General features: G+C 34.5%; 2 protein-coding genes, 1 non-coding gene and 1 pseudogene across 3 annotated transcripts; all 4 read left to right on the forward strand.

The window, feature by feature from the left end:
- The first annotated feature begins 2,288 nt into the window (after positions 1-2,288).
- Positions 2,289-3,613, forward strand: LOC129741050 (uncharacterized; annotated as a pseudogene).
- Positions 3,614-10,469: 6,856 nt separating this feature from the next.
- LOC129741051 (ankyrin repeat domain-containing protein 29) lies at positions 10,470-20,808 on the forward strand (the record flags this gene model as incomplete). The annotated part of the gene is made up of 4 exons (XM_055732751.1): positions 10,470-10,577; positions 11,217-11,315; positions 19,184-19,381; positions 19,454-20,808. Coding segments are annotated over 4 exons (804 nt in total), but the record flags the coding sequence as incomplete, so codon positions are not given.
- Positions 20,809-27,051: 6,243 nt separating this feature from the next.
- Positions 27,052-27,950, forward strand: LOC129749815 (uncharacterized). Its single transcript, XM_055744906.1, has 2 exons — positions 27,052-27,168; positions 27,227-27,950. The coding sequence occupies exons 1-2, from the start codon at positions 27,151-27,153 to the stop codon at positions 27,905-27,907; spliced, it is 699 nt and encodes a 232-aa protein (XP_055600881.1). The 5' UTR covers positions 27,052-27,150; the 3' UTR covers positions 27,908-27,950.
- A 115-nt stretch (positions 27,951-28,065) lies between these two features.
- Positions 28,066-28,174, forward strand: LOC129750212 (U6 spliceosomal RNA). The gene has a single exon (XR_008738344.1). It is a non-coding gene; the product is annotated as a U6 spliceosomal RNA (small nuclear RNA).
- The last annotated feature ends 43,915 nt before the right edge of the window (positions 28,175-72,089 follow it).

A 72,089-nucleotide genomic window follows, 5' to 3' on the forward strand; every position in this document is an offset into this window, starting at 1 on the left:
TTTTAGGTTAGTTGACAACGTGATTGTCGTTAATCATTTTGCCCCAATTCTAGTAGTATAGAATGTTATTTTTTTTAAGATTTTCATGATTTTCAGGTACAAAACATACATTTTTTTATTGTACCTTGTCTCCTGACCTGATCTCTCTTTTTTAATCGGAATTTAGATTTTATATTGTTTATTCGACTGTGGAAATTCATTGAAAATTATTGTCACCCCCAAACATGTTACGTCTTGAATAATGTTTTCTTTACTCGTTTATGGTATTTCAACTGTTGTTTTGTATAGACTGTGCTTTTCAAATACAATTTTTTTTTAATTTTTCTTAAAAAGCGCTTTGACAACGCTTGACCAATTAAAGCGGTACACGTAAAGGTCAGATTTAGTTAATAAATTAATTTAAAAAAAGCGCTTTGCTTTGAAGCATGTATGTCACATTTTAATATTTTCAAGCTATTTTTTGAAAAAAACGTGTAAATTTCTCAAAGAATAAAAAACGTAAGATCTTACTAGGGGGGGGGAGGGGGGGTTTTGAAAAATCTTACTTTGTCTTACCAGGGGGGGAGGGAGGATTGAAAATTTCCAAAATCGTGCTTACGTATTAGACCGTTTATCAAATATGGGCAGTGTTGAGCAAGGTTGTCGAAATCACAGAAAAATGTTCAATTTCACATATTTTTAAGCAACTATCTTCAAAATTGCTTCCACGTTTCTAGATTTTTTTTCCAGATATTTTAAATAATTGATCCTATTTAGGTATCATTGGGATAGGATTTCCAAAGCTACATTATGACTTTGGTTATGTGAGATGTGAAATATAAGTGAAATAACTCAACTTATCGATGTTTGTTATAAATCTCTATCAAATTTCTGGAAAAAAACATCACATATAAACGTCAAAGATCTTTTGGGTCTTAGATGCCAGTTCTATAATCTTTCACCTAGGCATTATTATTTAACCTTCATTATTCTCGTCAATATTCAGAAATAAAAAATGTTTCACGAGATTTTCGTTTAATTTTTTTGCCAGTATTTGAATGCTAAAAGAACTAGCTTTTAAGCCGAATTGGATTGAATTATTTTGGAAAATATCGGCTGAGCATATTTTTGGCTTAAAGCGAAAATAATGACTTCACTAATGGACTTCGATATTCCTTTGATGATGCTTCTGGTTTTTGACTGCTCTTCCGACTCTCTTGAATGGATTTTTATTTTCAAAGTGGTAGAACTTAAAAAATAAGGTAAAATGTACCCTGAATAAAAAAAAACTTCAATATAAGATACGTTTCTTCAACAAACAAAATTGCATTTATGTTTTGAACATAATAAAACCATCCATAAATGCTTTCAATCCACAAATGCTTGAAATGCCAGAAAAAGTTAACAATCTGAATGATTGTGCAAATGCAGATGAGGGAATTTCGATCAAATTTTCCTAACAATTCATTTTAGAAAAAAATTAAGGCATAAGGCAAATTTAAAAAAGCTTCACGGGCTGCGATTTGCTCATCTCTGTTCTATTGCATTTTTTCTATATTCGAAAGTTCTAGGTACACTTAAATATGATTCCATAAGAAGATCAAAGACTCCTCTTTTTCGTTGAGCAAACTTTCCAATGCTAAGCATTGCATTCCTCTGAGTGAAGACGACTTGGGCAACTCAAATTGTGAGATCAGAACTGTTTCTGTACCTGAACAAAGCCTCTTCCACTTCTGTTCGAATATTCATCTCTAAGTACAATTGCTTCAAGAACGAGGATAAGCGGGTAACAGGTTACCAAATAAGTGTGAAGAAATAAGTGTTGGATATTTCCACGTTTCTGGGCAAGTTTGGTGACCCAGGTAGATCTGTGTTAGGCATTTCTCAAGCGCTCGTTTGCGTTTCCGATGCCTTTTGGTAGAAAAATCCTTTTTCGGGATGCTCTGGAATCGCTCCCAAAAAAAATTAACTTTGCCTGCGGGATTATTCTTCTTAAACTTGTCAAAGCTGAAAGTTTGCCGATTTTTGTGGTTTTAGGAGACGAAAAAGTGTGGTTTTTGAAACGTGGAAAATGGTGCACATCAACAAACAGCCGACGGAAATTCTGGAGCGTATTTTCGACTACTTGAAGTACGCGGACCAGGAAGCGGCCATGTTCGTTTGCGTCCGTTGGTACGGAATTCTTGATACGGACCGATACTTGCGGGGGCGTCGTTTGTCGATCTGTCCGGTGAAACTTGAGTGTGGAAAGTTCCTGCAACGATTTCGACAACATGGAACGCTATCAATCGTTTTCGATAACTGATACGATGATGTTTGGCGGATCAAGATTGTTGGCCAGTACCGGACATGAGAATTTCTTGGATCGCTTCCGGGAGTTTTTCCTGCGTGAAGTAGTGCTTGATCGAGTGGAAGATTTGAAGATTCGACTGTATCGATTTTCGTTGGCTGAACTTTTCTCCGGTGATGATTTGCTGCTTATGCCAAATTTGAAGAAACTGAGCTTTCATCCATCGATTTGGGTCGACAATGAAGATACTCATGCGTGCCGAATTTCGGCACCAAACTTGAAGGAAATTGTTGTGGAAGATTCCGGAGTAAGCTTAAGCCCGTTGGTTTATCTATTCAGTGAGCAAGTGGAGAAAGTTACCGTTAAATTCATAGACAAAATGTTGTTCTTCAGCAGTATCGGACGCAAGACTTTTGCGAATGTAAACGATCTAACTCTAGTGGCTTTGGAAGGAAGTGTTCCTCCGAGACTGTTTCATAGAGCAGATTTTAGGAAACCCCATCGAGATTTGTTCCGCAGATTGAGCCATCTGAAGATTGTTGACCCGGAAAATTTATTCTATCCTGTGTACGAGCATCTTTTCCGGTTCTGTCGCAATCTCAAAACGCTCACCGTTCATAGTCGCAATATGAGTGAGGAAGCTTACAATCAAATCGATAATTTGAAGCAGCTCGAAGAGCTCGACATACTGACGGAAATTGGAAGGTCCTGTTACACCAAAAGACTTTCGCTGCCTAATTTACGCAAGTTGACAACATTTGTGGGAGCTTTGGCTCCGATGAATGAAGTGCCGAAACTTCACACGCTGCACGTGCAAACTAGCGGAATACTTTGGAAAGTTCAATCAACATCTGCAAGAACTGAAGCTGGAAAAACTTGAACTGGATTCACTGTTTATCGAACAAATTTGTACCCTCAAAACGTTGAAGCTTTTGGAAATGGACGATGTGGAAGCTGTGAGTACTTTAAGTAGATTATTTTTCCATAAGAAAACTAAATCTTTATTTATCCCTCCCTCAGGAACAAGTCGGCGTAGAGCTGATCTTCCAGCAAATGCCCCATCTTAAGCAGGCTCGCTTCATCCGGTGTCATCTGGTGAAGGAAGTGCTGGTGTCGGAGAATGATTTCATCCTGGCCAGCGACTACAGTGCCCTGGAACAGGACGGATACCACGACGAGATCGATCTAACCTTCTTCGAGCGGCTTCGAGAGGCCCATCCCCAGTGCCGAATTGCCAACGATTGCAGCCGAGTCGTGCGATACTTGACGCGAGATCAGCAGAACTGGTTATTTCCGTACGGCTGTCATGTGTTTTATCTGTATCAATATTGGCGCGTTTATTAGGCGATGGTTGAACCACTTGCTGGAAGGTTAATTTTGGTTAAAATTTCCTTCGATTGAACTTCCTGTGTATTATATTGTAAATAAAAACCCTACCCTACCATGTTTAGTTATTTTTAATCCGAAAATTCCCAGAGTTTTATAAACAAAAATCAAACCATTATTTAAATTCAATTTCAATCTTTTTATTTAAAATAGGGTTCGTTTTGAGATAAAAAAAAAAGTTTTTTGGAGGCTTCAAATAACTTTCTTGGAAGATACAGTTTTAAAAGACAGGCTTAATGTTTTGTTTCACCATTCTTGGAATAATATTTCATCAAACTATAATGATCATTTTTGTCATTGTTGTCATTGTTGTCATTTTTATCATTTTTGTCATTTCTGTCATTTTTGTCATTTCTGTCATTTTAGTCATTTTTGTCATTTTTGTCATTTTTGTAATTTTTGTTATTTTTGTCATTTTTGTCATTTTTGTAATTTTTGTAATTTTTGTCATTTTTGTCAATTTTGTCATTTTTGACATTTTTGTCATTTTTGTCATTTTTGTCATTTTTTTTATTTTTGTCTATTTTGTCATTTTTGTCATTTTTGTCATTTTTGTCATTTTTGTCATTTTTGTCATTTTTGTCATTTTTTGTCATTTTTGTCATTTTTGTCATTTTTGTCATTTTTGTCATTTTTGTCATTTTTGTCATTTTTGTCATTTTTTGTCATTTTTGTCATTTTTGTCATTTTTGTCATTTTTGTAATTTTTGTCATTTTTGTAATTTTTGTCATTTTTGTCATTTTTGTCATTTTTGTCATTTTTGTCATTTTTGTCATTTTTGTCATTTTTGTCATTTTTGTCATTTTTGTCATTTTTGTCATTTTTGTCATTTTTGTCATTTTTGTCATTTTTGTCATTTTTGTCATTTTTGTAATTTTTGTAATTTTTGTAATTTTTGTCATTTTTTTCATTTTTGTCATTTTTGTCATTTTTGTCATTTTTGTCATTTTTGTCATTTTTGTCATTTTTGTCATTTTTGTCATTTTTGTCATTTTTGTCATTTTTGTCATTTTTGTCATTTTTGTCATTTTTGTCATTTTTGTCATTTTTGTCATTTTAGTCATTTTTGTCATTTTTGTCATTTTTGTCATTTTTGTCATTTTTGTCATTTTTGTCATTTTTGTCATTTTTGTCATTTTTGTCATTTTTGTCATTTTTGTCATTTTTGTCATTTTTGTCATTTTTGTCATTTTTGTCATTTTTGTCATTTTTGTCATTTTTGTCATTTTTGTCATTTTTGTCATTTTTGTCATTTTTGTCATTTTTGTCATTTTTGTCATTTTTGTCATTTTTGTCATTTTTGTCATTTTTGTCATTTTTGTCATTTTTGTCATTTTTGTCATTTTTGTCATTTTTGTCATTTTTGTCATTTTTGTCATTTTTGTCATTTTTGTCATTTTTGTCATTTTTGTCATTTTTGTCATTTTTGTCATTTTTGTCATTTTTGTCATTTTTGTCATTTTTGTCATTTTTGTCATTTTTGTCATTTTTGTCATTTTTGTCATTTTTGTCATTTTTGTCATTTTTGTCATTTTTGTCATTTTTGTCATTTTTGTCATTTTTGTCATTTTTGTCATTTTTGTCATTTTTGTCATTTTTGTCATTTTTGTCATTTTTGTCATTTTTGTCATTTTTGTCATTTTTGTCATTTTTGTCATTTTTGTCATTTTTGTCATTTTTGTCATTTTTGTCATTTTTGTCATTTTTGTCATTTTTGTCATTTTTGTCATTTTTGTCATTTTTGTCATTTTTGTCATTTTTGTCATTTTTGTCATTTTTGTCATTTTTGTCATTTTTGTCATTTTTGTCATTTTTGTCATTTTTGTCATTTTTGTCATTTTTGTCATTTTTGTCATTTTTGTCATTTTTGTCATTTTTGTCATTTTTGTCATTTTTGTCATTTTTGTCATTTTTGTCATTTTTGTCATTTTTGTCATTTTTGTCATTTTTGTCATTTTTGTCATTTTTGTCATTTTTGTCATTTTTGTCATTTTTGTCATTTTTGTCATTTTTGTCATTTTTGTCATTTTTGTCATTTTTGTCATTTTTGTCATTTTTGTCATTTTTGTCATTTTTGTCATTTTTGTCATTTTTGTCATTTTTGTCATTTTTGTCATTTTTGTCATTTTTTTCATTTTTGTCATTTTTGTCATTTTTGTCATTTTTGTCATTTTTGTCATTTTTGTCATTTTTGTCATTTTTGTCATTTTTGTCATTTTTGTCATTTTTGTCATTTTTGTCATTTTTGTCATTTTTGTCATTTTTGTCATTTTTGTCATTTTTGTCATTTTTGTCATTTTTGTCATTTTTGTCATTTTTGTCATTTTTGTCATTTTTGTCATTTTTGTCATTTTTGTCATTTTTGTCATTTTTGTCATTTTTGTCATTTTTGTCATTTTTGTCATTTTTGTCATTTTTGTCATTTTTGTCATTTTTGTCATTTTTGTCATTTTTGTCATTTTTGTCATTTTTGTCATTTTTGTCATTTTTTTTCATTTTTGTCATTTTTATCATTTTTTTTCATTTTTGTCATTTTTTTGTCATTTTTGTCATTTTTGTCATTTTTGTCATTTTTGTCATTTTTGTCATTTTTGTCATTTTTGTCATTTTTGTCATTTTTGTCATTTTTGTCATTTTTGTCATTTTTGTCATTTTTGTCATTTTTGTCATTTTTGTCATTTTTGTCATTTTTGTCATTTTTGTCATTTTTGTCATTTTTGTCATTTTTGTCATTTTTGTCATTTTTGTCATTTTTGTCATTTTTGTCATTTTTGTCATTTTTGTCATTTTTGTCATTTTTGTCATTTTTGTCATTTTTGTCATTTTTGTCATTTTTGTCATTTTTGTCATTTTTGTCATTTTTGTCATTTTTGTCATTTTTGTCATTTTTGTCATTTTTGTCATTTTTGTCATTTGAGTTCCGAGTAGGCCTTGGTCGAGTGCGGACGCGTTTTTCTGTTGTCTCATTGCGCTACGTTTCAAGAGTTGTCTTTTCTTAATAATTTTCGTGATTTTCAGCTAAAAATGGCCAGAAGTCGGAAAAAGTTTTTGTTGTGTCAAAATGAGCTGATATGAAGAGTGAAACTGAAAAAAACCTGATTTGAACCTAGGAAAGTGGGGAATGCCTGCAAGTTTACTTTGTGCGGCGCGTTTCAATTCTCTTCCCGTGCCCTGTTGATTTTATTTTCGCCAAGCGTGGGTCAAATGAACTATTATTTAATTGACGAAGCTACGACGGAGTGGGAGAAGCATTCCGGAATATTTTCGAATTATGTGGAATGGCTTCGAAATCTACGGAAAAATGTTGGTTATTTTAGAAAAATGGCCAATCCGTTGTGTTGAGAAGATTTGAGAAGGGAAAAAAAATTGCTATAAAGGTGCCGTTTGTGTGTGTTTTGAGAAGAATGAGTGTTCAATTAGTGTCTTTAAGCAAATAAGAAGTTTAAAGTGGTGGAGTGAGAAAAAAAATAGAAATTCTTAACCATGAAGAATTAAATTGCGATTTTGGTGTCGTGCCGTCAATGTTAGAAAGTTTGATCGCTTGAGGAAGGGCAAATCTTGATGTAATGTGTTATGCATTAGAAAGCGCAGCCTACTACGCGTCGTTGACGAAGTTACTTGCACATAGGAGATAGTAAGAGAGGAAATTCAGCAATCGTTCATGCTTGAAAGTTCTTGCACACGTTCAAGATGCACGGCAAACTCTTTATTCCGCTTAACGCGTACAAGTTTTGTGTTTGCTCGTACTGTTTTCCGTAAAAATCTGGCATGGTCAGAAACGGGAATGGGGCTAAAGCTACGATAACATTTATGTAAGATGTTTAAAGGTAAGGTAAGATAAAAGGTAAGATTTTGGTTCCATAAAAAGGTAAGATTCATTCATTGAATTACCATTTGTTTCATTTCATATCAAATATTAGAATACCCAATGCTTTTGGTACTGAAATCTTTTAGAATGGAAAAATTCTAAGGATTTCGGTGCTATATTAATAATTTCTCTGCTCTTAGAAATATTTTCAAAAGCGAGCAATGGCGCTATAACCATGGTCGATGACCTGAGATGAAGGTACAAGGATTCAAAATTAAACAGTGTATGATGATTAAAGAAGCGTTTCTTTAATCATTGTATTGTTAAATTTTGGATTTTATGTAAAAAAAAAACCTCATTTCCATCCCCTGAAGGAAGAATCGCAAGGCCCAACTCGAAGGAGCATTGAAATATCTATAGCATCTATGCTCCCAACGAATTAATATCAAATAAACATGGGAACGTATGGTACTGTTGTCCACGTTTCTTCCTCCCCTGGTTCCAGTTGTCTCTGCGTCCAATACTGCACAGTGGGCCCGGCCTTGATAAGATGGATAGTAAATGTATTTTTACTGTTCACCGGGATGCTGACAAGATCTGGCTGTGTACGTATCATAAGCATAAGCATAAGCATAAGCATTTTGTCATTTTTGTCATTTTTGTCATTTTTGTCATTTTTGTCATTTTTGTCATTTTTGTCATTTTTGTCATTTTTGTCATTTTTGTCATTTTTGTCATTTTTGTCATTTTTGTCATTTTTGTCATTTTTGTCATTTTTGTCATTTTTGTCATTTTTGTCATTTTTGTCATTTTTGTCATTTTTGTCATTTTTGTCATTTTTGTCATTTTTGTCATTTTTGTCATTTTTGTCATTTTTGTCATTTTTGTCATTTTTGTCATTTTTGTCATTTTTGTCATTTTTGTCATTTTTGTCATTTTTGTCATTTTTGTCATTTTTGTCATTTTTGTCATTTTGTCATTTCTGTCATTTTTGTCATTTTTGTCATTTTTGTCATTTTTGTCATTTTTGTCATTTTTGTCATTTTTGTCATTTTTGTCATTTTTGTCATTTTTGTCATTTTTGTCATTTTTGTCATTTTTGTCATTTTTGTCATTTTTGTCATTGTTGTCATTTTTGTCATTTTTGTCATTTTTGTCATTTTTGTCATTTTTGTCATTTTTGTCATTTTTGTCATTTTTGTCATTTTTGTCATTTTTGTCATTTTTGTCATTTTTTGTCATTTTTGTCATTTTTGTCATTTTTGTCATTTTTGTCATTTTTGTCATTTTTGTCATTTTTGTCATTTTTGTCATTTTTGTCATTTTTGTCATTTTTGTCATTTTTGTCGCAATATTTAAAATAAGTATTTTAACAGATAACACAAAACTTGTGTAAAATTTTCAACGATCGTTTTGAACCAAATTATGCTTTTTGGCTGGGCCACCAGATGTCTCCAAACACACTAAAGAGAAATGTCGAAACCAAACTGAGAAAAAAACTGAATTTTGGTTAGTTTTGAACAGGTAATATGAACTGTTTGGCATGTTTCAAGAAAATTGCAGTTTAAGTTTCATAACACTTTCCTCCGGTTGCATAATGGAAAAATATCTTAAAAGTCATAGCGATTGACTTCCTTCAAGCTAGAAGTACTAAATTCTTCAAAATGGAATGAAAAAGGACTTTTGATTGTTTGTTTTTTTGTTTCTGATGGTTTTTTCCGGAGAACGAAATTCAACTGAAATTGAACCATGGACAAAATAAGAATGATTACGTCATTCTCTTTTTCTTACCATATTCTCGAGTCTCTGCAAGATATTAACACAATTATCACCGAATCTTTTAAATTTGTTCAATGTTTTCTAAAATTACTAAGTGTTTTGACACTAGAATTTGTCATATCATCATTTTGATCGCTGTGCCACCTGAACGTACTTTTGAGCTGCTTATCGCCCATAGTTTTATTTCTGAATTTATGCACAAGCTTTTTTCTTTTTTTCTCAATGAAAAAAAGTGATGAAACGCTGTTTTTTCTAAGCAATCAGAACCAAAAATTTGTGGAATTAGTAGGCGGTGACCGTTACTGACAAGTGAGACCCTTGAAGGGGTATAAGTGCATAAAAGCTTATTTAGAGAAACACGTTTTCAAGCTGCTGTGTTTGACCTCTATCCATGTATATTTGGAATGTTTGTATTTTTCATTCTATCAAAAAAAAAAGTAGTGGGGTGGAGGTGGGTATCATGGCCACTTTTTTTCTATGCTTCACAACTTCTTTATTGTAAAAGATAAAAAGAAAAAAAAAAATGGAAAGGTTTTCTACATTTTAAAGGTATCATCATAAGGTTTTTTTTTTGAATTTTTTAAAATACATTAGTTTCCTGAGTTCTGACTGTTTTCAAAAAAGTAATTTTTTTGGACTTTGAAAAACTGTGGGGAATCGTGGGCCACCAAATCTATATTGACTAGATAACGTGAAAAGTTTATGATTTGTCCCAAAACTGAAATTTCATAATTCATTTCGTCATTTTAAAGTAATTACGAAAGAGGAAATAAAAAAAAGAATTGTGAATGAACGAATAGTTCTTAATTCCTGGCTTGCGAACGTTTCAGCAAAATTCCTTATTTAGGATTTATTTTCGTCTCCACCACATTAGAAAAAAATGGACAAAATATTTTTCACAGCTCTTTATTTGGTTAAAGGTAAAACATATTTTAAGTTTTGAATGTGTATAAAAACACCAAAATATAGGTGGCCCACGATTCCCCCCATAGGTGGCCCACGATTCCCCCACAGCCCCCACAGCCCCATAATCTTTTCGTCACAGTTCAAAATTGAATTTCATGTTATAGACCGAAACGCTTAACAGCGTTCTTCAATTTTAAATAATCTCAAATGAACAAAAACCAGGGAAGTGAACCTGTGATAAAATCATAACAAATTGAAACAAAAAAAAACTGTTGAAAAACATTGTATTATTTTAATTTTTTTTCTCTCGTTTCTATTCACTTCCGCAGACCGGCACGACGGCTCTATTTTTTGCGGCCCAGGGAGGATTTGTGGACGTTGCCAGGATATTGCTGAAAGCCGGTGCCCCGGTGGACTGTTCCTCGGTTGTAAGTGTCCCATGCCTTTTGCCATCATCGTAACAACAGTAGTGTTTTGTCCAAGTCCGTGTCGCTGAACGGCTCCCTGCTTTCCATCGCCATAACACAGCTTAATCCTAATCCATCACACCGGGGCTGAGCTCTGCTGGTGGAATATTGTTTTAAAAATATAAACACAAAGACAAAAACACGCTCGGGGAAATTTTCTTCCATTCAATATGCTGCTAGCCGTTGTTATGCTTTCATCGTATTTTTTTCAAACGAGTGAAATCCTTCCTGTCAATCGCATTATTAATTTCTGAAATTACTTTCACCCAACGACCCCCCGATGAAGGTGATGATGATGTTGATGATAGGGTACTTTCATTGAAGAAGGAAAGGGGGGATGATTTCTTTGAATTTTCTCCTTCCCACATACCTAACTACCTTTAGCAGCAGTCAATTCCAAAGACCTTCGCAAGGGTTTTGAGGTGGATGAATATTTTTAATTAAATCCTTTCTTCGGTTTCATATTTTCCTTACCCTGTCTTGCCCGGTGCCCTGTGGATCTGGACATTGGCCATCATGTGTGTGACGGCGACCGACGGCAACCCGGATCTTCCGGATGCGGATGCGGATGTGGATCGGGACGACGGAAATCGCGCGCAGGACGGCGGTACGCCACTGTTCGTCGCCTGTCAGGGTGGACACGAAACGATGGTCAGCGAGTTGCTAAGCCACGGAGCGAACGTTCACGCTTGTATGAAGGTAAGTCTTTCTATATTTTTATAATTAGTTTTCGCCGCGTGTTTTTTTTTTCGTTTGCCTTTGCTAGCTTCCTGTTACCGGTACCTACCTGGTGGGTTTTTATTTCGCTGCTGAAGAAAGTCCCCCAAAGGGGTTTATTAAAAGTGCTAGAATTCCAGGAGGTTTTCGTTCGAAGCCCTGCTTTCATCAGACAGAGGTCTTACCCGGAAGAGCGCGCAGTGATTTTCTGTTACCCGAACAGATTTTTCAATTATGATTTCCAATGAAATAATTCTTAGAATTGCGTATTAATTTATACACTACAGAACAATAAGTCCAGGCGTAAAAAACTCCCGGCATTCATTGAATTCTAAACAAAAGTGTGTGGAATAATGTTCTTATTCCTTAAAATTGGGAGTACTTCGATTTTAATATCTTTGTTTAGTTTCGCAAGAATTCTTTTCTTAGGGTTTTTGTTCTATTCAATAACTTCAGAAAAATTTAACAATAATAAAATAAGCAAATTATGCATGTTTTCAGTATGAATACAATGTGGTCCATGTAAAGTAAAAATTGTGGATTCTATGAAAAAATCATAGCAATCCAAAAGCTCCCGTTGACAGCCGATAAACAATCATGCGGCAAACACTACATCAAATCACATTTTTTTTAAATCGCACTTAGAGCAAGTTCACTGGTGTTGAGAAAAAGTGGTAGAAATTTTGTCACTTTCAGCACATTTTGAAAATATTGCCTTGCAAAACATTTTCAACATCTGTGGCCTTCAATTTTTTTTACAACACGTGTTGTATTTTCACATGCTATGATGCAAAAATATCAATATTTCCATCACATATGGCTAAAATAGAAACAGTGCTGCAAAAAAATACAACGCCCAAAGATCTTGAAAACATTTTTGCATGGTGAAATTTCAAAATGTCAAAATGTCTACACTTTTTCCCAACAACCAGTAAACTTACTCTACGTATTTGTACATTTTTTATTAAACCTGAACTCTGTTATCAATAAGTCGGCATCCACCTCTGAGCATATTTATGATGGAACCATTTTCTCAGAAGCACAACCAGGCGTCGTATATTTTTTTCCGATTACAACTACGAAATAAATTTTAGTAGTATTAAAATTCTTTATCTCCATCTACTAAAACACACACTCTTGTAAGGCGTGTGATACTGATCATGATGTTCGAGAAAAACCATTCATCATCGCGGGGCAATTTTCATTCGCCATCGATCCCCAGAAGCTGGGTTTTTAACTTACCACAATTGAAACACGCCCCTCTTTCAGCGATAATCTGTGAGTACATCACAACATTGAGCTCTCACATGAACAATAAAAATTTTCAAAAATTTTCGAATGCGACGAAAAACACACGTGCGTTACAAATCGATCAACGCCTACTTCTCTAAAAGAGGAATAAGCTCCTCCAAACAGTTATCACATAAGAGCAGAAATTTCAGATGAACAGGAGTTTTCGAGTAGGCCTTGCTCGAGTGCGGACGCATTTTTTCAGTTTCTCGTTGCGCTGCATTTTTGGGATTTTTTCTTTCCCAATGAAATACTAGTGGTTTGAGAAGAATGTGAGATGAAATGTACATAAATTGAGAATTGTTTTAGCGAGTCAAGAAAAGATGATGTGTTAAGTTGAAATTAAAAAGTACTCTTGTGATTTGTGGCTGAAAAAGTATAGAATGCGAACGAAAACGGATGTCATAATGCGGAGGCCGGTAGTCGGGGATAACAAGAACAGGAAAACCCGGTGAGAGCTTTCCGATTTTTTATACTTTGGACACTTTCACTTTCCTATCATTTTGGGTGCTGTGCGTTTTTCTTAAATCAATTACCTAGATACGGTCCAAATCGAGTGAAGCAGCATTGCCTCGGTTCGGTAGCGTGAACATTAGTCTTTCTCATTCCTTCTCATATATCAATACCATACAATACATGATACCGATGAAAAACAGTAATTTGGTTGGTCGTGGGTCGTTGTTTTCACTCACGAAATTTTCCGAAATTGTTTATTTTTTATCAATTTCTGTTTTCAGTAGTTGCTATCACCATCATCGTCACGGGTTCGTAACGTTGGACACGTATGTTCATGTCACACAGGTTGCTTTGATCGATTAAAATACAAGATGCTAAAAGCCAAAATGTTATGCGTAGTTATGCTCTTAATATTTTTTTTAAATCGAAGTGATGTTAAAAAAATCCGATTTAAATTCTTTTTCAGTTTTTGAGTTGATGCTTTACAATGAAAATTTAATTTAAACTGCGTTTAAATGAAATACTAATTTTAATGCAAGTAATAATATCCAACCAGGTTGGCAATGAAATTCACTCCTTTATCACTCTGTGTTGTGGACTGTAAACAACCATCGATGGAACTTGTTCCCCTCGTGGAACAAGTCTCTCCTAGACAACCCCTGGTGGTTGTCCTCATCGATGGAGGCAGGTCTTAAGAGACTGTCTGCCTGGAATGCCTCGCAAGGCTAGGGGGATCTCGATCGCCTTGTTGACCGAGATCGAACTCTTTCGTAAAGGAGGGGAGGGCTCTGATAAGAGCCGTTCTTGGCAGTGGACCTGGGAGCGAGCATCGGATGGAGCACAGACAACACTATTTAATGGCGATACATTTTTGGTTTATTTCTCTATATACACTTTTTACTCTGCACAGTTCTTCTTTTCTTATGTTGATGTTCGAATAGCTTGGTTGCAGCTGCTCTCAGGTGGTCTCGCCCAGGACCACTCTTGGCTGATCCGCCTTCTTCTGAGTCGGCCACCCAACTGAGCCGATGTTGCTTGGATGATGGTTTGATAAAAACTGACACTGCAACACGCGGGAGCGCGCGTTTTTATAACCGCAGCCAGTCGCCTGCTGTTCCCTGATTGGCCGGTTCTTCTCTCTCGCGTCTCTCCTTTCTCAGTCCGCTTGTCGGACTGAACACTCTGTTTATTCTTTTTCCATATAGTTTTTGCCCAAAGTATTGCACCCACAGTCTAAAAGTGTTTTTTATTGGAACTTTTATTATGATTGTAATATTTTTGAATATGAGGCATAGCTTAGCAATGCATCGATTCGTTTGTACAACAGTTATTGCACAATACGAATTGCAACATTATTTGTACTACATAAAAATATTTTCAACTGTTGAGAAAATTAAAAAGTTATTGATCAAATTCAGTTGTTCAATCCAAACAATACAAACCATTTAAATTTCGCGCTGTTGTCCTTATTTAAATACTATTTATGTGAAGCTCAAAATGCCAACCCCGTCGGTGGTCAGATTATAAAACAGTTGAGGCCATAGCGTAGATAGGTATACACAGAGAAATTTAAAGGGAAATAATTTGCATTCTTGTAAAAGAAACAGAATATCTATTTTGCTTGCAATACTTTGTTCTGTTTTTTGATGTTATTTAATTTTTGGTTGTTTACACTCAGTGCCAGAAAAACAGTGCATTAGGGTTGAAATATGATTACTTAAATCTCATATAGTTCAATCGTGCATTAATCATTCATGCGAATTTATTAAAAGGCCTCATTAGGAGCGAATAGGAGTTTCAATAGGAAACGTAGGAAGTATAGGAGACTAGGAGCTTAGGTTAAAAGTGGTTACTTTACCTCTCAAGGTAATCTCCCATGCCACAATACCTTTTCCCAAACATCCAGCGTGAAGATCTATGGAGGGATGGCGTACAGCCGGCCTCCGCTAAACATATCTTCACATGTGCTGCACTTCCCTTCCTCCTATCGACTACATGGACTTGGCCGGCGTCGTTATTGGTTCATTTTTAAGTATGAGATTATCAAAACTGCATAGTGAGATTGTGATGCTTGTTCCCAGCACCTTTCATTTGGTTCATTGTGCAATGGTGATTATCTCGAACCAATCACGGAGTGCAACCATTATGCCATTGGCCAGGAGGGGCCGCAGGTGGACCGTAGTTGATAGCAAGCTCAAGCTCAAGAGCAGAAATTTCAGATGAACATTTTCATAAATGGAACACGACAGTCGAAAAAAAAAACAAATCAAAAATAGAATTTACAAAATTGTGATAATAAGCAAATCGACAAAATTTACAAAATAGAAAAATATGACAAAAATGCCAAAATTGACAAAAATGACAAAAATGACAAAAATGACAAAAATGACAAAAATGACAAAAATGACAAAAATGACAAAAATGACAAAAATGACAAAAATGACAAAAATGACAAAAATGACAAAAATGACAAAAATGACAAAAATGACAAAAATGACAAAAATGACAAAAATGACAAAAATGACAAAAATGACAAAAATGACAAAAATGACAAAAATGACAAAAATGACAAAAATGACAAAAATGACAAAAATGACAAAAATGACAAAAATGACAAAAATGACAAAAATGACAAAAATGACAAAAATGACAAAAATGACAAAAATGACAAAAATGACAAAAATGACAAAAATGACAAAATTATTAAAAAAATTTAAAATTAACAAATTTGACAAAATTGAAAAAAAAATGGCAAAATTGGCAAAAGTGACCAAATTTTGTCAATGCGACGAAACTGATAAAATTGATATAAATCTGTTAAATTTAAAAATCAAATAAAAAGTTGTAAAATTGACAAAATATTTGTAAATTACATATTTCACAAAATTGACACATTTGATAAAAATCCCAAACTTAAACAAAAAATTACAAGTATGACATTAGTGACAAAGTTTTGCCGATCTTATCAATAAAATTATGTCAATTTATTCATTGGACCTTTTTTGTTAAATTTATCAATTTTGTTAGCTTGACCTCTTTTGTCATTTTTAATCTACTTGGAAATTTCATAAATTTGGTTTTTTGGCAAACTTGTCAAATTTGATAAAATTAACATGTGACAAAATTGGCAAGTATTACAATATTGACAATCTTTCATATTTCACCAAATGATAAAATTGAATGGTCGTAAAAATTTATAAAAGTACAAAATCAATTGACGGATTACACTAGTTTATAGCATTTTTGAACTAAGTAATCAGAAAAATACTTTTGATGTGAAATCAGGCACTGAATCGAAAAATGATGTTTAAAAAAATCTCAGTAGAATTGTTTATGAGTTATGCTTCAAATATTTTATTTTTGAAAAATAGAAAAGGACTTGAACTTATATTCAAATATCTCGGGTTGAAAAGCATAAATTTGAAATATCTTTTTTTCCATTTTTAAGGTGAATAAATTTGCTATCGATCATTCGAATTTCATTTTTGCGTTTGATCAACAGTATTGTTGATATTAGTGAATTTATGATGGAAAAAATTATCAAAAATGCATTTTGTTAGAGAAAATGTTTGTTCGATTCACAATCGGAAATGTATTTTGCAACGAAAAAGTTATTTGCAATTCGCATCGCAAATTAAACCATCTGCGATGAAACGCCCTATCGAACCATCATCAACAGTCATCAACTCGACCGAGGTTGCAGCGGAACAATAAACGCCGGCCGGCGTGCCGGTGAGATTTGTGGCTTCACACAATAGAGCCATCGAAATTGTGATCGATTGTGTGCTGTTGGTTTCATCACACGCGCTGGGTGAAAACCTACCTACAGACAGTCTTCGTTCGTTCGCAGCCGTCTGCACATCTCATTCGCATGCAAGTTTTCCATTTCAACCTGGAACTTGCTATTTCATACTGGAGTGCTACCTTTAAGTCCAAAATTATTAGTTAAGAACAAAATATAAGTTTAAGTTCCAATAAAGTTTTATCATTAAATAGTGTTTAGCATGCAAAATTGGACTTGTTAATTAAACTTTAATAGTGTTTAGCATGCAAATTGGGACTTTGTGAATAAAACGGTAGGAGAATAAACCGTACTTAAAGTGATAAATCGAACTTTTCATTTCGTGCTACGAAACAAGATTCGACACACCGAATCTTCACGTGAGTGATTCCGGATTTTGTCCACTGCCCTCCCGGGGCTTCGACAATGTTGTTTCATCGACAGTTTTATACATTCATTATAAGGCTATGATCATTTAGTATCCGGGCACTTTATTTCGGTAATAGCTACGTTAATAGAGCTCGGACATGCAAAACTTTAGTAGCGTTGTGTTTGTTATGAAAAGGACTATCTTGCCTATTTTTGATAGATTTTTAAGTTAACATGTGTTTGAGATATTTACGATGCAAAAAGACATGGATAAAATAATTTTGCACAAATTTACTCCTTTTACGCATTTTGTGCCTCGAAAATTCTTCATTGTTGACTTGAAAGCTCATGAACTGTTGATTTTTTCTGATTTTTTTTTCGGACTAAATTGTTAAGAAGTATAAGGAGCCACTCTAGGATCCACACGAACTTTAAACCAACCATCGGAGTGCAACCCTTGATCTTAAATATGGTAAAAAGTCTATGGTTATTGGGGATAACTGAATGCAAACTTCTTAAATAATGCAAATCATCTATTTCCGGCAGGCAAAAAAGTGTTGCCTGACTAGTAGGCACCAAGTAAATAACTAATAATGATCAGTTCCAAAGATCGCGATTTAAAAATCCGATTTTCTATGGGCCTTGAATTTAAATTCAAAACAAAGATTTCAAGTGGTTATTAATAAAAATTGGTTGAAAATTGAATAAGTTATGGTTACCTTTTTATAACCGACATTTTTGAATTTTTGAATAATTTATCGAACTATTCTTAGTATATGAGTAATTAACTATGACAAATTTCACTCTCTTCATGCTAAGATTGCTTATTATTTTGCAGAAGATCACATGCCAAATTTTAGCAAAGTCTGACCATGTTATGAGGTTACATGAGTCTCAAGCGTGAATAGGATTTTTAAGTATTTTGCTCGGGAGGAGCAAAAAATGCGTTTTTTTTTAATAAATAAGTTTTGCCTTCAATAACCGATTGCTTGTTACAAATTAGTTTCTTAAAGCCTTAGTTGAGACAAATATTTCACCCAAAGACTGCAACGCGATTGAACTTCAAACAAAAAATTTATTGCGGGGTTGTTTTATTTAGTTATGATGAACTACAAGAATAACATTACACATATGTTTAAACAAACATGAATGCCCGAGCAGACTTTCATGCTTGAATTGATAGCAAACAGTTACCAAAATAAGCAGTCAATGCCAAAATGATAGCGCATTTTTCGATGGCAAAATAAGGTTTCATTGAAGCATCAATATTTTAAAGTTTGATGCTAAACCAACACTTGAATAAGGCATTGAGACCTAATTGCAAGCTTTATTTGGTTTGGTTTTTTTTTCAAGATTTCAAAACAAGGCATCATCTAGGATTCACTGATTACGATAGAGTGGAAAATTGAGACAAAAATGATAGCACGATTTGGTACTCAATTTAATGTGAAGAAAAATCAATCAGGTGTTCAAAATTAGCAATGAAAATCAATCCAACGATTTTGGTTTCACTGAACGTTTTTTGAAACCCTGTTTAGCCAGCCCTTTCAACGGAGTTTTGAGGGCAAAACAATACCAAAATTTGGTTCTATTGAATACCAAAAAGTGGCATAATAATACCATCAAATCTAGTTTTAAAACGTTACCTATTCGAGGCATCATAAAAGTATCAGTAAAACCTACACTTGGCATAATCGAGGTTCCTTATATGAAAAGTTAGTCATGAATTTTGGCATTTACCACCATTTTTCGGGCAAAATGATACCATTTTTTTTCTTTAAAGGCATGATAGCAAAATTAGGTATAAATTTGTCATAAAAGTCTGCTCGGGTGGAGTTTCCGCAGCTCTTTATTTATATTACAGTTTAAACGTCTTTCCAGTATCGAATTACAATTTAATCCTTCATTGTTTCCCTCTTTTGTTTTCATTTATCTTCTTTTTCGCCCTTTCTAGGACCGGGCCACGCCCCTTTTCATCGCAGCTCAGAATGGCCACGGGGCGGTACTTAAACTGCTGCTAGCAGCCGGCGCCCATCCCGATAATCCACGGAACGATGGCGCAACTCCACTCTGGATCGCCGCCCAGATGGGCCACGATCACATCGTCAAGATCCTGCTGATGCACGGAGCCTATGTTGATTCGCTGCGATGCGTGAGTATTGTTATTTTTTTGGATTTGGTGGTTTCTTTTTAGAAATCGCTTTTTTTCTCTCTCTTCATTTAGGATGGTGCAACAGCCCTTTTTAAAGCGGCTCACAAAGGACACAGCTCGGTCGTTCACGAGTTACTCAAATATCGTCCCAATCTGGGGCTTATCCAGAATGGGGAAAGTGCGCTTCATGCGGCCGCCTTGTTCAGTCATCTTCCGGTGGTGAAGCAACTGGTGGCTGCCGGAGCTGAAATATCCTTGAAGAATCAGGAAAACCTGTCGGCACTTCAAATAGCCCGGCAGCAGAAGAATCATGGAGTCTATCAATATCTGAAGGAACGTGAACATCACATTCGACACCAAAGCGCCGCCCTCGGAACAGGAGGAGTGGGTGTGGCCAATCGAACGACCAGCACTGTCCAGGCTGCTCCATCCGCGTCTGTTGGCCCCTTCGCCATCACAACTTCGAGCTAGCTGCGGGGGGAAGGCGGAGAGAAAAAGAGCCATCCGTCCAACTAAGTCAAGTCGTCAAGTTGAGACATTTCTATTGTTATAGCCGAAGCTCTTCTAAGTTGTTATCGCCTCAAAAGTTGATGTTTCCCAAGAAATTATGTCGTTAAAGTTTTGTGTTTTATAGAGCGAAATTTCCCAGAAAAAAAAACAGCCACGCTCTAGCTTCGATAATTTATGCAATATGCATCAAATCTTTGTCTCTCAAGCTAACTAACCCACTAAACAAAACTATCCAAGCTTCCCAAAAAACCGAAAAATTAGACTAACAAATTCGCTGCGATCCGAACCACTAGAGGTGTATGAAGCTATAAACAAACGAAACAAGCATTTCGGGGGCTCACGAATTCCAGAGCAGCATCGTCTGTCCGTGATCCTCATCCCGGCTCATGGCTCCCGAAACACCGGCTTTTGGACCACAACTCTTAGCTGGATGATGATCATGATGACGATTACCCCAACCTACAGATGGCTGCTTGCTCCCTGTGGCACATTCTGGTTGGTTAACTTTTTTACGACTACCTACTACTGGTAGCATCTCAGGAAAGGCGAAATTGGAACGAATCAAGCGGCTGAAAAAAAAACAAATCTACGAACGAACTGAGATGAATTAAAATTTCTACAGTCTGATATATCGCGTGTCTTGGCACAGTGGCTCAAAATGACAGACTGATTCAAAAAACATAAATAAAATATGATTCAATAATTCACAAAAACAGATGAATGATTTATCTCTCAATATAAAAACCGTGAAAAAAAAACAACGTTTTGAAGAACCAGTAAGATCAAACAGTTGTCAACCAGAAAGTTAACAGACAAAAAAGTTGAAAATTCAATAGAATTGGCTTTCAAATTTTCGAGGTTGACGAAAAGTATCAGAGAAACCAAATTCGCCACAGTGAACACAAGCTTTTAAATGTTTTCTTGAAAACCTTGATGTCACTTTCAAGTTTATCTAGACTTTCTTGATTTTTTTTTATTTACTTGACTTTTTGGATTTCTTGACATTCTTGAATTTCTTGGCTTTCTTGATTTTCTTGACTTTCTTGACATTCTGACTTTCTTGACTTTCTTGATTTTCTTGACTTTCTTGACTTTCTTGACATTCTGACTTTCTTGACTTTCTAGATTTTCTTGACTATCTTGACTTTCTTGATTTTTTTTATTTTCTTGACTTTCTTGACTTTCAAGATATTCTTGACTTTCTTGAAATTCTTGAATTTCTTGATTTTCTTGACTTTCTTGACTTTCTTGACTTTCTTGACTTTCTTGACTTTCTTGACTTTCTTGACATTCTTGACTTTCTTGACTTTCTTGACTTTCTTGACTTTCTTGACTTTCTTGACTTTCTTGACTTTCTTGACTTTCTTGACTTTCTTGACTTTCTTGACTTTCTTGACTTTCTTGACTTTCTTGACTTTCTTGACTTTCTTAACTTTCTTGACTTTCTTGACTTTCTTGACTTTCTTGACTTTCTTGACTTTCTTGACTTTCTTGACTTTCTTGACTTTCTTGACTTTCTTGTCTTTCTTGACTTTCTTGACTTTCTTGACTTTTTTGACTTTCTTGACTTTCTTGACTTTCTTGACTTTCTTGACTTTCTTGACTTTCTTGACTTGCTTGACTTTCTTGACTTTCTTGACTGTAGCTGAATTCAAAGGAATCTTCGACTACTTTGAAATAATAGTTTCATTCAGCTAAGAGGTTCTTCAAACCTTTGATTATTAAAGAAAATCAAGAAAATCAAGAAAATCAAGAAAATCAAGAAAATCAAGAAAATCAAGAAAATCAAGAAAATCGAGAAAATCAAGAAAATCATGTTATCCAAGAGAATCAAGAAAATCAAGAAAATCAAGTAAGTAAAGAATTCAAAAAAATCAAGATTATCAAGAAAATTAAGAACGACAAGAAAATAAAGAAATTCAAGAAATACTAGAAAGTCAAGAAAACTAAGGATATTAAGAAAATCAGGACACTTAAAGAAAATTAATAAAATCAAGAAAAAAATGAGAATCAAGAAAATCAAGAAAATGAAGGAAATCAAGAAAATAAAAAAATCTAGATGATCAATAAAATGAAGAAAACCAAGAAAATCCAGAAAATAAAAATAAAATCACGAATATCAAGAAAATCAAGAAAATAATGAAAATCAAGAAAATAAAAAAATCAAAAAAATCAAGAAAATCTAGAAAATCGAGGAAATCAAGAAAACCAAGAAAGTCAAGAAAATCAAGAAAGTCAAGAAAATCAAGAAAATCAAGAAAATCAAGAAAATCACGAAAATCAAGAAAATCAAGAAAATCAAGAAAATCAAGAAAATCAAGAAAATCAAGAAAATCAAGAAAATCAAGAAAATCAAGAAAATCAAGAAAATCAAGAAAATCGAGAAAATCAAGAAAATCAAGAAAATCAAGAAAATCAAGAAAAACTAGAAAATCAAGAAAATCAAGAAAATTAAGAAAATCAAGAAAATCAAGAAAATCAAGAAAATCAAAAAAATCAAGAAAATCAAGAAAGTCAAGAAAATCAAGACAATCAAGAAAATCAAGAAAATCAAGAAAATCAAGAAAATCAAGAAAATCAAGAAAATCAAGAAAATCAAGAAAATCAAGAAAATCAAGAAAATCAAGAAAATCAAGAAAATCAAGAAAATCAAGAAAATCAAGAAAATCAAGAAAATCAAGAAAATCAAGAAAATCAAGAAAATCAAGAAAATCAAGAAAATCAAGAAAATCAAGAAAATCAAGAAGATCAAGAAAATCAAGAAAATCAAGAAAATCAAGAAAATCAAGATAATCAAGATAATCAAGAATATCAAGAAAATCAAGAATATCAAGAAAATTAAGAAATTCAAGACAATCAAGAAAATTAAGAAAATTAAGAAAAACAAGAAAATCAAGAAAATCAAGATAACCAAGAAAATAGAAAAAATCAAGGAAATCAACCAAATCAAAAATATCGCGAAAATGCAGAATGTCAAGAAAATCAAAAAAATCAATCAAATAAAAAAAACAAGAAAATCAAGAAAGTTCAGAAAATCAATAATATCAAGAAAATCAACAAAATCAACAACATAAAAAAATCAAGAAAATAAAATTAAATAAAAAAAACATAAATTTCAAGAAAATCAAGAAAATTACGAAAATCAAGGTAAGCTATCGAAACAAGTTATCTAAATAATCAAGAAAAATAGAAAAATCAGGATAATCAAGAACATCAAGAAAATGAATAAAATCAAGAAGATTAAAGAGTTCCAAATATTTATTAAAAATCAAAAACGAAAAAACGAAAACCAGAAATACATTAAGATAATCTAAAAAGTTAAAAAAAAAAACAGGCAAATCAAGAAAATCTAAGTCAAGAAATTTAAGAAATTTCAGAAAATAAGGAAAATTAGGTTTTTAAAGAATATAAAGATAATCGAGCAAATCTTCAAGAGCAATTTAAAAAAAAAAACACACAAAAATCCTGAAAAATAAAAAAAAGCAAGAAATGCTAAATAAATAAAACGATTAAAAATATTTAGAAAATCAAACAAAATAAAATTTCAAGAATATAAAAAAAATTAAGGATACAAGAAATTTAAGAAGGTCCATAAAATTATGAAAACCAGAAAATTAACCAAATCAAGAAGATCAAGAAAAAAAAGTCAAGAAAGTCAAACAAATCAAAGAACTCAAGAAAATCAAAAAAATTCAGTGAGAAAAAATGAAAAATTCAAATAAATATTTTTTTGTGAAAAATATGCAATAAGGAAAGTTGTGATTACTTTCTCGATTAATCAATTTTCAGCCACTGTGCCTATGCAAAGTAGCAGCGTCAAATATTTCCATCGTGTTGAACAGGAATGAAAGTGATAAAACAAGCGAACGGCGAAGAAATCATCACTCTTCAAGGAACAAAAAAAAAACAACTCCAAAAGCGAGTCAGTCAGATTGCCAAGACGAGGGCTAGGAAAAAATATTAAAATATCAGCAATATCAGCTAATAATCCTAATCAAATGTCAAAACATTTAATTATTGATTGTTGAGCAAAGCTGAGTCGAGCAGCCAGCGTTTGGGGGCATTTTTGTTTCGGAACTCCAGAAGGACTTTGAATCTATGAGAGAAAAGGAAGAATGGAAGATAAAAAAAACCGAACCGAATGACCGCCAGATAATGAAGGTTTCGTTTTGATTAACCGATCCGAAATCGGGCAATCGGAATCAGCTAGGTGGTGGCCAAACTAACTGGCCAAGCGGCTTGTTAGACTTTTTTTTTGTTAGGTTTTTTTGTTCAACCTACGTCTATCTGTATCTTTCAATAATATTTCATGCAGCAACGTGTTGTTCGAATTAATTTATGTCAGTTTTAAGTCACCGAAACTATGTCGAGGCACGTTCCGCATCCCCAAGATCTGTCCGGGCCGATAATGGAAACCAGCAGCAGCAGCAGCAGCAATCAATAACTGGTTAACTTGAGGCAAAAAAGAAAAAATAGAAAAATTCGGATGCACTAATAGCGACTTTAGGCGACAAACCCGATTAACTCTGGTTGAGCGATTTGTCATAGATGTAAGAGAAATTTCAGGAATTTTTTGTGTCTCTTTTTATTTGATCCTGGACTAAGCGTTTAATAATTTCTTCTAACTTCACAAAAATTAGTGATTTTTTGCTATAATGAATAATTTACTTTGTCAACTTTTTCCAAAGAAATGCAAAAATGTGTCATAATATACAGACAGTGGTGCAAAATTAAATTAAATAAAATTTTATCTCAAATAACTTATTCTGTCCTAGACCAAACATTTACACATCATATTCTTCTCAAAACTAGATCGATAGTGTTAAGAAAAAAGTCCTAAAATAAGAACAAGAACAACAGTGAACAGTTTCACAATTTTACAGGAATTCCATTGAAAACGATATTTTAAGCAATCTATCCTAAAAAAAAAACACACGTTAGGAATCATAGAATCTAGCACGAAGTTACAGTGGCACCATAAAACATACTAATAACTTAATAGAACCAGCAAACATTAACGCTTCTCACAAAACCAGGGCTCAAACCAGCAAACATTAACGCTTCTCACAAAACCAGGGCTCAAACAAAATTCCTATCTGCTGTTGAAATAAACTTCATAATAATGTAACGTAATAAAAATACGACTAACTAACCAACTGATGCGAAAATGTAGAACTAAACAATACAAAGCAATAAAGAAATGGAAAATTGAAAACTTGGGTTTGAACTCATTTATCCGAAAAAAAGTTGACGGAAACGAAAAAAAAAATTTCAGGTATTTTTTGAATTTTTAAATTTGAAATTTGTTTAGTCTTGTTCCAGTTATTTCTGAAAACTACAAAAAAAAAACAGATCTTTCAATTTTCTATTTTTATCATTTTTGTAATTTTTGTGTCATTTTTGTGTCATTTTTATGTCATTTTGATGTCATTTTGGTGTCATTTTGGTGTCATTTTGGTGTCATTTTGGAGTCATTTTGGTGTCATTTTGGTGTCATTTTGGTGTCATTTTGGTGTCATTTTGATATCATTTTGGTATCATATTTGTCATTTTTGTCATTTTTGTAATTTTTGTCATTTTTGTCATTTTTGTCATTTTTGTCATTTTTGTCATTTTTGTCATTTTTGTCATTTTTGTCATTTTTGTCATTTTTGTCATTTTTGTCATTTTTGTCATTTTTGTCATTTTTGTCATTTTTGTCATTTTTGTCATTTTTGTCATTTTTGTCATTTTTGTCATTTTTGTCATTTTTGTCATTTTTGTCATTTTTGTCATTTTTGTCATTTTTGTCGTTTTTGTCATTTTTGTCATTTTTGTCATTTTTGTCATTTTTGTCATTTTTGTCATTTTTGTCATTTTTGTCATTTTTGTCATTTTTGTCATTTTTGTCATTTTTGTCATTTTTGTCATTTTTGTCATTTTTGTCATTTTTGTCATTTTTGTCATTTTTGTAATTTTTGTAATTTTTGTCATTTTTGTCATTTTTGTCATTTTTGTCATTTTTGTCATTTTTGTCATTTTTGTCATTTTTGTCATTTTTGTCATTTTTGTCATTTTTGTCATTTTTGTCATTTTTGTCATTTTTGTCATTTTTGTCATTTTTGTCATTTTTGTCATTTTTGTCATTTTTGTCATTTTTGTCATTTTTGTCATTTTTGTCATTTTTGTCATTTTTGTCATTTTTGTCATTTTTGTCATTTTTGTCATTTTTGTCATTTTTGTCATTTTTGTCATTTTTGTCATTTTGTCATTTTTGTCATTTTTGTCATTTTTGTCATTTTTGTCATTTTTGTCATTTTTGTCATTTTTGTCATTTTTGTCATTTTTGTCATTTTTGTCATTTTTGTCATTTTTGTCATTTTTGTCATTTTTGTCATTTTTGTCATTTTTGTCATTTTTGTCATTTTTGTCATTTTTGTCATTTTTGTCATTTTTGTCATTTTTGTCATTTTTGTCATTTTTGTCATTTTTGTCATTTTTGTCATTTTTGTCATTTTTGTCATTTTTGTCATTTTTGTCATTTTTGTCATTTTTGTCATTTTTGTCATTTTTGTCATTTTTGTCATTTTTGTATTTTTTCACTTTTCGAAAGAATTTTAGAAAATCAATTTTTGGTCATCTTAAGATGTTTTTGACATTTTTTTCTCAATGTTGGCACATTTAATTCTCTTTTGAATTGTTTTGTTTATTTTAAATTCATTTCTAGACTTTTAATCAGTACACAGATACAGAGATATGCAAATTCAGAAACCAACATAGATAAAAAATTAGCTGATGTGCTTTTAATCAAAACATCCAATCGAATAATCAGAAAAAAAAATTGTGCGAATTAACGCAAAACATCAGTTTGTCTCGAATGGCTAAGCTTTAAAATTATGATTCACAATAATTGCCTCATGATGAATTGCGCTTTCAAAAACAACACCATGCAATCGATGATTTTGGCTTAAAAAAATCAATCAGTTGATTCACCCAAAGCATGTTAAGAAAGTCACTTTTGTAAAAATTTCAATTCGGCTCCACTTTTGGGCTCAAATGTCGTCAATAAGTCGTGTTGCTAAAAACTCATGCAAACAAACGCTCAATATGTCGTCAATATTGAATTGGTTCGCCTAATTCACAGCTTGACTACTGGACAAGGGAAGCTCAGTTCTAGTTCGGACTTAAATTCGATTGGATCTCATCATTCGGTACTTCAGAATGCTGTCCTGATTTTATCCGTTGATTTTTTTTTTTAAATATTATAAAGGAGCCCAACAATGACAGCAACTCTTTTGGTAAGTTTTTATCAAACTATTCTGATAAGTAATTTGTACAAATTTAACTTTTAAGCAGATCACGATCTTCGCAGCGGTGACTTTCGCCAGCCCAATTCCGAATAATCCGATCAATTTGACGATCGCCAACATCGAGTCATTTTTCGAAAACTCTCTTGGCAGTTTGGCCGGATCTTTGATAAGTCATCATCACGGCAACGGATCGGAATCGTTTCAATCGCAGGACGGAAGTTTGCATGCCAACATCCAGCCAATCACTTTGGGATCTCTTGCGGGGATCACTTTCAAACCGAGTAACCATGCCCTGATCGCGGAAAATGAGACGGTTTTGTTCCACAACAGCACCGAGGAAGTTGACGTGGCTAAGATTGATTTGGGAAGTTCTATCAATGGAACCAACAGCAGTACAGAATCGCCAATGAAAGCTGAAGTTTTGAAGGCAATTCCAACCAGCATTGTAGCTGGGGCCACAACCACAACAGCTACTCCTGAAGTTACAACGGGTAGCCCAAAGTCGACTGAGTCAACTTTAGGGACCAGTTCAACAGCCGCTACAACTCAAGGAATCAGCAGCACTTCTCCTTCGGCAAATGTCGTATTCGTTACTCCGGTCAACACAACCACTCCGAAAAGTGTAACTTCTTCTACAGAAAAAATCAACTCTAGTGAAGCCAAGGATGTTGAAGACAAAATCAAAGAAGTTGAGGCAGATCCTGTGATTTTGACATCCGGTGTTTAAGGATTTAAATAAACGACTTTCAATTGAAGGTTTTAAAAAATTTTCTAAGCTTTTTTCATAGTCCATGTGACACGTAGCAACACGTGATTGATAAAATTGACCAACAGATTGTTGGAATAAAAACAAGGATCGTATGGAAAATTTAGACTCAAAAAGCTGTCCTAGCTTCAACAAGACATATACTAAAATTCGAACGATAAAAAGAAGATTAGCATGAGCCCCAAGTCCAAGAAAGCTGGTTTTTGCCAAAAAATTTTCTTTCTTTTTCTTCTTCTTTTACCAACATAGCAAAAACGTGTAAGCATCCTGGAAAATGAAAGGACTTGCATTTTTCATTTCAACGTAATCTCTGTTACATGTAAACATGGATTGCAGAGATTACTACGGCCAGGCCAACCATGTGGTAAACACCGCGAAAGATACTGGTTCAAGGGAGGAATAAAGCGTGGAGTTCCCTGCCATGCAATGTTTAATTGATTACATAATTAAAACTATATAGATCATTTAGTTATAATGAGAAAAATAGTTGTAGAATGTGAGAGCTGGATGTATCGTGAAAATGAGATGAAAGATACATTTTGAAAATTGGAGTTATCGAGCTACATCTTCTACAATAAAATTTATTAATAGTTATACACTCGATACGTAATAAGCAGAAGCTAAAAATGGGATGACAAAAATTCGATTCTGCTCTAAATTTTCTTTCTAATTACTTAATTTCTCGATTGCTTTATTTCATGATGCAAGGGAAAAATGTTATTGTGGAATGTATCAAAATTAAATAAATAAGCTCTCTTTAGATTTAACATCACTCAAATGAAAATAAATCAAATAGATCGGAACGGGCTCACCAAGACAAGTTAACGGGTTTAATTTTCAGCAAAGTTCTATCGAGTAAAATTCCGTCTATATCATGATGTTCTTTTCTGGCCGATTTCGTGGCGCTTCGTTTACCGGTAGCAAGTTTCATGAAGTGTAGTAGAGCCTTTGTCCAATTTGATGAAAAACAGTAGCACGTTTTGACGACATAATTTCTAATCTTCCTGTCCACATTGTGGTCCGATTTTACGTTTTTCTATTTTAATGTCACTTCCAGAAAAAAACATCTACCGAGATACTTTTCGCGGAGCTGTCATAAACACGTCCGATCACTATTTTTTATCGTGGCCAACTTAGATTTTGGCCAAAAAGTTTTCTTCGAAATAACATCAGATTTCGACGTTTCATGTATTTTTAAGACAATTGGCATCATAACAAAAATTTCGACTTTCCGGATTTCCTTCGGTTGATTTCAGGCAGGTTAAGCAATTGATTTCAGGTGAAAAGTTATGTATCAGGGTTCAGCAAAAGGGGTCGTCCATATTGATTGTTTATTGTTCTGGTATTTTTGGATTGAGATGAAAATTGGCACACGAAAGTTTTCAGCGACGGGCAATCGATTTCAGGTTTCAGATTTTGTGAAAGGAATTTTCAGCAACGATCAATTGATTTCAATTACCAAATTTTGTGTTAGAGTTCGCGAAGGGGGTCGCCCATATTAACTGTTACGTTTTTTTTTTGGAATATTGACATTATTATAAATTGGTTGCGGTTGAAAAGGGGCACACGGGAGTGAGAGATGGGCAGTCGATCCCAAGTAACGATTCTAGCTTTATGATGATCAGCACAAGTTAGTTAGAGCTATCCCGAGCAGACTTTGATGCCCAAATTGATAGCAAATTTAGATCATAATAAGGTGTCAACAGCAAACTGATAGCATTTTTTACTGTTGATTTTTTTATGAGAGCAAAATAAGGCATAACTAAGGTGTCATATATTTTTATTTGACAACATGTTGAGGCCACATTTAGCTAGCAACAGCAAACAGTGAGCAAAATTTTGAGTAGAATTAAACTTGACAGCAAAACTAGGCATAGTTAAGGTATCCATATATATTCATGAATTAAAAACCTGAGACCTAAATTGTAGCATCATTTGATGTACAACTAAACCCAACAGAAAAATTCGACATAGTTGACATAGTTGTAATTATGAATAAACAAACTGAAATCAAAGTTGTAGCCTCATGTGACTTTACCATTATTAGTAATTATCTTATAATCGAAGTGATCATTAAATTAAAAATAATACATGAGTATTTCTTATTCACAATAGCTTTATTAAGCGACAAATTATCCTATATAAATTCTAAAAAATTGTCATCTTATTCCTTCTTTTATTCTAAACATGTTTTAGGCGTTATACTTGTAGATTGCGGTTTTCTCACTGTCTGAATCCTAAATTCGGTCACATCATAATTATACCTTTTCTTAACGATTGCTATCGTTTTAACGCAAGCATATCGGTACAACTCACTGATTGCCCTTTTTGTACGAATGAGGCCTTTCATTAATAAAAACTTTGCTTTCAACGTCTATAACTTGCTAAAAACCAGCATTGAATCTTTTCATGAACCATCATAGCGATCTGGATCCTCTAATTATTTTACCTCTAATAAGCGTTTCTTATCATCTCCAAACTAAATTGTATTCTTCACCAATAAACAGTTTACAACAGATCCTTTACATCATTTTCATAGCCTAAGATTTTATCAACTATCGCGGTACAAAATAGGGACTTTTTTCCTTCTAAAAAACAACACCAGGCCACAACTCGTACGGAACACATCTATCGGAACGTGCTGGCTCATGCATGATAAAATCTAGGCTGGATTTCAAGAAAAGCTTTTACTCCATACCTGAGCCTTTCTACCAACAGTACACTTGTTTTGGTCGCGGAATCTCATTGTACAACAAGCTCCAGTAACAGTAATCTGCATCAACCACAATAGTTTCCGTCCCAATTCAGCCAGCAAAAATATCAATTCCCGGGAATGCGTAGTACGAGTGTAGGTATCCATGCACCACTCTTCTACTTCCGTCATCTGTCGACCGGAGGTAATCCGAACGGTTCCTAATTGGGCGTCCCGCTGGAAAGAAATCAAAGCCAAATTAGTACAGGATGATCGGGTTGTAACATATTAAATTCTTGACTAACCGGGATGTTGCTATGATTTCTGCTGGTTGATATTCCCCGTCAAGGGTGCAGGCAGATTAGTTATACTCGCGAAGTGACCGTAGTTCCTGGAACAAATATATTACCGGGAAACCACTCGAATCTCAAAAAGCTGCACACTTTGTTTTTGTTTTCTTTTTCATGAAAATTACGGTACCGGTAACCAATGACTATATGGCTAGATGTTTTCCTTTGCGTTATGCTCTGCTGCTTTGATGAAGTTGACTACATACCGCGAAATTTTTTGAAATTAATCGGGAAGCTTTAGAATCATTCTGTTAATTTGTTTGAAATTTGTTAACAAACACCAAATTGATTTTCGCAATTGTTTAAAAACTGACCGTTCGGATAAATTATGTGGATGGATTATGGATTGTTGATGTGTAACACGGCGTAATTTTAGTTTCGCCTTATAAGGATATTGCAGCCCGGTCAACTAAACGCTTAACAATTTCTTTGGTATTGTTTTTGAATGTAGAATTAGGTAAAATTTCAATTGAGGTTGCCGTTTACTGTTTCGGATTGAGAATTAGGTTTCATGTAAATAAAATATTTTTTTATTTTGATTTCTGAAATATTTTCCAAACAAATAAACGATTACTATATCAGAAAATTGAAAATTTTCTCAATATATTTATTATAAAAGTCTTAAAATACTGATCCTATTTTGACTATTTTTTTTTTAATCTAATGTTTTTTATGCGATATAAGAGCTTCATTTTATTTTTTTGCTTCAAGCGCAAAGAAAAATTCGACACATGCAAACTTACTCAATTTTTCTAAAAAAATAACGCTAAAATGTTTTTAATTAAAGCACTTAAAGTTAAAACGTTCTCGAGATACGTACCAGTAATCGTCCAATTTGTAATCGTAAAATTCTTAACAAATAAATAGTTAACTGCATGAAATTTTGTATTTCCTAAATAACACAAGCAACCAAACTGCTAACCATATTTCGTAGTCACTGATCCAACCGCGGTAGAAATGTAAACAAAACTTTCTTTGTTTATCAGTGCGGGATGAGGATAAGTGGTCAGAAAGTGTCGCTTAAGCGAATTCGAATGTGACTTGAAATATCACACAGATTGTGACACAAATAAATGCTGGAAGCCAAATTTCTGGAAGTGACGGAAATATAACAAGTGCAGCGATGTTCTCATCGTCCGGAAGCGGCTATTGGGCAATCCAAAAACGTTGTTTACTCCCAAGGCAAGAAGGCTGGTCAGGTCGATCCAACGTATACTCCCGTTCCCTGTTCCTACTGACTCCGGAATTTCCACAGCTCCGATCAACGAGGAAAATGAATCCTGCTGATTCCATGAGGTAATTTTTTTGTAACAATTTTATCTTTTTGTTGAACAATAATATGTGTTTTGTTCTCTCCCATCCTCTTAAGGTGCATAAGCATAGAAACGTTTTTGGTTTGTTTGGTGTGGAACCTTTTTTCGGATCAGAGGGGACCTAGACCGTAAAAGTTCGAAACCACAATTAAAAGTTATCGGGGAAAGTAATTCCCTACAAAATGTTGATTTGAATAATTTTCCATTTATTTGGCAAATTTTAAAATTTAGATTTTGAACCAGAGTGCTTAGGTAAACATTTAAGATCTTTCCACTTGTGCTTCTGTGATTTTGTGCTCCTCCATCTGTCTGAAAATAGTATGTATTCTCTGTTCTAATTATGTCTTTCATTTTGCAGAGTCAGGTTCGCTGATGAACTGCTAGATTCCCTCGTTGCCGATTTTGTTTTCACTGATGGAGTTGTTCTGGGTAAGCGAATGTTCAATCTACTTACGTTTTCTTTTTCTTTTAGGAACTTTTCGGATGCGGATTGTAAACCCTGGTTTGGCTGGCTTCGACGCTTTATTTTCACCCTCGACTCTTTGGTCTGAAGATGACTATTCGGAATGCTTAAAGTGAGGCAAGAAAAACGCGACAATATTCGGGTAAGTCCATTTGCACCTTCATACTTTTTTTTTTAATTTTCGAAGGATTGCTTTTTACTTAAAAGTCTTCCCCATTTGGCAACTGTTTTGCTCCAAATTCACCTATCGCATATCTTGTTTAAGCTTAGCTTTAAATTCAGATATATATTTCAGTCTTTTCAAATTCATTATTCAAATTTAAAATATACAAATTGAGCTACCTATCAAAATTAATAATATGTGCAATTACTTAGTTTGTGCAACTTTATGTTGTTGATACTTATACACAAAATGATAGAAATTTTGGTGATTTATGTGATTAAACAAGTTGTCCAACAAATCCAAGAAACCATGTATGGATATCAATTGAATATAATGAATGCCTCTAAAAAATTCTTGCAAACATTCTCCTGCCATTTTACCACCTTGCCTAAATTTAGGCGTTTCAAATTCTTTTCTTTAAGCACATCACTAAAAAATGGAACTTTCTACTAAAAATGTACTAAATTTCTACTAAATAGCGAGCTCAAATATTTAGTCTCGAATAGAAATGTTTTTTTTCGCTCAAAAGATAGCAAAAAATTAAGATTATAAGTAAATGCAGTATGTACTTTAATTTGCAGTGTAAGACAAAGTTTGATGAATATGTATTATATGGTTTGCAAAATAGCTATAAGTTACATTTTTATAAAGATTCATTTCTAACGTTCAGCGCTTAAAAATGAATAAATAATTGAAGTAGACATGAACAATGACAATGCATCACTTATGATGTATTGTGATTTTCGCATTTCTGATTGCATAAATTAAGGCGATTTACACTACCTACCTACCTGATTTTATTGATACGTTTTTTACTCTACGTTGTAAAAATATTTCAATACTTTTTCGGCAGAATTTGCTATCACGTCTTGCGAGTAGATTTTGTTCTCATTTTGCTGGGCATAAGGCGGTACACAGCAAAAATTAAAGCAAAATTTTCATGCTTGGTTACCAACGTGGTGCCTAATTTTGCAAAAACTGAAATCTTAACTACACCGCATTTTTCAAAAGATTTGAGAGCATAATGATGTCAAATTTTGCTATATAAAACAATACGCGTTACCTTATTTTGGCATCATTGTGCTCTCCAAGCTCTCGGAAATTGAGGTGTAGTTTGGGTCTCAGCTTTAGCAAAATTTGGTATCACTTTGCTAACCAAGTATGAAAATTTGTGCTCTCATTTTTGCTGTGTACCACCTTATGTCAAGCAAAATGAGAGCAAACTCGGCTCTCAGGGCGTGATAGCAAAATTTGCTATAATTTTGCCATAAAAGTCTGCTCGGGATAGCATTAATCTTCAATAAAAGCTGAAGTACAATATAATGAACTTATTTTGGACCGGGTATTTTGCGATATTGCACTCATAAATCAAGGTTAATTGGGAAAAATTTGAACAAATCCAGATTTTGCTTCTACAAATGATATTAATCATATATGGTCGGGATTCGAACAGACCGAACTGAATGCCATCAGCATTTTTTCAAGACACTCCAACTTTATGTGCAAATATTTTTATCTAGAGTAAAAATCTAAACGTTTACTAATCAAAATCATTATTTTATAATCCAAGGAATTTTGTTCAGTCAATCCCATTCGTTTTTTCGTTTTTGTATATGATTTATATGAGATTCAATTTTTGTTACTTCTAAATTTTCTCATGGCGCTCAATACGGTCTGGTCGATGCCCGGCCATATAACATTCTATTTCATTAAGCTGATAAAGGATAGAAAATTGAAAATTAAGTTATGATATTTCACAGTTGAGCCGAATCAAGTCCATTTCAGGAGGACGTGACATTATTGGAGTCAACTTTCAAGAGGTTTTCTGCATAGCTGTGATGAAATTAACAACTACAGACATGTTCACAGCTATGATATAACACTTAAAAACTAGTTTGCAAACTCGAAGAAACAGAAAAAAACTAGTTTTAAAAGAAAATTGATCCATGCCAAAAATAGTCCTACTTAATTCTATAGGGACTTCTATTGGACCACTCACTGTAACCTGGGTATTAAACTTGCTGTTAAATGTTCATGAACGTAAAAAAATGTTGTGCGACAATATGAATAGAATGGTTCCCACTAATTCATTCGCCTATGAAAATTAAAATGTGAAATTATGGGATTTTTTTATTTAATGAACCCTTTTAAACCCAACTCCGCCTTTGAACAGGGTTTACTATAATCTGCATAAATCCAAAGCCAATAATTATTTAAACTATTTTTTTGCTTAGAATACATCAAGACATGTGTATCTTACAATCTTTACTAATAGCAAATGTTTGACAAGCCGTTCACAAAAGATACAGCTTAGAGGAAAAAAAAATCATGAGAATTCTGGAAATGGAACCATTAAAAAAAAGTTATTTTGGAAGCTTCATAAAATCTATAGAAATGGAGGTCTTAGAGTAACAATCATTTAGGCTTGATTTTTTGAGTAAAACAAAATCCTAAGTGAGGTTGAAGTGAGGAAATATAAACCCCGTCTAAAGGGGTTGGTAAAAAACGACAAAAAATCGACAAATTTGACCTAGTTTGTTTTTGGTATTTTTTAGTTGAAGTTTCTCAGTTGTTTGTGTAATAATTTAAACAAAAATTATATAAAATTATAGTTATAAAAAAATCTTAATATGTTCCAAAATTAAGGCAAAAATTGCGGAAATGTTCAAAAACCACAACCGAGAAATTACTAAAAAGTGTAGTTCTTCAGCCCCTGTAGTTATGCAGTTTATTTAAAAAAATCCACAACGTTAAGGGTTTTTTGTATAAAAACTTCAAACTTTCGTCTTCGTCCTTCACGGTTTCTTTCACAATGACATCAACCTGAGTGGGAGTGAAGCCTGTTTGTTCTCCCTTCCACGCATCGACAGATGTATACTTTCAGATAGCAAGCGCGTATCTATGACGTCATTTATAATTTGACGTCATTTATACGATAATCTTGATTTTAGTGATTGCTGGTTGTGGCTAGCCAGCCAAATTGACACGTTTTTTGGAGTGATGATTTGATGATAATTACTATGAAAATTTATTTTTCAAACTATTTTGTTTTTTTTTCTTTCATACATTGAAGAGGGAAAAAAATCAAATTTTTTAAGACAAAAATCATTTTTATTGTACTTCCCAGTTTCGCAAAAACGCAGTGACAAAGTTTATAAAAAAATCACACCAATACATACAAATACACTGACATCGACAGAACTCGTCGAGCTGATTCGATAGGTACCTATAAAGGTATATCTAAGACCCATAATTAAGGATCTCCCAAATCGACCGATAACTATACCTTTCTGTAAGAAAGGCAAAAAGGTGGTTTGTAATCATAAAAGTTTACTTTAGTGAATTTTTCATCAATAAATCTGAATTTTAGAGGGTTAAAGAATTTCAGTTGCTTGAATCCATATACATAGGTAAACAACAATACTAAACCAAACCAAATCCACTTAGGTTTTGGAAGAAAAGATGAATCGTGGAGCTGATGATGAATGACGTTATTAAGTTATTATTGTGTCGCCTGAAAGTGAGTTGTGTTGCGTTCTAAAGTTTGATCCTGGAGTTAAGTGAACAGATCACAAAAAACTGACCAGACTGCGGAACAAGTAGATAAACGGAGGAGTTTTCATTTTAAAGGAACCTTCTTCTTACCACCAATTTTAGTTTAACAGCAGAGTTATACAAACATGTAGTAGGTTGTATGTAGTACTAAATACCCAACAAACAAGTGTAAAAAGAGGCTGAGGAAAAGTTGAAGAAAAATGGTTAACGAAAGAATGAACGTGAACAAAACTTGACTACGAGAGTAAAAGTAAAAAGGATATCTAAATTATGTGTATGAACCAATTGCTGACGAACTGTAGTGAAATTCGAAAAAATATCTTTTTAAGTTTAAGGGTGATCCAAAATAGGTTCCGAGTGTGGTCTAAAATTGAATTTTAGTGGTCTTAAATACCGTCCAGAGTAACTATCTACTAAACGAGTTTTAAGGCATAAATCTTGTTGCATTGCAACAAACCACAATATCTTCCATTAGGAAAAGCCTTGATCTCTGCAATCAATGGATAGACGAGAAAAAAAAATTTATCATATAAAAATTTTTATCATCACCACTTCCCAAAGAGGTCCAAAGTAAGTCCGTTACCCTAGTTTCGTTCAAAAAAGATTGAAATCGCGTGAAACTGCGGTCTCACATCCAACTTTGACAAGCTGCCATTTCTCTCTAGTTATACAAAATTTGAAGTCTTTACAATGACCGGATTCAAAGATACAGATATTCCCGTAAAAAGGGAAATTTGGAATTGCTTCACTAAATTTGCTATATCTTTGACAACTTTCATTGAATAATCTTGAAATTTGGCCCAAAGATGAAAAATGCTTCACGCGATTTCATTCTTTTTTGAACGCAACTCTCACTTTTTGTTTTTTTTTGTTGTGTGAGCTCTTGGAGTTTTTTTTTAATTTTTCCAACAACCACCATGATGCATTATTGAGATACGGTCTGGTCAAACTAAAAGAAAGAGCAATCGTTTGATCATATTATGTGCATCTTTTCTACTGCCAGTCAAAACTTTAGGTAAAAAGTGAATGAAATAGTATATTTAAATAAATGCGCCTCGTCAAATCTTTAGAATGAGGAAATATTAATAGCTGTTTTTATGGGATAAATTATTGTAATACATGACATGATGATATCGACAACATAATGGATAATTTCAAATAGGCCTAAAAAATGAGCACTTTTTGAAAAAAAAAGATTTGTAATCGTTTATGATATAAATGCGTGCCTGAACCAAACAAAATCAACAAAGCTATTGCTTTATAGATGAGGCAAGCTCAGTTCTGTAAAACTTGTAAACTTTTCCAATACAAAATTCTCTCGAAGACTAAAAAAAAAGTTTCAAGAACAATCATTCTAATGAAACAAAATTTGATACCTGCTCACTGATCGGTAATTTTTTTTTTTAATAATTCTTTATTTGAAACGGCTCAGACGATTATGTTTTAAGGAGCCAAACTCGTTTTCTTTGTTTTTACAATCGTTTTCTTAGCTTAGCACTTTTTTAAAAGAAAACAGAACATTGAAAGGGAAATGTGAAAATAAAATAGAATTATAGACGAAGATCGATAGCTTTCAGAAAATAGTAGATTTCAAACATGTAGTCCAAATCTAGCACAGCTAGTACATCTCTCACAGGAACGTTAGGTGGTTTTCCTCGGGCCCGAAGGGAGTCTATGAAATTCGTTCTGGCGACAAGATGGACCTCACACGACCAGACAATATGCTCGATGTCATGGTAACCTTGGCCGCAACTACACAAATTGCTGCCAGCAATATCAAAACGATAGAGTACCGCGTTTAAGAAATAATGATTGGACATGAGACGGGAAAATATACGAATTAAATCCCGACTCAAGTCCAATCTATTAAACCATGGTTTAAGGCTTACCTTTGGGATAATTGAATGGAGCCACCGACCCAACTCATCCTCGTCCCATTTGCGCTGCCAGTTGACAAGAGAGTTTCTTCGAACCAAGAAGTAAAATTCGTTGAAGACGATTTCACGTGGATACGTGTCGCCTTCCATCGCCCCCACCTTTGCCAGAGAGTCTGCCTTCTCATTGCCCACTATCGAGCAATGCGAGGGAACCCAAACAAAGGTGATGGTAAAGCGACGTTTTGATAAAGCACTCAATATGACTCGTATCTTCTCTAAGAAGTACGGAGAGTGCTTTCCCGGTCTTATTGAGCGGATTGCTTCAACAGAGCTGAGACTATCTGTGACGATATAGTAGTGTCCTGCAGGCCGTGAAGCAACGCTGTCCAAAGCCCAACAAATTGCTGCTAACTCTGCAATATACACAGAGCATGGTGACTGGAGATTATAAGATGTGCTGAAGATTTCATTGAACACTCCAAATCCTGTTGATTCCTCTATGAGAGACCCATCAGTGAAGTACATTTTATCAGCATCGACGTGTCTATGTTTAGCCTCGAAAATTCTGGGAATCAAAAGCGAACGATGTGAATCCGGGATCCCACGAATTTCTTGCTGCATAGACAAATCAAACTGGACAGAAGAGTTGTCGTAGTCTGGGATGTAAACACGAGTTGGAGAATACGAAGAAGGATTTACCTGCATGGACATGAAGACATGGTATACAGACATAAATCTGGTTTGAAGATTTTTCTCAATAAGCCTTTCAAAATTAGCGATCACCAATGGGTTCATGACCTCACACCTGATAAGGAACCGGAGTGATAATAAACTGAATCGATCTTTTAATGGGAGTATACCTGCCAAAACTTCAAGACTCATGTTATGCGTTGAGGGCATACATCCCAAAGCAATACGGAGACAACGGTATTGGATACGCTCGAGTTTGATGAGGTGAGTTTTGGCAGCTGACAGATCGGTAATTTAATCAGCTCAATTTGACTGATCAAACGACCTAAAATCACATAAAAACCACACAATATGCGTTGAAAGGGCTAAACGAATAGACGTCAAATTTCGTCTGCGGACAGCCCTCAAGATAGTGGCTTCCGCTGACCTTTAAAATGCTGTAAATGGTCAAGCCATGCCATCTCCTAAAAATTTCATGATTTATAGCATTTTTAAATTAAGCGAAAGCCACCATCTTGAATTTCAAATGTTGTCAAATGGTGTCTACTCGAGGAGTACTTTCAACCAATACCCATATTATGGATGTTTTATGAGAATTTCAGTAATTTACAGCATTGAAAAGAAAAGCGGAAGTTGCTATCTTGGATTAATGATGGCGTGAAGCAAAAAACTTTCCTCCTACTTGTTGGGCCCTTTCACTCAACATTCATATTGAAGAAATATTTATACCATTTTCGGTGATTTGAAGTATTTAGAAAATTTTTAAATATTTTTCCATTTAACTCAAAAAACAACACTTATCAAAAATGTGTAAAAATGAGAATTACAATTAAAAAGCGTGCAATCCAGCCTGAATGTGTTCTTTTTTGATATCTTGATCAAGAACTGTTACCTAATGCTTAGTTCTTTTAGAAATGAGACACTGTCTTTTGCTGATAGCTCATTCAATAGTAATCGGACATTCAAAATTTTGACAGAATTTTGCAGCCAGTGAAAAGTACTATTCGATTTATTTTTTTTTTTCAAAATTTAAAATTTAATTTATTGAGGAATGGCATTTTGGTGAAGTATACATTCTAACAGGAAGAATTTCAAATGAAAGTAATGAAAATTATTGACGGATAGATTCTATTAGGAAGCATGAAAGGTATTGAAAATGAGCCAAGAGCGTGGTTTGAGAAAACTTCTTGCCGAACAAGACCATTTGTCCCGCATCGTATCATTGTCTAGAAGAAGCAAAGTCGATAGGCTGACTTTGCATTGATCTACTTGGATGGATCCAAGTATCATTGTATGGATCAATTTGATAGACAAGCAAAACGGTCGTTCACAAATTTTGTTCAAAATATTATGCAGTAATGTCGTGAAAACGCATTTAAATTCACATTTTCATATGTGATGAAAGAAATTAGAGAAACATGAACTATCAAAGAACGAAAGAACATAAGCCGTAAATATCATGAAAATTTCGAAAAAGATACAACGGCTCACCGACAGGACATGAACCTGCAATCTCCGCTTCGGTACAACGGCGCGTTAGCCAATTCCACCACGGTGAACGTGATGGAACCGGCGAACACGAGCAATCGAGCTCTGCCGATCAACTGCTGGACCTTCTATCGAAACACCATGTATATCCCGCATGTGATCTTTCCCTCTATTGATCTCTCTTGTTTCTCTAACCCCACCAGGGTTGCCACCTATTTTCAAAAAATGTCTGGAACAATTGGGCCGAAATGTCTGGAAATGGGTATACATGTCTGGAACATTGTAGTATTGTAGTGTTGAGCTAGTCGGGGAGAATAGAATCGAAAAACGAAAAAAACGCCCGAACATCAAATTTTTCTGATCATTTCACCGACCAGTGCAAACATTGATTCTTTTATTTTCTTTGGGTTATTGTATTAAGCTTTATCATTCCTTTTAAAAAATTTGAAAAATGATATCACGTTGAGCTTTTGTCGGTTCCAAAATGCAAAGTTTCAACAGCTCTATCCAGTTATTGGGTTAATTTCTGCCAAAATAAATGATTTTTCAAAAATAAGAATGCATTTGGTTGGTAATGCACATCACATATCCTTGAAATCGAAACACATCAACCACTATCTCAATGTTTGGCTATGAAAAATGATGCAGCGAATTTCTATCCTCCCTACCCAGGTGTTGAGAAGCTTATTTCAATACTAAAATTTTAAAACAATACGTTATATCATTAAAAGTTCAGAATAAAAACCATCTGTTTAGCAATTTATATTCCGGAATCCAGGTTCATTTAGAAATTTTTATTTCAAATCGCAGATTCATTGTTATAAATTGTTATTATTGTTATTATAAATTAAAAGTTATCGGGATCCAAATTGGAAAAAAATAAAGTTAAAGATTTTGTTCCTTTCTGATTGCATACAGTCATATCTAGATTGGTAATATTGAAAAACCTTTTTTCATTGTTAAAACCTTTCTATCAAGTAATGCAAAAAATTCAGGTTAAAAAATGGATTTAGAATTTTTCCTCGGAGGAGAAATTGTAAAAGTAAAAGATATTTTAAGCACGACAACATAGCTGCTGAATTTTAACAAAAATAGTATTGATTTGATTTGGAAAAATTGAAGCGTTTGTGTCTGGCATAAAATTTGATAAGTTGTGATGTATGTAGATGATCTATAGTTTGGAATGTTACGTAGGCACATTATTATGAATTTTTAATAACTACTTGTGATGTTTATACTAGAAACAAATGTAAATTTATTACAGAGTTTTCGTTTCTAGTAACTGATTTGAGTTGGGGAATATGCCCATTAAACAATTTTTTCTGAGTTTTTCGGATTCTGACTTAGAAATCATATCAGTCTTTTCATTTCAGTCTCAAGTTTCAGATTGAAATAATAAATAAGATCGGGCATATTAAAAAAAATCTAGCAAACCTGATCATTTCGAAACCGCACTTCCTCTGTCTCAAACTTCTCAAAAATTTACGAAAAACCAGTCACGTTCCGCGGATGGGACGCAAGAACGCGTGTTTTCATGCCACGGAAACACCGAGAAAAGAATGACACATTAGACTGAGTCGATTTGGGGTCATTTTCGAATTTCTCAAACCCTGGGGTCTCAAAAGCTTCGTTTTGGTCCAAAACTCATCCATGATTTTTTGCAGAATTTTTAAGTAACGTTTACATGAGTAAATTTGGACTTTTAGGTTTGTATGGGAAAATTAAATATTTTGTACTGAAAAATCAACATCATTTTTGTTTCTTCTGTGGGACCGAGCCAGCTGGTGGTTTTTGTGCCAATTTATAAAATTCCTAAAGGAAATTTTCCGCTGAACAACTTTGTCAAAGATCGTAAATTCGTATCTTATTAGACAAAAAAGTTATTAGCTGTTTAACAGGAGTATGTCTTTTGGCATTGATAAACAATAAATTCAATAGACACCACTGCTTGTGCCCCGCGAAGTATTGCATGAAAAGTAGTCATGCAATACCTCGCAAGGCACACAACAGTGGTGTCTATTGAATTTATTGTTTATCAATGCCAAAAGACATACCTCTGTTAAACAGCTAATAACTTTTTTGTCTAATAAGATACGAATTTACGGTCCTCGACAAAGTTGTTCAGCGGAAAATTTCCTTTAGGAATTTTATAAATTGGCACAAAAACCACCAGCTGGCTCGGTTCCACAGAAGAAACAAAAATGATGTTGATTTTTCAGTACAAAATATTCAATTTTCCCATACAAACCTAAAAGTCCAAATTTACTCATGTAAACGTTACTTAAAAATTCTGCAAAAAATCATGGATGAGTTTTGGACCAAAACGAAGCTTTTAAGACCCCAGGGTATGAGAAATTCGAAAATGACCCCAAATCGACTCAGTCTAATGACACATGGCCGCCGGCTGGTCGCATTGTATTTAAATATGCCTTTTCACACAGCCCAATGATGAAACAAGTTCGGGACGAAATGATTCCAAATTCACCCAGTATGCACGTTCGGACCGAGTAATGTCAAATTCTAGACAGTTTTCGTCCGAATTCGGACAATTATGATTCAAACTTGGTCAGAGTCATTCGGTGGGAACAAAATCCACCGGGCTGTTGATAAGAGCGAAGTGAGCTCGAACAACTCTACTCCACCTCAGTCAGTTAAAGTAGTCAATAATGCCAAAATAGATTAAAATTTTGAAAAAAAAACTTTGTCAATCAAAAAATGTCTGGAATTGTCTGGAAGAAATACTTAAAATCTGGAAGTCTGGATACCAAAAAAAAAGTCTGTCCGGAGGTCAAAAAGTCTGGAAGATCCAGACAAAATCTGGAAGGTTGACATCCCTGAACCCCACCCATCGACTCGGGATTTTAGCCGAGCGAGCACATGGTCGATTGCTTCGGGTTTGCCGCAACTTACGGTCAGATGAAGAAGCAATCAGTGCCGCTCAAGGTTCCGAGCAGACCAGTTACACAGGGAGGTGTTGCTCTGTTGAAATCAATACTGATGTTATGAAATCGCTTGGTACATCTTTGTACCTGAAAATGATCACATTTTCATATGTGATGAAAGAAATTAGAGAACCATGAACTATCAAAGAACGAAAGAACATAAGCCGTAAATATCATGAAAATTTCGAAAAAGATACAACGGCTCACCGACAGGACATTTAAATTACAATTTATACACAATCTCCTCATAACAATTAAAAGTATAAAGTGAAAAAGAGTTTGTACGGGATCATCTAGTAATAAATCAAAAACAATTATTCGCAATACCAGTTACGAAGAATAAAAAAATACGTTACTCCTTTTGATAGTTTATTAAACGAACCCGAACTTGATTCGATTTCAGCGCACATTCGAACCAATATTTTTTCATCTAACCGCGTGACATAAAATTCCCATGCTCGAATTTGATAAACTATTCATTACGTAACCTCCACTGGAAAAACCCATCGCGTGTAAAATTAAATGAAATCCAATGAGTTTGGCAATTGAAACAACTGCAAACATTTGCTCACCACTTATAAGTCTGCAAATATCCGAAGCTGATGTTCGATTTGTTCCGGTTTCCGAAAAGCGCCAATAATAATAACCGCCTCTAATCAATCCAATTTGGTCATCAGGCTGAGCCCCGAGTTGAGTCGATAGATGTATGTACGTAAATATGTATGGAGTAGAAAGGGCACTCGTGCTTTCTCCCTTTCTCCCCATTGAGTATTTGGCAGATACGCGAAAAACTAGAAAACTAAAACGTTTGGAGCCTAACCGGAAAGCCACTAAAAGCAATCGTCAACAGCAAGCAAGCATGCAAGCAAATGCCCCACTGCACTGACTGCCTGCTCTCGACAAATTCATTTAATTCCGCATGTTGGCAAAATGGAGGAGACATCCATGCGTCCATGCTATTGCTCCGGAATCGCCGCGGCCAGAAAGTTCATAATTAATTCAATTTCAATTTTTGATTTTCCCATCATACGCATACCCCCACATTTGTTTGGTTCGGTGCTTGTTCAAACTATTTTCCCGAGCGCTAGGCAAACAAATTTCACCCTAGAATAGTTTGCCCGTTTGTTAGAGAAGGGCTTTTTAAGAGATTTTTTAAAAACTCAACCAAAAAGGGTGTGATATCACTGTCGAGTCGAAAACAGAATCCATTATTATCCAGAATCGGGTCATCCACCCTACATTAAACGCAAACTGAAAATGAAATGTGGTTTCCCATTTTCAACGATCAGAATAGACATCAACCGAAGCAAGCCATGCATCGCCATGTGTCAATATCGCAGTGTGCGTTGCGCGTTTCATTGATATGTAGGAGGTCCGTGGAATTTTCTATTTTCCCATAAAGTTAACCATATATACCCATGCATGCGCTGCTGATAACTGATGGCCTGCTGCGTTCCGTTTTCCGTTGCGATGGCACCCGCCCAGGGTTCTGAGTGAAAACTCTCTATCGCATCCGGTAGGAAATGAACTAGTGACTCCGATGACTGGCCGAGGAACAGAATCCTACTCTCGAACGCAAATTTTATGTTCGTACATACATTTATTTGTTTATGGCTTTTGGTTATCGAACCACTTGTCTGGGGTAAAAAGTCCCCTGATGGATGTTATTTGGTTTATTATTTGGGTTTATTTTTTATTTCAACATCAATGAGCGATAGTAATAGAAATTTTCTCGGACAATAATTGCCGTGGGAGCAGGATTATCGATAGGCGGTCGCTTTTGTTTGGACAGATATGATGCAAGGGCATACTCGGCGCAGTTTTATTGGTTTAGAAGAAAATTACAAAATATATTCGAAGCAAAGTTTTTGTTACAAAACAATCAAGAATTATAAGATTAAAACATGATTTTATAATTTGAAATTACGGTAAAATACCTAGATTTCGACAGTTTTTGCTTGTTTTGTCAGAAAATCCATGTAAATAAATTAACTGACAAAAGTTTTTCATCTCAAATATGATTGAATGATTGAATCAGACATTTTTTTTTCATTCTCTACCTTTTTTATTGATCAAAAGATTCAAAACAAAGTTTTTATTTTCCTTTTACTAAAACCTCTCAATGGTGTAATTTTCGACATTAAATTTTGGTTTTCGACACACAAAGTTTTAATTTTCGACAAGAACATTTCAACTCCTTTGTTAGCACAGGAATATAAATATTTGCATATTGGAGTTGCTTGTCTACTTCACGACATTTTTTACACCATGGAAACAGTATAAATATAACTAGGAAGATGGGTTTCAAAAAATAGATTATTAGGTGAATTTTCTGCCCCTTTTTTCGACTGCTAAAAAAAAGTTGATATTTCTTAGAAAGTTAGCAAAAATATGAAATAAATTACCGAAAGATTGATTTGAGAGCCTTATCCATCCATTGATTTCTGGATAAATGGAGAGTTATTCCATGATTAAGAATTTTACTTTTAAATTATTGAATCACTTATATTAAACAACTTATTAAGAAGATTTTTTATGTTCAACCTACATTTTTTTGGCCTAGCATCCAATTGGTTTAATGTCAGTATGGTCTTATGAGCATTAATGTTCATTAACAATCATTTGTCTACGATTTTTGGACGAATTCTCTCCAGTGTTATGACTGATTCACTCTAAACTATTATTTGTATAGATGCCTCATCGACTTTCGATCAAGTATGAGCTAGGCACTTTAAAAAAATCCCAATCAATATCACTTTATTTTTGATTGCGACTCGTAACCCAAGTAACATAGATTGAGCCTATAAACATAAGTAAGATTTATTATGGTTTTGTTGTGTCATTTTATATGCAAAAAGTTTTATAACTGTTTTATTATGGTCATGAAAATTGCTTATATTCTTGATTCAACCATTTGTTTTCAGGTAGTTCTGAAAATACTAATAAAGTTTTGGCTTACTTAATTAATTTGGCTTTGGCTTTGGCTAACTTAATTGATTTGGCCTTCCGGTGGAAATAAGACGGAATTGCCCCTGAAAAGTGCAGATATTTAAGGCTGCTGCTGCTGATTGTTTTGATTTGGCCTTCCGGTGGAAATAAGACAGAATTGCCGTTAAAAGCGCAGATATTTAAAGCTGCTGCTGTTGATTGTTTTGATTTGGCCTTCCGGTGGAAATGCAGAATGGAAATGTTGGTGGAAATGAAGAATATGCGAAAAAAAAAGATTTGAAAAGCTTTTGCAGAGAATGGAATGTAGAATTGAGATGCGGGATATTTGGGATTGTTACGGACGGAAAATCTGGCAACGCTTTCTCAGCCGTCAACGATTTAGCACCGGGGCAACCAGATCAAAACACGATCGAGAACTAGAGTGGGAGGGAAAACAGTAGAAATTTCTCTTCATCTCGTGCAGCGGAAAGATCAACACGTTGGTTGCTCAAGTGAAATTTCGACCTCAACAGTTTTATTAATATTATATTATTCTACATTATAGTTAAAAGTGATTACCAACTACCACTCTATCAATCGATACGGAATAACCGTATATAGTAAAACGTATATTGGTGAGAATTGTAAAATCGTAAAACCTATCTACAGTAGCTAATTCTTGAAATAATTCTAGTTTAAAGCAAACAATTTGTTATTCTACAATTTGTTATCCTACAATTTGATAACCTAAACAGCACTATAATTTAAACTACAAGTCAAACCGAAAATTGTAAGTACACACAACAAGTTAAAATCATTCAAACAGTAAAAAATAAATATCTATTACAGTTAAAGCCTGTTCACACCAAACCTAACCTCGTTTTGAGTCGTGACTTGCTGAAAGAAATCGGTCCCACCAACAATCGTTCCCAACTTCCAAAGAGAAGCCGGAACAACTCCCAACTCTCAAAGAGCCGGAATTAACAGGGATATAAAATTTTGTATTTTAGAAAAACAAAAGTCGGTAAATTAAAGATTCTATTGAGAATAGAGTTGAGAAGGAATGTAGAAATGTGATGAAGGATAAGCAGAAATTAAATAAAATTTGTAGGATGGAGAATAAAGATGTGGAATATGGAATAAAAATTGAGGATATTTGGTAAATAAAATTTGGCTCTAAAGAAAAAAAAAAAAAAACAAATGTAGACGTGTGAAAAATTTTAAATAAGAATAGAGGTGAGAAGGAATGTAGGGATGAGATGGAGAATATACAGAAAATAAATCAAATTTAATTAGGAATAAAATAAAATAACAGTTGTATTCGGCAACACTGTAGATGAATAAAATAAAATAAATGTCTATGACAACATTTGCTTTTTTGGCAGCACTTGACAAACAAACAAAACAAAGTCAGTCATTGTTTGTCAAGTGCTGCCAAAATAAACTCATGGTACTTCAACTCATACTTACTGAATATTTACAACCTATCCCTTATTTATTCCATTTAAAAAGTCTGTCCTCATTTACTGTACTAGTGATTAACAACTCGAAATAAGGAATTCAATCTACGCAGGTAATTGGATGGCTGACGAGAGAAACGTCAAATTTTAGCAATTTATAACGCCTTGTTGGTTGCAAAATCGAAGGGTACAAAAACACGCCATATCGATGGATTCACAGTGTCAAGTGGAAAATATTTTTCCAGGCCTATTTTCAATCAATTCCATTAAATTTGCGATGTCATTGTGTCATGTATCACGATAATATTTATTGAAAAATGATTTTTAGCGAAATATTTTTAATTTTATTTTTTTCCATAAAAAAATATTTTATTAAAATAACCTTATTCTAACGAGGCTCATTTATTTTAAGATACCGTAAAATGGGATAACTTTGATCACCGGGGATACTTAGACGAACAATAAATTTTTGCACATTATCATCAATAACTCAACAATAGCATCAATAACATCTATAGAATGAATTTTTGAAAACTGTTTTCTACGTTTGAAAGTCTATTAATTGAGTATCAAATAAGCTAAATTTGATTTGCATTTGAAATTTTTATTTGTAAGTAAAATGTAATTTCAAAGTCTTAAAATATCAACATTTCCAAGACTCGCAAACAAACAGCTCTACTGATGAAACCATTAAGCACTTAGAAGAAACGGGTTGTTGAATGTAACAAATCTAATTTTTTTTCTTTGTATGTATATAGTTATAGTTCTATTTTTATAGTCATTTAGTGATAAACTTTTGATATTTAAAGAATAAGGACATTTTCCAACAGTAAGTACGTATTGGATAAATGGGTAGGAACCCTATCAAATAGTTAACTTCGAAGAATAAATTAATATGGAAAAAGTGAGAAGGCCTAGAGGAATGTGTGAAGGTAAAATTACATTTTGTTTTGTCGCTCAAACTTTTTAACAATTATTTTAATTTTTGCCCCTACATGTATGCAACTTAATAATCCTTTTATCGATTATAAATGTTTTTAAAAAAAACTCTAAAAGCAAAGTAAAGTGATAAACTAGCAATTGTTAATATTATGAAGGTGTTTTGTATACTTTATCCTCAAGAAACCTCGTTAAAACCTTCAAAATAGAGATTTTTAAATCAAATTTAAAGTAGTCGAATAAATTTTTGCAACCATGTTTTACGTTCATATGAGTCCAGTCCTGGTTTCAAAAATATGAAACATGCCACATACCCCTTTACAGAAAAAATAATTGAAAAATATTGAAAAAAAAGTGATCAATAATACCCCGGATTACGGTACTATTTTAAACACTTTTTACCCAAAATCTTGACTGGCTCTACATGATCATTATCTGGTCAAAATATTGCTTTTATGTTATAATGTTACGTGATCGTAGCTCAATCATGCGATCATCAATCCCCAGCCATCATAGTTGCTGGAGAAAATTGAAAAATAAACTTGGAGCACTCACGGAATGGTAAGAACAAAAATTGCTAACATGTTTTGAAAAAGCTTCATAAAAACATTGGTGATCAAATATTACAGCATTATGAGTTTATCAAAGATGTAAAAAACGTCATAGTAACGTTTCTAGAACAAGATGATGCATAGAATGCGCTTAAGTTTTTTTTTAACATTAATGCTATACTTCTAATGAATTTGAGATGATCATTGTAGTGACTGGCCGTATTTTTTCAAGCTTATTTCCACGACGAGGAATTACATTCCTTCTACGAGTCTATTCTTTTTCAATCTTGTTTATTAACTGACTTTTCCAGCCCTCACACGAAGCTAGAAAGAGTGGCATATGTACTTTCATTCTTTTTTTCAACAAGTATTCACTCACACTCGTTGACATAAGATCGTTCGAGCATTAACAGAAATCCGTTGCTGATCGTATGAAATACACGCTTATACATGTATAGTCATTATCGTTTTAAAATAAGAACCTCGATATTTTACTCATTCTAGTACATGGCAAATCCGAATTTAATGCTGTTTTTCATCTACCCAATCCTAATCCCTACAATCATTATAATGCTAAAATTGTAAACTAATTGAAACGTATGTTCAAGCATTTCTTCCAAATTTGAGACCTGTTGGACTAATCTCCATTCTACGCGACTGTCTTTTTTTGTGTGTAATAAAGATCAAATTTTCATGAAACTATGTGTTAACGAGGAAAAGTAAGAAGTTTTGATTTCATATTTTCAAGTGGATGATTAAAAATATATTTGAGCAATTCTGTTTTATTTCAGAGAAATGATTAACTAGAGCAAAAAAAAACTGATTCAAGTTTTCATTAAAAATTCTATAACAAATCAGAAAAAAATTTGATAATTTATAGTTGAAAAAAAAAGCGTCTTGTTTAAAAGCTATCTATCGATAAAATGATAATTAGTCGTTTGGAAACATGGAAGCCAATGTTTGCAATCAAAACTTTTTTGGAAATTAAAGCTAACTTCTTTTAGAAATGGAACAGTTAAGTATTGCTGTATCTTCAATCCATTCTTTGATCAAAAAACTATTTTTATTCTTTTTTGATAGGAGTTTAAGCCGTTAGGGTCATTCTTCCTCGATTCGATTGGTTGGTTAACCCATTAGGGTCATGCTTCGCTCTCTATATTTTGTAGAATAATTTGGAGAGAACACAAACGTATGGTATTTCAGTGAAACTTCAGGTTTCTTTGAAGAGATCTAAATTCTACTTAAACCTAAAGCGTACATTCTTCAAGGATTTTGTGGCTAACATCGTACTAATTCTAACACCACCAGCTCACAGAAAAAGTACTATGAATGCCGTGACGGAGACTCGGTCTCATAACCTCTGGCTTAGAAGACTGAAACGCTATCCTCTAGGCCACGCCACGGTTCAGCGAAAAATTTTCTTTTGAGAATTTATAAATTAGCACCAAAAGTTTCAATCGGTCTCGCTTGAGGACTATTTGGTGGATTCATCTCATTCGGTACGATCTGGACCTTGTTGGGTTGGTACTATGCGATCGTCACGAACGGCTTGAAAAGCATGCCATATTCACATATGGCTTGCCAAACCATTGCTTTCTTCCTGAATTTTCTGTAAAAATTGATGTCTTCGTCTAATCACACGGTGTCTCTGGGAGAAAACTTTATTTTTCGAAAATTAGCATCGCTAATTTTTGTACCATTCGAAAGCTGGGACTTTCCCCTCTGATTTGAACCCAAATTTGAAATAATCCACCGGGGGGTCTAGAACATTTTATTTTTTTGAAGATTTTTTAAATTTTTTAACGGCTTTTTCAAAGATAAAATCATACTAATCACTGCGAAAACGCTCGTCTTACCTTTAGCGTAAATCCAACATCATATGTCAATAAAATGATTTAATAGAAAATTCCCCTGGCTACAACTTTGAAGAAGACATCAAAGTGATACAAATTTAGAAAAAAGAGTTGGAATACCACAAACAGAGTGTTTATTATTTAATTTGAAAAATCTAATAAAACTTCTCACCAATGATTGTAATAAGACCAAAAAAATTATTCTACGAGCTTAGTTCTTGATTGTAGAGTGTATAAATGTTCAAAACGGTTTATTTACATTAAAAATTAATCTTTTACATAAAATTGATCAGGATTGTCTGAAGTTATGAGCATTTGTTGTTTTTTATTCTGAAAAAAAATGTCTCCCGCCTTTCTTGAAAATTTAGTTATTAATACTTTGAGCTAGTTTAGTGTGAATACTTTATGAACAGACATTTGGGACTAGCAAACAAATACTTCTTACATTTAAGCTCAAATTTTAAATAATTCACCTGGATTTCAAAATCGAACATCTTTGTTGACAATCTTTCATCCTTTATGAGGATTTCTGGAGGTTTTCATACTTTTCACTTTTGATTGATTGTAAAACCTCAGACACGGGTACCACAAGCATGATAAAGTGTCATTTGTATATAAAACTAAATAAAAATGAACCTATTGTTTATGTTTGATTTCATAAATAAGTGTTTTTGGGGGCACTCGTGCATGTAAAAATGTGGTCGAATTAAGGTTTTCAAGCAAACATTTTAGATTGTTCATTTTTGTCAATAGTACACTAACTGAACCTAATGTCTTTCATTGATTTTTTTTTTCGATAAAAAGAAATAAGAAGATTACAAAGTCTCAAGATCAATTTCAAGCAGTGGCTTGAAAAACTTAAAATAATTTAAAGTATGAAATGAGTAACAAAATTTTCAAGTCAAGCAGGTGCCATCTTTTTTTATATGGCCGGAACAAATTTGAAATCTATCTTTTGTCATTTGGAGTTGAAACTTTACGAAGGGGGAGGGGAATTTTAAAATAAAAATTTATTCAAATTTTCAATACATTGGAAAAAAAATTGAACCAAAGCTGGCTTGCAATAAACTTGTATACAATCTACATTGCACCAAATCAAACAATCGAGAAAATTAAGATCAAACATTTGAAAAAAAAAATTCTTTAACAACTAGCAATATTACTCCTATCTTCTACACTTTGGCTTTCGCTCTTTCAACTGTTTGAATTTGCGAAGAATGTATCAAATTTTTGTTGAGAATACATTAAACTTCATTTATCTCCACTTGGGGATTTTTTGGAAAAATCGGAGTGACAAAATTAAGGAATTTGATATTTGTTCCGGAATAATAAAACCCCAAAAATGTTCATAACTTCAGATAATCCTGATCAATTTTATGTAGAAGATTGATGTTTTAATGTAAATAAACCGTTCGGAACATTTATACACTCTAACATCAAGAACTAAGCTCGTAGAACACTTTCTCTGTTCATAACAATCAGTGGTGAGAAGTTTTATTAGATTTTTCAAATGAAATAATAATCACTCTGTTTGTGTGTGACATTCCAACTCTTTTCTCTCAATATGTATCACTTTGATGTCTTCTTCAAAATTGTAGCCAGTGGAATTTCCTATTAAATCATGTTATTGACATATGATGTTGGATTTACGCTAAAGGTAAAACAAGCGATTTCTCAGTGATTAGTATGATTTTGTCTTTGAAAAAAAACATTGAAAAAATAAAAAAAATCTTCAAAAAAATAAAATGTTCTAGACCCCCCGATGGATTATTTCAAATTTGGGTTCAAATGAAAGGGGGAAGTCCCAGCTTTCGAATGGTACAAAAATTAGCGATGCTAATTTTCGATAAATAAAATCGTTCCATCAGAGACACCGTGATCAACACTTTTGGCATCTCGAACAGTGTAGTACTTGTCATCCGGAAGCGTTTTGTAAACAAACATGCAATAGGTTTCGTCGTCGATGATAATGCACATCGATTTTCTACACAGTATTTGAACATTTCACAAAATTTTTAAAAGTATACGGAATCTAAAACACGAGTGATCTATTTTTTCACAATTGTAACAAAAAAAATATAATTTTTCACCCTTTTTGATGTATTTTTAGTCTTTTTTCAAAATGCATATAGAAATAAATTGTTGTGCTACAATATCATTAATACCTAGCGGTCAATGGAATTTATATCACAAACAGTGTGAAATTATATCTGAAAGAAATAAAATGGAATAACTGTTTGTCTGTCCATTAGCCAGTCGAGTCATTTTTCGCTCGTTCCAAGACCAGCTCCTTAATCTTTATTCTTTGTAAAAGTGGTAAGTTTCTAAAGTAGAGAAAAACAAACGAATGATGTAACTGAAAATTATTTGTTTCTCTATTACAGCAACGGCTGATTTTGCAGTGGCAGAGATCCGGAGTACGATTGTCTGGATTTGCCTGAACGATCCAAGGTTTTGTTAACAAAAAAACACTCTGACCCGGCTGATGACGTGTGAATCTGGACCAAGACAGTCCGGAACGGAATTCCCTTTGGTCCCCCAGTGACGCTGACCGGCTGGATTGGAATATCAACAGAATGTTTTTATACAACAGTGCCTCAGCCTGGCGGTGCTCGTGATGGTGGCTGTAATTTTTTTCATTATTACTGACGTTTTTGGTATTAAAAATCAATGTTTAATAAAAGTAAAATAGTGTTTTTTAATCATAAGACTTGAAAATTTCATAGAAACTACAATTATCCAGAAAAAAACATAAAATTTTTCATCGCTGTGTGTTTTTACACGACAATAAGCTGGTTTCTTTCCGTGCATCGTTTTTGGTCTAAATTTACACGCCCTCAATGTAACGATGATGTTAATTTAAATTTAAAACGATGTTCCATTTTCGTGAATAGTTTTCAATCTAAAATTACACGATTTTTTCTTGCTGAGTAGAACACGATTTAATAATGTAAATTTACAGATTAAATTAAATTTGAATATGTGCTTAACAGCACTGATTTCTCATGACACAAATATTACTTAACACTGAACGCAATTATTTGATGTCAATTTACATCACATATGATGTAAATAAAAAGAAGCATCTCATATGACGAAATTTTCAGTGCGAATTGAATATAACACGTCTTAAATATTTACATGTCTTTCAAATTTTAAAACCAATCAAATTTTAACACGTCTGTTGAAGTTTTCAATTGTGTAACATTCAACTCGCACTGAAAATTCCATCATATGTGATGCTTCTTTTTCGTTACATCATATGTGATGTAATTTTACAAATTTATTTGGTCACACAAATTCTTAACAGCACTAAATGAGAATTTTCTTAAAATAACACGATGTGGAATGTTATGTGGACATTGAATTTAAAATGGAAATTGAAAATTACATTACACTGAATGCAATATATCATTTAAAAATTCAGCCTGTCAAAACTGGCACACACAAAAGTAAACAAAGTGTTGCGTCGAGTCGTGCACCAAAGCAATTAGGCGAAAGTTGCTTTGAAGAAGTTTTCACGTTTGTAAGTAAGTGGATACTGTTGATTCACCGAATTCTTTGCGGCGCTACGGCAGCGGACCCACAAGATGTCACTCTGGGAGCAGGATCCCGTATATAATTGTCCTTCAAAGCTGGTAATCCGTAAGAGTTGCTGACGAAATATGCAACTTTTTCAGATAAAAATTATTTAGTGATCCCATGTTTTATATTATTCGAATGCCTTCGAAAATCTTTGTTCCTTAGACGATGAAAGACAATGTAGTGTTCATAGAATCAGATTTTCAACAAATAAATGATTTTCATTATAACCAAATTTATTTTATTTTAGAGATGAAAATTCGCTATTAAAGTGATTTGCTTTTGCGTTGCCAAAAGTAACTGAAAAGTTAATAAAAAAAAAACCATCAGGAAAATTCATTGGTTTTCAAATTTACATGACTTTTATATTAAACGCCCTTGAAATTTTACAGGTCTGTATAATTCAACACACACAGGAAATTCCGTTATATATGATGCTTCTTTTTATTTACATCGTATGTGATGTAATTTAACAGATTTTTTGTACTGTGTACATTCAAAAATTTGTTCCTGTAAAATTACGCAAATGGCCTGTTACAAAAAGGAGCAGGACATTTACCGTAATTTTACAGGTCGAAAACATGATTACGTGACATTTAATTTTTGTGTACAACTTTTTTACAGGACGTTTGCTGTAATAATAAATGAATCTTCGTTAATTTTCAAGGAAAACAATTTAAAATTACAGGTTTTGTTAATTACAGGTGATTTATTGACGCCCATCATTGATGTGTCTTGGTAAAAAACCACCCTTGCTTTTTATTGGAAAATACCTGGACTTTGACCGGATTTGACCGGTTATGGCCCGGTTTTTGAGTGATTGGGTGATGGTTTTCTACAAATAATGCAGCCTTCAAAGCCGACGACAGCGCCTTTAAGCCACCAGTACGCAGCCAGGAAGCTTCATCATCTCACAATCAGAGGGCCATCCATGGTAACCCACACTGCTTGGTAACCACTCCGATCGGTAGCGACGCCCGACGAGTTGACGAAGGCGAACGATCGTGTCCGCCATAATGGGAGAGCAACAACCTATACTCGCGGTTCAAGGCCGGTCAAAGGCGGCTTCCTGGTGCTGGCTCACTTCCAATAATACCACGACTCCGTGAAGTATAAAGTGAACGACATCCAGCTCACAAAATCCATCTAAGTGATAAAAGCCAGGTAACCAGGTAAGCCATGAGACGCCGAACCGCCATTTTGTTCCCACAGAAATACGGAACAATAAAGCCTGATTCCTCAACAGGACCCCTCAGTTTTGGCCAAAAGAAACATTTGGCGGGACAGAAGCCAACCATTGTCCCTGATTCCTGGTCCCTGAATCAGCCTTGGTTTGGCCACGATTTCCCCGAGTAACCGTTACCATCCGGGTGATCATTGATTGAAGGTTGTGGTCGATTCCGAACAACAATCCTCGGATCGACCAATCAAGCTCTCCAACCAGCTTCTTCGTCCTCGTAGCCGAAATTCTCAGAAAGAACATCCCGGTTTCCGGTAGGAATTGGACCGACAAAGCAGTTGGTCAGCAGCAGCAGCGTCGCCCTCGCCGAAGCTCCGCCATCTTCAAAACCCGACAACCAGGGCTTGGCCCTAAAAGGTACCGTAAAGTTTGCACATATATTGTAGAATTCTTGTGGCAATTGTTGAATAAAGATTGAGAAGTGCATAATTGGGGTTTTCCTGATCTCAGAGTTCGAACTTCCTGCGATTTCCTTGCGATAAGCGAGCCACCCTGAGGCCTAATAAAGGGAGTCCCTGTAACGCCGGTGGGGTGGTAGGATTCAAACTTACAATTTAGAAATTCAATGTCCAGAATGTTGCCTTGTTTTAGGGTAAAAATTTTCGAATTTTTCTAGCCGCATACGTTAAAAAATAAATTTAGAAAACTTAATGTAGGGTATGAAGAGGACTGTAATTAAAAACATCTTTTGTGTTATCATTTTATACAATTAAAATTTCAAAATATAATGTTTGGAAAAATAGCAAAAAAACTTTACTTTTTTGGTAACATGCGAGAAATTGCTGCAACAACTGGGTTGATCTGTATCATATCCAATATAACTGCAGGCTGCACAAGCAACTGTTACAGTAGCAACATTAAATTTTAAAGCACACTACAATTATTGACTTAAGGACCGACTTGTGATGATTTTTTCGATGGGACAGATTTACTTGAGGTTTTTTTCAATGTTCATCAGAACAAATTACTCAAAATATTTTTTTCTCCTGGAACTATCGATAATTTTAAGGTGATTTCACAAATAAACTCAAAAATTATGAAACTGCAACTAGGACGGACTTGCTAAGAGCGGCAGCATATGCCTTTAGAACCAATCTTACCTCACAATGGAGAGGGGATCCAACTTTTTTTGGCGTAAGCACGCAATACTTTCCGGTCCAAAGTTTTGTCCACCGAAACCGGTTCGGATCGCATTTCGCAATTTCGAACTGATCCATCACTTGAATATCTTAATGGTTAATTTTTCAACGTGGGTAAGAAGGTTGTAATTGGGTAAAAATATTTTCTCGTCTCATTATATCATATTAAAAATTTTGCTGACAACGAAAAAGGTAGTTGGATCCAAGGTATACATGGCAATGAGTATGTTATTGTCGTACTCAAAGCTAAAATTGAATTTTTCCTTATAATTCTATATATAGGTATTCATAAATGAATCTAACATATAAACATACAACAAACTGGATACGAGTAGGTACGCTACCCACAATATTAATACGAATATAACGTGCTTCCTAATAGAGGAACATAGTGTTAATTTTGTTCTCTCACTCGCATATAGTTTGTTTATTTTGCGTGTTTAACAAAAACTAAACGACTAATGTCATTTCGGAGAACGGCTTAAGATCGGTGTTGTTACACATCAAAGTGTCGTTATTAAGTTAATCATTCTCAACCCTTAGTCAAACAGCCTGAGTCATTATCAAAAAATATAAATCTGAAAACCACCCATACACCCTCGCAAGTCTACACAAGACGTTTATTGCTCTAGAAGCAGGAGCTCCTCGAAAGGGGCCATACGACTATCATTATCATAAAATTGCCATCGAAAAGGTAGGTAGATATTAATTTAATCATCGCCGTTCGCATGATTTATGACAATTTGCATCCTGCTGGATCATTTTCGCTTGCCACCCGAAAGGGGTGGATTTTAAACGGGACTGCCTTTTTTGAGCGAACTTGTTGTGATATAATTTTGAAATTAATACCCCCGAAGCTGTTGTGGCGTTTCAATTTTCAAAGTCTTCTCCTACTGGCCAGATTGTTTTTTCCGCATTTATTATAGAAGCCATTCATAATTTACTTCCCGTGCCTGGCATAGATAAAACATTCTAGAATGTAAATTTCCCTTTAAAAATACATACACTGCCGGCCAAAAGTTTGGGATCACCCGCTAAAAAACATGCAAATTTTGATCGTTCATATCTCAGCCGTCTTAGGACATATTGCAAATCTTCTGAACTCATTTGAAAGATAATGAGCAATAGATATTTCGGAGGTATTTTGCCCAGAAATAATGTTTTAGTTTTGCACCTAAAACTTAACCTAAAGTTAGAGCATTTTCGAAAAAACGCACTCAATATTCAAAGCCGATCATCTCGCGATAGGGTGGATTAAATTTCAAAATTTGAGTTGCATTAGAATCCTTATTCTATACTTCTCAAAACACAATCAAAAAATTTTGTGCAAAAATTTAAGAATGTACTTTTAATTAATAAAATAGACACTTAAGTTATCGTCCAAAAGTTTGGAGATATGAACGATCAAAATTTGCATGTTTTTAGGCGGGTGATCCCAAACTTTTGGCCGGCAGTGTAGGCTGTAAAAGTATCGAGAATTATTAACACTACAGCGAAAATTTTTTTTTGAAAAGTGATTCCGATTTGTTGAATCTGACAGCACTACCCAGTATAAAGTTGGAACCAGAAAACTAATCCGGGAATCCATCCATCAGTCACATAAAAGGTGTGAAAAGGTATTTTGATCCTCGAACCCTTCATTCGTTCCCAGGCTTGCCTGTCTTGTAAAGAGGAAGTTTTTTTTCCAGAGCTGGAAACATCCCCCCTTTCACACAGAAAACACGCTATAAAACACAAAAGTCGGCATCGAATGTCCTGCGATTGTTCAATTCCCATAGATGTTTCCGCTCAATTCATACACAAACACCTATCCTGCTGACTGTGGCGGGCAAATCGAGTCCAATGAAATAATGCTCCAGTTCACAAATGCCACAACATAATGCGAATGTCCGACAGAGACGTGTCTAACTATGAGCCTACGTTTATGCAAAAGATCGACGGCTGTCTGCCAACCGGATAGACGAAAAAAGAAGAAAAATATCACGTCGAAGTGCATTGTTTGAATCGCTCAAGTTATGAAGTGATACGTTACATTCCCGGTGCAATTTATACGTGCATCAAATCAATTTTCCCCGTCGGACTGGTAATCGACACTAAACAACAAGGCATGGAAGCTTTCACAGAAAACAGTTTTTGATATCAATTTTTCAGCGATTGATCCAAATCGCCTCAACCAGAGTTAAGCTATTAACCCTCATCCGTCCCAGAAATGTTTAAATTTGACACTCCCGACTAAAACCAACGTATCTCTATTGTTTCTCAGCTGGTTTTATCAAAATTTATAGTTTTGGTTACTCAAATATGTTTTTCAGACATTACTCACCTAGAACACTCGAAATTTTTGTAATTCAAAGTCTTAGAAAAAAAAACCGAAAAACATGCTTTGGTAAAAAGACTGCATTTCAGCTAAGGAATGCTCACAAAAAAATTTCACTTAGTGCCCAAAAAAGCTGAAGTTAGAAGTTGTACGTTGTACATAAGAATATAATTATAAAAAAAATAAAGATCATGACCAAAAAAAAAGTAAAAAAGTGGAGTTTAACCCATACTTTTCAATCAAACTGTTTGAGTGACACCAGATGTTGATGTAATTTGGCACATTTTTGCATTTTTATATTCTCAAAAAACGAAACACAGTATTTTTAATGAATTTCAAAAGTAGATTTTTTCAAATATTTTGCCAATTTAAAATTTCTCTGATTTTTTTGCACTTGAATTCAACTTTCCACTTAATTTTGAGTATATAAACGCAAGATTTCAGTAATAAATCTTTATTCATCAGAAAGCCAATTTCCTACCGATTCTAGTGGTATAATTACTTAATCGTTGCGATAGTTTTAAAAGATATACCCTTATGTGTAACGTATAGCTTCAAACTTCAGTTTTCTTGGACACTATTTAAATTTTTTTTAAGTATTCCGTAGCTGATCTACAGCCTTTTTCCCGAAGCATGTTTTTTCAAATGTTTGAATGACGAAAAACTCAAATGTTTAGGCGAAGAATGTCTGAAAACACATTTGAGTTACAATACGAGGTTACCAAAAAAAAAAAATTGTAAAAGTCGAATGAGAAAAAAGAGAGATAAAGCGGTTCAAAGCGAGGAGTGTCAAATTGACACTCATGGTCTGATTAGGAAGTTTTTTTCCTTGGATTTCAGGGTGCATCCATAAAAAATTAATGATGCAAAATTTTGATTTCAAGAATTCATTGAGGGTCCTCGAAGAAATTGTTTTATTTGGATGCACCCGAATAAAGAAACAAGCCACCAAACTTCCAAAAGTGTCATACTGACTCTCAATAGTGGATTTCGGTTAAAAGTGTATTCGAGAAAATGTTTTTAAAATCTAAACAAAATTTAAAAATTCAAAATTCTAAACTTTCTGAAAATTGTAGGACCTAGATTTTTTTTAAAATCAAATCTTTGAAAAGTGGACTTTTTTCGAATATCGCGTTTGCGGAACCTCTAAACATGAATTATTAATTTGTCACATACAAAAGTTGGTTCTCCACATCCTAATCCATCATTTGGAGGTTGAGCCTCCAGATTCACAGACCTTATGCAATTTTCGGACACCTTCGTCGTGGTGTATCCACAGTAGAGTGCCCCAAATGACCCGACTTTTGAAAAAGTTATGTGCTGCAGGCTAAACTTGATCCTAGACCTAGTACAAGATCTCATGCCAAATTTGGGCCAGATCGGATCACGGGAAGGGGTCGCTCAACGAGCCTAAAGTTTGTATGGGATTTTGAGACATTTTGTTCGGGAGAAACATGAAAGACCAGTTTTTCATCAATAACTTTGGTTCCAGTCGGCCGATTTCTTTCAAAAACAGGTTTTCTCAAAGTTCAAATTATGAAAAATATTTCATCCGAAGACTGCATATCGATAAGAGTTAAAATAAAAAAGTTATTAGGCTTCAAAAATGGGCTAACTTTTTTTACGGTGGTATTCATCACTGTTAATGAGGCGTCAAAATGTTCGACCGCCCCGACTCATTAATAGTGATGAATACCATCCTTAAAAAAGTTAGCTCATTTTTGAAGCCTAATAACTTTTTTATCTTAACTCTTATCGATATGCAGTCTTCGGATGAAATATTTTTCATAATTTGAACTTTAAGAAAACCCGTTTTTGAAAGAAATCGGCCGACTGGAACCAAAGTTATTGATGAAAAACTGGTCTTTCATGTTTCTCCCGAACAAAATGTCTCAAAATCCCATACAAACTTTAGGCTCGTTGAGCGACCCCTTCCCGTGATCCGATCTGGCCCAAATTTGGCATGAGATCTTGTACTAGGCCTAGGATCAATTTTAGCCTGCAGCGCATAGCATTTCTCAGGTTTTGAATTTCCCATACAAATTTGGGGCAGTCTAATCCACAGGTTTCCTTTTTTTCATTTTTTTCCTTTTTCCTACCCTTTTTTTTTTTTGTAAAGCGGCCCACCACACTCCCCCATACCAAGAGGCTCGTTTGAGCCCCCTGGTAATGGACGCTTTCTGTTCTCAGCATGCCTGACAGCAAAAAACAATTATCAACAACAACTTAACGCGAGCAAAATTTACTCATGCTGAGAACTTAAAAAAATATTTACATTATGCGGGGAAAGGGTACGATACGATAAACTAAATTTAACATGAATCTCAGTGGAAAATGATTTCCTTTTAAGAGATCCATTTTATTTAACAAAACAACAAAAATTAAACAAGAATCTATTAAACTAATGCTTTACAAAAGAAAAATTAAAAAAAAAAAAGTTTTACTACTAAATGTTTTACTACTAAATTAAAATTAACAGATTAAAAATAAAATTATTGACTAATACAAAAAAAAAACTGGCAAGGTGATTTGGTTATTGACTAGAGCATTCCTTTGAGGTGACGAATGAGTTGGGTTTTGAAAGAGTTACGGTTTTTAGTGCTTTTAAAGACTTCTGGAAGACTGTTGTAAGATAATGGTCCAATGTAGGAGATTCTGCGTTGACCGAAAGATGTTGAACAGCGACTTTGAAGCAAATGATTTGACTGACGAGTAATTTGAGAGCGAGTACCTGAGCTAAACAATAAATTACGGTTATTATCTGTGGAGTTTAAATTATCGAACACGTACATTAATGTTTGCAAGCTGCACAGTTTAGATAATGGCAAAACATTATGAGATGTACTTGAATAAAGTAATGAACGTGCATAATGTGCACCAAACGTGCTGTAGTAAAGATCGTAGCTCAGTTCCGTAAATCGGGCTAACATTGATCACTTTAAAAAAAAATCGATTATTTGTTCTGTTAACGGAAATGTGGCATGTTTCATATTTTTAAAACCAATACTGGATTCCTATGAACGTAAAACATGATTGTAAAAATTTATAAGACTTCTTTTAATTTGATTTAAAAATCGATTTCGTCTTTGTTTAGAAATTGATGCATTGGGGTTACATTCATCAGTCTCTATTTTGACGGTTACGAGTTTTCTTGATCATAAAGGATACAAAACACCTTCATTATATTTACAAACGCTAGTTTATCAATTGCTAAGACAGTTTGAAACAAACTCAAATGATAAAAAATTAACCATGAAACTCTACAAAATGGAACGCAACACTTTTGGTGGCTCAAAACTAAATTTGTTACTTTTGGTCCAGTGAATTCTGAGATACACAATGCTGAATTTCGATGTTTTGTGGTTTAGATTTCTCGCGGTCCAAAAAAATACAACATCGCAGTCCTTAATGTATTAAAGCCGAAAAACAACTAAAATCGAAAGATGAACAATGATGCTGCATAAATTAAGGGGCTAAATTTTGTAACATCTCTTATAAAATTTTAACTTAAAAATATGCCTTCATTCAATTTCCTAGGCCCTCGTACAATCCCCTTTTTATTTTTTCCTTCAAACTTAACGTTTTGGTAGGGTTTCTAGCCTTTTGTCCTGGACTGGCTTACTCTTGGAAAATGTCCCAATTTTTTAAATATCAAAAATTTACCTCAAAATACAACAAAAACTACACCAAAGCCTTACATTTACTAAGGAAAAAAGTTGAAATCTCACATAAATCAACCTGTTTGCTTCTAAATGCTTTGATTTCATCAGGAAGGGTGTTTGATTGCGAGCCTTCGAAAAAATAGATATTTCAAGATTTTAAAATTAGATTTTTACTTAAATTTGAAATTTGAAACTAAATGTTTTTTCCTATTCGAAACTCAGCTTACAGGTTTTAAAACGTAGAAAAAAGTTTTGAAATATTTTAACTTTAGACTTCGATAGTGATAATAATGTGCGTTTTGATAAAAACGTTTTACGGTACGTGAGAACTTTTAAGTCTCACCACACGCATTAGTCCAGATTAGGATTATACCGCTCCATAGCTTTTGTTAAGTGGTGTCATACGAGGCCCAAAACCTTCCATAACCCTTCGTTTCATAGAGTTTGCAAATTTTCAGCAATTAATGGATTAAAACGTGAATTTTATTTTAATTTTTTTTTCTTGATGTACTCACAATTTTCAACTGTTAAAAATGATTTTAAAGGAAATATAAAAAAAATATGAAATGAAAGGTGAAGATAGTTAAGTTAGGTTGACTATCTTTTTCTCTCCGTTCATCTTCTCTCCCGATCTGTATCAAATCACAAAGGATGTACGAAATTTCTTCGATAATACATTGTGACTTCCCGTACTCTTTGAAAATACTCACAACGTTCTTATATGGTATCGAATCGAATCACCCAAACAATTAATAGCTTTTTCGGAATCTTGGCTACCAGTTTGGAACAAAAAAAAAAATACAAGAATAGCCCAAAATACCGACGATGCTCGCCACTTAAACTCTTAACAGGGTTTTCTTGACCAACGCCTAAATTTTGTCAACCGAGCCACTGCACTATCACCAACTGCTCAAGGAGAATCAGCTGAAAATTTCTTCGGCAAAAAAAACCGTAAAAAAATTGTAACTTGCAATGCAATATCGACATCGTCATATGTAAAAAGTAGTTTTATCACTTTTTGGACTTCAGGGTCAGGAATACTCGCCGGTTAAACTCACAGGTCTACATCGTATTCTTCTACCGGTTAGCTTTTTTGTACCCTTTAGACATGAAGTCAATGGAGTTCATCAAGCCTGGTCCGGATGGCATTCCGAATGTCGTAGTGAAGGCCACGATCAGGGAGTGCCCCGAAATGTTCCGGTCATCCTTGCAACGATATATTACGTAACGGGTGTTCCCTGACACGTGGAAGTGGCGAGAGGTACTCTGAAAGTAAGGGCAGACTCTCGGAGAAACAGTTTGGTTTTCGTAGAAGACACAGCATTGTAGACGCCATCCCCTTTTCCTTGAAATAGCGAAGAGAGCCAGACTTACGAAGAGGAGAGGGTTCCACTTTTGCCCGGTGGTCACTCTGGAACGCCTTCAATAGCGTCAGTTGGACAGCGATTGCGTCGTCGCTCATCCAAATGAGGATCTCGGCATATCAGCACAGGCTTGTGGAAAGTTATTTCCACAATCGCCAACTACAGTATATAACCGGTGAGGGCATACGGACACAAGAGGTTTCGACGGGTGTGCCACAGGGGTCAAAACTTGGCCCGGTCCTGTGGAAAGTCAGGTTCGACGAGCTGTTACAATGAAGCTACTACAGGTGATGTAGTCCTCCTGCCAAGAAGCTCCTCGACAGCTATTGAGGCAGTGGAAAGCTGGATGCAGTCCAAGTACCTGCGTCTAGCCCACCATAAAACCGAGATAGTGCTGATCACCAACCTGTTCACACATTGCACACAGGTACCATTGCAGTTGGATCGTGTGACTCGTGTCCAAACACGCAATTCAGTACCTAAAGGTAATGATCGACCTCAGACACGACTTCACGAGTCAAGTCGAACCCCTCGGCAATCCGCAGAAGCAAGAGGAGGATACTGTCAAGCGCGACCACGCCAATCTTGCGGTATGGATGCAGGCTCTGGGAAGAAAGTGTAATCTGCAGAGACTTGGCAGCGTTCAGAAGCTGATGAACCTGCGGATTATCAGTGGTTACCGGACCATCTCGTTCGAGGCAGCCTGCGTAGTGGCGAGCGCCATGCCCATCTATGTTTCGCTATAGGAGGATTTCTATTGTTACGACAATAAAGACACGCTTAACTTACAAAACCTCGCCGCTGTGGGATAGCTCAGCTAGAGGAAGGTGGACCCATCGTTTGATCTCGCACATTGGGAGCTGGATCGGAAGAAGACCCGGTGAAGTGGACTTCCATATGAAAAATTCCTGACTGGTCATGAAAGCTTCATAAAGTACCACTACCGGATTGGTCATGTGACTTCGAGTAGTGTGCGTCCGACCCCACTGCTGCACAGCTACAAAGATAACGCAACATATTCTGCGTAGCGGATGCCGTGGGTACGCCGCGGACGCCGTGGGTACGGATGCTCCAGCTTCGGGGAGTATCGGAGTATTACGGTTCCCAAGGACTGAAGCTGCTGGGATAAGACTTGGCCTTCTTCGGAGTGGAAATCATTGGGAAAAAGTTATTTCACGGAGAGGTTAGTGTGGTCAACTCCAATACTTTCCGATTAGAGGCAGGATCTCGAGTCGCAAGAGTAGAGATCCGGCCTTTAATCAACAAGAGGAGGGATATAAGTAGTAAACTCAAGTGATTATGAGGAGAAGTCAGATCTCGAGTCGCAAGAGAAGAGATCGGGCCTAGAGTCGTGAAGAGGAGAGGTATGTGTACCTACGTCAACCTCGAGTCGATACGAGGAGAGGTTTATGAGGGAATCTCGGAGTCATTGCCAGGAGATGTTGGTCCTCAAGTCGTTAGAGGAGAGTTCAGACGACGAGTCGTAAGTATGAGAGGTTTTGCTGGAAGTGGTCTCGTCTATGAGTATTGCCTTGGAGCGCGTTAGCGCGAATAGACCTCCCACAATTGAAAAAATGTGTCAAAGTGTTCTAAAAAAAAGACATACACCGTCTTAGCCGATTTAGGCTTTACAGACTGAATAAATGACGTGGACAACTTAAGATTAACATTTAACACCCAGTACCGAGATGGGAATCGAACCCATGCCATCAGTGGACCAGCGATTACCGTCTTACCACGCTAACCACTCGACCACCGAGACGTACGTTCGAGGTGGGATCTAGTTCTACGGCCCCAGGTGGAGCTTAGGGAGTAGAAGTATATAAGGAGTATATCATGAGTCTTCCCATTGTACCCATGTACCAAGAATCGTGAACCGAGATCTACCATCTGGGTGTTCAACTAAGAAAAAAAGACATGAAGTCAGGTCTGTTAATTTGGCATTCAATCAAGTTAGACTGAAAAAATTTACCTTCCTTGCTACTTTTCCAATTGAAATTTTCAGACTGCGCTTGATTGAATCTTTTTAATTCTGTTCGCTACGACGAAAACCTCGACAAAGCGCGCCACCTGGGTGTGAATATTTTCATCGCAGTATTTCAACGTGCCCCTCGTCCGTCAACAATCGAGCTTCGAGCGAAAGGGAAAACGCAAATTCGAACCATTTGTGTAAAGCTAGCTGCACTTCCGCCAAAGGGAACATAAAAGCAAGACTCTGACAGGCGCGTGTTGTCTATTCCGATTGGCCAGCGAGAACAACCACATCAGCTATTTTTGTTTACGTCAGAATTTTCTACCAGTTTAGTTCTATCAGCGAAGAAAAAACATTTTATAATTTAAGCAAATTTCAAGTGAATAATTAATTATATTAAGATAATAAAAGTGGACTTTTACTAAAGTTAATAAAGTTTTACGAACTCATACTTACCGTGTTACCTGAAAAGTGAACCTGAAAGAAAAAGTTAATACTTACCTGTGACCGCACCCCGAAGAAATTTACATTTACCTGCGACTGAACCTGGGAGAGAAAGGTGAATTACTAGACGTTATTCGCTTCCTACCGCTGCTATCGACAAATTCCTTACCTCCAAGGAATCCAACTATCTACACCTTTAATACAAATGTTAGTTTCTTGTTATGTCCTCTGGATCTTCTCGATTGACTAACCAATTATAACATTTTTGGTTGAATAGATGATTTTCAATTATTTTGGGGCTTCGTGGATTTTTCTCGTTTCTGCCCAATAATTTTGGTCAATAAGCTTCTATATTGGTGGCTATTTCAAGAGACCAAGTTACCAAATTTGGCACAATTGAACAATAAATTACTCAGTAGTTAACTTAACTTGAAGTTTTCCATGCATTTCATGCATGTCACATTGTGATCAGGTTGTCTTTTTAAGAAAAAAATAGGGAAAATATTCTTTTTTGTTTACTGCTGATTTTAACTCCTAACTTAAAAGTAAATTATCTGTACAAGTTGATAGTTTATTAATGTTTTAGTCGATTATCTTAAATACATCCAAACACATGTAATACAAATCTCCTTACATTATGAAACCATCATTTGGCAATGGCTTGCTAGAAAACATCTTCGAAAATTGTCAAGAAAAATTGACTTTTTTCACTTAATCTTTTAGCGCACGCTGCATACTTACTCAAATGAACTTAAATTTGGCCAGTGTACTTGAAAACAAATGAGGATCAATCGCCGTAAGTCACATGGTGAACAGCAAAAAAAAAAGCCGAAAAGTGAACTAGTATACTAGTGTTCGATAGTTAGTACCGAAATTGCGCAACATTTTTTTTTAACTGAGAGTGACTGAGAGAACGGAATTACAATAAATATGAACAATTTTCAACAAAAAAAAAACGATTATCGTTTAAAAGTCTTTAAATGTTTTTTAACGCATCAATAAACGATTCAATTTCAAGATGATGTTTCCAGGTGTAAATCTATACCTATTGATGCCATTAAGATACCAAAACCATCCGATATAATTTCAAAGTGGATTGAATTAAAACTTGACGTCGCCGTCGCCGGAAGTCAGCCAGGTGTAAACTTGCTCAGGGAGGTGACATATAAATTCAATCCGACGCTATTTACTGTAATAATTAAAGGTTTAATCGCATCGCTAGAATCGCTCGTTTCTCGCCTACTCGGATCTTATCGGGCGAGGAAGAGATGCGACCCCTTTTTTCGCCGCGTGCTTGCCGAAATCCCGAAAGATGGTTTCTTCATTTTCTCCCCCCAGCCTACTCAGCCTTCTCACTCAGCCTACTTTATGTCAGACGACTTGGTTGTGTCTATATTGAGTGAAAATAAGGTAACAGAACGCTGGAGCCGAGTAAGTTTACACGCTTTGAGGAAAAAGCTGTTCCTTTTCGTTGCCTCTCCGTTTTCGAAAGCGGAAGTCCGTGTCTGCTCGAAGCTTTCGATCGGAAGAACCTTAGACTAAGTAAGTTTAGGGGGAGTGTAGAGGAGGCCGCCCAAAGTGAGATCGATTTTTTGATTAATTCAAGCGCTTCGAAACTAAACTACCTCCACCCAGCAATGGACTAACCAACCGAAATGAACGAACGATGGGAAGGACTCTTTATCCACTTGAACCAGGTACTCGAACATGACGAAGGAAAATCTTTACGAGACGACGACGACGGCGGTCCTCAGTCTGCCCTTCGATCCCCACACCATGGATACCCACTGGAAAAGCAGAACAGAAGCTGAAAAAAAAAACAAACCGGAAGCCGACGATTCAGGATCTTGCCACTAGCTACTGCCTGTAAGAGTGTGGGTGTGTGGAAGGAGAAACAGGAAACAACTTCCGAACCTTTCAAGCACTACAAACTGCTTCTTTTCGCTTTGTCGTTCTCTCGAGAGTGTGTGTTGTCGGGAGCCCCAAAAGAAAATTCCTCCTTGTTTACCGATAAAATTAGCTACCTATCGAAAATTGTATTTGCTCTTTCGCTCGTCCCATCGAGGAAACTTACTTACCTCGGTCCCCAGTCTGCCCCACTTCCTTCTCATCTCTCTCTCTCTCTCCTCCTCTTGTACACTTCCTGTAATCAAGGAGTTCGATTTTCCTGATTATAGACATTATACATTCCGGCTAACGGGCCTCCCTTTTAACCCCATCTTCATACCACCCATGTGGATCCATTAAAAGTATACCCACCTACTTGCTCGACACGATAAGGTAAATGGGGGCAGCATTAACTGACTGGCTGTGGGGAATTTTCCTTATCCCTCGACCCATCAAATCGCAATCAGGTTCTAATCTTCGGTTAAACTTTTAAAACTCCCTCGCACAAGGTCTTTACGGATTTTCCGAAATTTAAGGAAACAACCTACATGTTGCTAAGGGTCTCATACTAACTAGAGTTTAGATTAAAAACACTCATAAACGTGAAATTTAGTTAGTTTTAAGAGAATCTACAAAAATGACAACAATGACAAAAATGACAAAAATGACAAAAATGACAAAAATGACAAAAATGACAAAAATGACAAAAATGACAAAAATGACAAAAATGACAAAAATGACAAAAATGACAAAAATGACAAAAATGACAAAAATGACAAAAATGACAAAAATGACAAAAATGACAAAAATGACAAAAATGACAAAAATGACAAAAATGACAAAAATGACAAAAATGACAAAAATGACAAAAATGACAAAAATGACAAAAATGACAAAAATGACAAAAATGACAAAAATGACAAAAATGACAAAAATGACAAAAATGACAAAAATGACAAAAATGACAAAAATGACAAAAATGACAAAAATGACAAAAATGACAAAAATGACAAAAATGACAAAAATGACAAAAATGACAAAAATGACAAAAATGACAAAAATGACAAAAATGACAAAAATGACAAAAATGACAAAAATGACAAAAATGACAAAAATGACAAAAATGACAAAAATGACAAAAATGACAAAAATGACAAAAATGACAAAAATGACAAAAATGACAAAAATGACAAAAATGACAAAAATGACAAAAATGACAAAAATGACAAAAATGACAAAAATGACAAAAATGACAAAAATGACAAAAATGACAAAAATGACAAAAATGACAAAAATGACAAAAATGACAAAAATGACAAAAATGACAAAAATGACAAAAATGACAAAAATGACAAAAATGACAAAAATGACAAAAATGACAAAAATGACAAAAATGACAAAAATGACAAAAATGACAAAAATGACAAAAATGACAAAAATGACAAAAATGACAAAAATGACAAAAATGACAAAAATGACAAAAATGACAAAAATGACAAAAATGACAAAAATGACAAAAATGACAAAAATGACAAAAATGACAAAAATGACAAAAATGACAAAAATGACAAAAATGACAAAAATGACAAAAATGACAAAAATGACAAAAATGACAAAAATGACAAAAATGACAAAAATGACAAAAATGACAAAAATGACAAAAATGACAAAAATGACAAAAATGACAAAAATGACAAAAATGACAAAAATGACAAAAATGACAAAAATGACAAAAATGACAAAAATGACAAAAATGACAAAAATGACAAAAATGACAAAAATGACAAAAATGACAAAAATTACAAAAATTACAAAAATGACGTGCTGGCAGTCGAAAGATAAACAACAAAGTGTGTAAATTGAAAAGATTGAGAGCAAAATTGATGTAAAGTTTTAGTTAAGATCGTAAATAGTAGAATTAAAATAAATGTTTGTTAGCTAAGGATTAAGAATAAATTTAAGTGTACTTACCTATGATCGTCGAAATTACTTACCTGAACAATAAACCTTTTGGAATAACCTACCTGTTGAAATTCTTACCGGAATCCTGGATCCTGGAAATCCTGGAAACGAATCTTAATCATTCCGAAGTGCTGAAAAAGTAAAGGTACTTAATTATATGATCCTTCGAACCGGATGCCCGTTGAACTCCAAGCGTCCGGAACCTTATCGATATCGCAAGAAATCCTGCTTTTCATCACGTCGTCGTCGAATTGAGGTTAACCTGCTACAATCTGTTCCTGAAAATAAAACTTTACAAGGCATAGAAATTGCCTTTGCATGGTAATTATATTTCCAATAACTTTATAGTGTGACGTTTTGTGCTCCGCTGGGAAAACTTTTCCAGATTTCCGCGCACGATGGCATCAGAGTGCCGAATCGAGTCGCTCAAGCTTCGACTACGCAGCATCGAGACATCCTTCAACCTCATAAGGGTGTTTGTCGACCATTATCAAGAGGACACCCAGTCGATGGAAGTTTCCGTCTGGCTGGAGAACCTTGGAGTCCTTTGGGCAGACTTCGGTAAAACCCAGGCCGAGCTAGAGGCGGCCGATGTAGAGGATCCGACGGTCATCGAGCTGCAATTTAAACAACTGACACAATTTGAGACGGAATATTACCATGTTAAAGGCTTCCTTCTATCCGTCAATAAAAACTGTGTCGTCAACGTCACCGTGCTCTCAATCGTTTCAGTCAAGTGCGCACTTCCCTACTTCTTCTCAGATCCGTCTGCCTGATGTGAAGCTCCCAGTGTTTAATGGAACGCTAGAAAATTGGTTAAATTTAACGATCTTTTCATCTGATTAGTGCATTCCTCCAGTGAATTATCAAATATTCAAAAATTCTATTATTTACGATCATCTTTAACTGGAGATTCACTGAAACTGATTCAGACAATTACCATAAGCACCAATAATTACCCTGTTGCCTGGAATTTATTGATTGACCATTTTCAAAATCCGTCACGTCTGAAACAAGCGTACGTCGATTCTCTTTTCGAGTTTATGCCGTTAAGGAAAGAGTCCGCATCCGATCTACATTCACTGGTTGAGAGATTCGAGGCCAATGTTCGCATTCTGAAGCAGTTGGGGGAAAAAGTGGATTTTTGGGACGTTCTGTTGATTCGCATGTTAAGTATTCGCCTCGATCCAACAACACGGAAAGATTGGGAGGAATGCTCAACGAACCATGAAGCCATCACCGTCCTAGTTTTCTCCAACGACGAGTCACCGTTCTGCAAAGCGTAGGCAACGTGCACCTAGGCACTTCAT

This window comes from Uranotaenia lowii, chromosome 2, assembly GCF_029784155.1.
Source record: "Uranotaenia lowii strain MFRU-FL chromosome 2, ASM2978415v1, whole genome shotgun sequence".
Classification (NCBI taxonomy): domain Eukaryota; kingdom Metazoa; phylum Arthropoda; class Insecta; order Diptera; family Culicidae; genus Uranotaenia; species Uranotaenia lowii.